Genomic DNA, 72,089 nt, shown 5'->3' with positions numbered 1-72,089 from the left:
CAACACATATTCCTGATAAAAACTCTCAATAAGATAGGAATAAAAGGGAAATTTCTCAACATAATAAAGGCCATAATATATGGTCACTATGAAATCTACTCAACAGCAACTGTTTGAGGAGCCATGGTGGGGCACTGGTTAAGAGATCAGCTGTTAACTAAAAGGTGGGCAGTTTGAATCCACCCGCCACTCCTTGGAAATGCTATGTGGCAGTTCTACTCTGCCCTATAGGATGGTTATGAGTCAGAATCAACTCAGCTGCAGTGGGTTTGGTTTTGGTGACCAAAACCAACAGCCAACATCATTCTCAATGGACAGAGGCTGAAAACATTCCACTTAAGAACAGGAACAAGACGAGGATGCCCTTTCTCTCCACTCCTATTTTAACATTGTGCTGGAAGTCCTAGCAACAGCAATGAAGAAAGAAAAAGAAATAAAGGGCATCCAAATTGATAAGGAAGAAGTAAAACTATCCCTATTCATGGATGATAAGATACTATACATAGAGAACGCAAAAGACTCCACAAGAAAACTACTGGAACTAATAGAAAGATTCAGCAGAGTAGCAGGACACAAGATAAACACAAAAATTAGTTGGATTCCTATACACCAATAAAGAGAATTAGAAAAAGCAAATCAGGAAAGATAAAATATTTAGGAATATATCTAATCAAGGAAATGAAAGACCTATACAAGGAAAACTACAAAACATTCCTGAAAGAAACTGAGAGAGACCTACATAAATGGAACAACATACCATGCTCATAGATAGATAGACTCAACATTGTGAAAATGTCAATTCCAACCAAAACAATCTTCAAATATAATACAATCCCAATCCAAATACCAATGGCATTCTTTAAAAGATAGAAGTATAATCATTAACTTTATATGGAGAGGAAAGAGGCCCCAGATAAGTAAAACATTATTGAAGATGAACAAAGTAGGAGGCCACACGCTACCTAACCTCAGAACTTACTGTACAGCTATGGTAGTCAAAACAGACTGGTACTGGTACAATGACAGACACATTGACCAATGGAACAGAATCCAGAACCCAGATGTAAATCCATCCACCTATGGTCACCTGATCTTCAACAAAGGCCCAAAGTCCATTAAATGGGGGAAGAGACAGTGTTTTTAACAAATGGTGCTGGCAAAACTGGATGTCCATCTGTAAAAAAATGAAACAGGACCCATACCTCACACCATACACAAAAACTAATTCAAAGACCTAAAATGGACCAAAGACCTAAATATAAAACCAAAAACTATAAAGATCATGGAGAAAAAATAGGGTCAATGCTACAGTCTCTAATATACGGCATTAACAGGTTACAAACCATAATTAACAATACACAAACACCAGAAGATAAGCTAGATAACTGGGATCTTCTAAAAAATAAACGCTTATGCTCATCTAAAGACTTCACCAAAAGCATAAAAGAGAACCTACAGATTGGGAAAAAATGTTTGGCTATGACATATCCAACAAAGCTCTAATCTGTAAATTCTATAGGAAAATCCAACACCTCTACAATGAAAAGGAAAATAATCCAACTAAAAAATGGACGAAAGATATGAAGAGACACTTTACCAAATAAGACATTCAAGTGGCTAACAGACACATGAGGAAATTCCCACAATCAATGGCCATTAGAGAAATGCAAATCAAAACTACAATGAGATAGCATCTCACCCCAACATTACTGAAACAAATCTAAAAAACAGAAAACAACAAATGTTGGAGGGGCTGCAGGGACATTGAAACTCTTATGCGTTGCGGGTGGGAATGCAATATGGTACAACCATTTTGGAAAAAAGTATGGCACTTCCTTAAAAAACTAGAAATAGGAATACTATGATCCAACAATCCCATTCCTAGGAATATAGCCTAGAGAAATAAGATCCATCACAAAAATAGACATATATACACCTATGTTCATTGCAGCATTATTCACAATAGCAAAAAGATGGAAACAACCCAAGTGCTGATCAACAGAAGAATGGATAAACAAACTATGGTGCGTACACACAATGGATACTATGTAAAGATGAAGAACAATTATGAATCTGTGAAACATTTCACAACATGGATGAAACTGGAGTGCATTATGCTGAGTGAAATACGTCAATCACAAAAGGACAAATATTGTATGAGACCTCTACTGTAAAAACTCATGAAAAAGTTTACACAAAAAAAGAAACAATCTTTGTTGGTTACGAGGGAGGAGAGAGATGGGGAGTGAAAAACACTAACTAGACAAACGATAAGTGGTAATTTTGATGAAGGCTAAGATAGTACACAATACTGGAGAGGTCAGCACAACTTGACCAGGGAAAAGTCACAGAAGCTTCCTAGACACGTCCAAACTCCCTGAGGGACTGCGTTACTGGACTGAGGCCCAGGGACTATGGTCTCGGGGGACATCTAGTTCAGTTGGCATAACATAGCTTATAAAGAAAATGTTCTACATCCTACTTTGATGAGTAGTGTCTGGGGTCTTAAAAGCTTCTGAATGCCTATCTAAAATACTCTACTTGTCCCATCCTGTGTGGAGTGAGGGAGAATGAAGAAAACCAAAGACACGAGGGAAAGATTAGTCCAAAGGACTAATGGACAACAACTACCACAGCCTCCACCAGATTGAGTCAAGCACAACTAGATGGTGGCCAGCTACCATCATTGACTGTTCTGACAGGGATCACAGTAGAGGGTCCCAGACAGAGCTGGAGAAAAAAGTAGAACAAAATTCAAACTCACAAAAAAGATCAGACTTACTGGTCTTACAGAGACTGAAGAAACCCTGAGAGTATGGCCCCTGGACACCCTTTTAACTCAGTACTGAACTCACTCCTGAGGTTCACCCTTCAGCCAAAGATTAGACAGACCCATAAAACAAACAATAATACACTTAACAATGTATTCAAGACTAAATGGGCACACCACTCCATGAGCAAGGAGGAGAAGACAGGAGACGACAGGAAAGTTGGACAAATGGAAATGGAGAATCCAAAGTCGAGAAGTGTAGAGTGTTGACACATTGTGGGGTTGGCAAACAATGTTACAAAATAATATGTGTATTAATTGCTTAATGAGAAACTAATTTGCTCTGTAAACCATCACGTCAAGCACAATAAGAATTTTAAAAAGTAGTTTCCTATCTCCAGTACCAAACCACCTGCTTTAACTTAAGTTTATCTCTTCCAGTAGCCAGGTGACAAGACAATCCACTGATCTCCATACCCCTTAACAATATTTGTATATTTAGAGTGCAAACAAATTAACCCTGAACATTTTCTTATAATGTATTTTCCATTGTTTTCATCACTTTCTGGCTATTTTCCTCATATTTCTAGGTATTTTCTTGATAGCCCTGTTAAAGAGAACTACTCCTGTGATCATTAAGGATGTGTGTCAGCTTGGCTGGGCCATGATTCTCAGTCGTTTGGCAGTTATGTTGTAGGCTGGTAGTCATATCATGATGTGGTCACTTTCATGATGACATTTGATATAATGTGATCACCTCCATGATGGGATCTGTGAGTAGCCAATCAGTTGAAAGGGAATTTCCTTGGAAGTGTGGCCTGCATCCAATATAAGTGGACTCTCTGGCAAGGCTTATGGGCTCTTCTGTCTCTGTATCCTACAGCTTGCTCCTGTTCCTCTGACCTCGGGTTCTTGAGACTTGCACTAGCAGCTTACCTGTGGTCTTGCCTGCCAATCTTGAGATTCGTTGGTCTTCTCAGCCTGTGAGAGTCCTGCTGTTTGAACTGCTGATCTTGAGTTCACCAGCATCTATGTCTACGTGAATCAGGAGAAGCCTCTAGCCTGACCTATGGATTTGGGACATTCTGGCTTCTACAACCTCATGAACCATTTCCTTGATATAAATCTCTTTATATGCATATTTGTACACTTTACTAGTTTTGCTTCTCTAGAGAATCCAGACTAAGATACTTAGTACCAACAGTGGTTCTACAGAAACAAAGTTCTAAGCATGGGTTTTCTAAATTGGTTCTCAAGTCTGGTTAGTCTTAAAGATGCTGATGATTCTGCTTCCAGTAGTAAAAAGGGTACACTACACTCCAAAAGAACGGCTTGACTTTGCTAATATGTACGAAGAGAAACGTGGGGAATATGAATGGAAATGACTATTAACGGTACGGGGTAATGGTGCAAGGAACATAAAGATGGATCAGTCTGAGTTTATTAATATGGGCCCACTAAAGATGGATTCTTCGTTCAGTGTTTCAGCTCTAGAGGTTAGGAAAGGATCTAATAGTTCGTTTGCTCGGGTCGCTGAAGCATGGATTACATGGTGTCCTACACTAAATCAAGTTGAACTGCCATACCTGCCTTGGTATACTGTAGAAGGTATCCAAAGGATTAGGGAGATTGGCATGACAGAGTGGATTTATCAGATTAGACCCACAGACATGGAGTGCCCAGAGGACACACTGCTTACCACTACAGTGAGAAACAAATTTGTGAAGGAAGCCCCATCATCCTTGAAGACTGCTGTGATTTCTATTTTATGTAAGTCAGATTTGACAGTGGGAAATGCCCTAACTGAATTAAGACACCTAATTACAATGGGGTTAATTGGACCCCATGGTGATAGGGGCCAACTAGCAGCATTCAATCACCAAAGACAAGGTAGGCGTGGTTACTGCAATGAACAGCAGACTTGAAGCAGTAATCAGAATAGTCTGACTTGTATGGATTTATGACCTTGCCTACTTAATCATGATGTCCTAGGAGTGAAATAGATGGGAAATCTACTAAATATTTACTTTTTCTGTACAAGCAGATGAACTCCAGGTCAAGTGAACAGCAGTCTAACTTGAATCACCAGAATAGTCATGGCCCCTCAATCAATTCCCAGACTTGAGCGAGTTTAAAGACCCACAACCACTTGAATAACGGGGAAGCCAGGACCCCTTGAGGAAGGTCTCCAATACACTGCCAAAAACTTATACTGTTAATCTTTCTCCCAGCCTTCCCCAAAGGGATATATGGCCTTTTACAAGAGTGACAGTTCACTGGGGAAAAGAAAATAATCAGACTTTTTCTGGAGTACTGGATACTGACTCTGAACTGACATTAATTCCAGGAGACCCAAAATGTCACTGTGGCCCACCAGTCAGAGTGGGAGCATATGGAGGTCAGGTTATTAATGAAGTCTCAGCTTATGTCCATCTCACTGTAGGCCCACTGGGTCCCCGAACTTATCCTGTAGTGATTTCCCCAATTCCAGAATGCATAATTGGAATAGATACACTCAGCAACTGGCAGAACCCCCACATGGGTCCCTGACAAATGAGTAGGGGCTCTTATAGTAGGAGAAGCCAAGTGGAAGACATTAGAATTGCCCCAACCTAGGAAAATAGTAAACCAAAAGCAATACCACACTTCTGGAGGGATTGCCAAAATTACTGCCACCAACAAGGACTTGAAGGATGCAGGAGTGGTGATTCCCACTACATCCCCACTGAATTCGCCAATTTGTCCTGTACAAAAAACAGATAGATCTTGGAGAATGACAGTAGATTATCAAAAACTTAACCAGGTAGTGACTTTAATTGCAGCTGCTGTTCCAGATGTAGTTTCATTGCTTGAACAATTAATACATCTACTGGTACCTGGTATGCAGCTGTTGGTCTGGCTGATGCCTTTTTCCCCATACCTGTTTTGAAGGACCACCAGAAGCAGTTTGACTTCAGCTGGCAAGGCCAGTAATACAGCTTCAGTTTTCTACCTCAGGCCTACATCAATTCTGCAGCCCTATGTCATAATTTAGCCTGCAGATACCTTGATTGCCTTTCCCTTCCCACAAGTCATCACTCATATTGGTCCATTACATTGATGACATTACGCAGATTGGATCTAGTAAGGAAGAAGTGTCAATGACTCTGGATTTATTGGTAAAACATTTGTGTGCTAGAGGGTGGGAAATTAGTCCCACAAAAATTCAGGTGCCTTCCGCCTCAGTGAAATTTCTAGGTGTCCAGTGGTGTGCGGCATGTTGAGATATACCTTCTAAAGTGAAGGATAAGTTATTAGACCAGGCTTCACAAACAACTAAAAAGGAAGCACAATGCCTAGTGGATTTTGCCTTTGGATTTTGGAGGCAACATATTCCTCATTGGGTGTGCTACTCCAGCCTATTTATCAAGTAACTCAAAAAGCTGCTAGTTTTGAGTGGGGACCAGAACAAGAGAAGGCTCTGCAACAGGTTCAGGCTGCCGTGCAAGTGGTTTTGCCACTTGGGCCATAGGATTCATGTGATCCAATGGTGCTTGAAGTGTCAGTGGAAGATAGAGATGCTGTTTGGAGTCCTTGGCAGGCCCCTATTGGTGAACCACTGTGCAGACCCTTAGGATTTTGGAGCAAAGCCCTGCTGTCCTCTGCAGATAACTACTCTCCTTTTGAGAAACATCTTTTGGCTTGTTACTGGGCCTTAGTAAAGACTGAACACCTAAGCATGGAACACATGGTTGTTCACTTTGCTTGGAAGGAGAAATGGCCAGATGTGCAATTGTATACTGATTCATGGGCTGTGGCCAATGGTTTGGCTGGATGTTCAGGGACTTGAAAGGAACATGATTGGAAAATTGGAGACAAGGATTTATGGGGAAGAGGTATGTGGATAGACCTTTCTGAAAGAGTCAAAGAAGTGAAGATATTTGTGTCTCATGTGAATGCTCATCAAAGGGCAACTTCAGCAGAGGATGATTTTAACAATCAAATGGATAAGATGACACTTTCTGTGGAAACCAGTCATCTTCTTTCCCCAGCTACTCCTGTCATTGCTCAATTGGTCATGAACAAAGTAGCCATGGTGGCAGGAATGGAGGTTATACATGGGCCCAGCAACTTGGGCTGCCACTCACCAAGGCTGACTTGGCTACAGCCACTGCTGAGTGCCCAGTCTGCCAGCAGCAAAGGCTAACACTGAGTCCCCAATATAGCACCATCCCTCGAGGTGATCAGTCAGCAACCTGGTGGCAATTTGATTACATTGGATCACTTCCTTTATGGAAATGGAAGCATTTTGTCCTTACTGGAATAGACACTTTCTCTGGATGTGGATTTGCCTTCCCTGCACACAATGCTTCTGCCAAAACTACCGTCTGTGGACTTATAGAATGCCTTATCCACCATCATGGTATCCCATACAGCATTGCCTTAGATCAAAAGACTCACTTCACAGCAAATGAAGTGTGGCAGTGGGCCCATGTTTATGAAATTCACTGGTCTTACCATGTTCCCCATCATCCTGAAGCAGCTGGATTGATATAATGATGGAATGGCCTTCTAAAGACACAATTACAGTGCCAGCTAGGTGGCACTACCTTGCAGGGTTGGGGCAATGTTCTCCAGGAGGCTGTATATGTTCTAAACCAGCGTCCAACTTAGTGCTACCATGTCCTGTGATTAAAGTCAATCAAAAACTACAGCAACTCAATTTCTATATGACTACTAATGGCCCAGACTTTTCAGGAAAGTGTGCATCAAATTTTTTTGTTTCCTTCACTTATAAAATGTAAGATGTAAACAGGGCTAACGATCGTACATGTGTTACTTGTATAACATTAGGTGCAAGTATGACTTTGTAATTGTCTTTATTCAGAGATTATGTATGATTTCAGGAGATGTGTACAGGTGCCAAGTTGACAAGGGGTGGATTGTGATGGTTAAGATTGTATGTCAACTTGTCTAGGCCATGATTCTCAGTGTTTTGGCAGTTGTATAATGTTGTGATCTCTTCCCTGTTGAAATTTGATATGTGATCACACCCATGATGGAATCTGGGGAGTGGTACCAGTGGGGGCGGGGCCTGTGGCAGCTCACCACTCCCTCAGCCTTCATCCCTCTGCTCTCCACCAGCTATTTCCTTCCTGCTCGTCTTGCCAAGGTTTTTGGCTTGTTCCGGACCCAGCAGCTGCCTCTTGTTATCTCACCTCCAGTGCTTGGGACTTGAGCTAGCAGCTTACCAGCTGATCTTGGAATTCATTGACCTTCACAGCCTGTGAACAGGAGCCCTGCTTTCCGACCTGCCGACCTTGGGTTCACCAGCTTCTGCAGCTGCATTAATTGGGAGAGGCCTCTACCCTGATCCACAGACTTGGGATGTTCTAGCCTCTACAATCACATGAGCTGATTCCTTGATATAAATCTCTGTCTATGTATATATATTTATATGCTTTACTCGTTTTGCTTCTCTAGAGAACCCAGGCTAAGACAGTGCTGTTTCTTCCATTGCCAGGATTCATAGGTCCAGGGGTGGAAATAGGAGTGGCAACACTCACTATTACCCCTAGTGAGCTACTCGTAAAATTTTTACTTCCTGTCCCTGTGACCCTATGCTTTCCGGGTTTAGAGTTCTTAGTTGCAAACGGAGGAATGTTCCCATCTAGGAACACAGCCATTGTTCCATTGTATTGGAAGTTAAGAATGACACCTGGCCACTCTGGGCTTATTATGCCTCTGGATCAACAGGCAAAGAAGGGAGTTTCCATATTGGCTGGTGTGATTGATCCTGATTACCAAGAGGAAACTGGATTGATATTGCATAATGGAGGTAAAGAAAAGTATGTCTGGAATACAGGAGATCCCTTAGGGCATCTCTTAGTACTACCATGCCCTGTGATTAAACTCAATGGAAAACTACAGCAACCCAATTCTGACATGACTACTAATGGTACAGACCCTTCAGGAATGAAGGTTTGGGTCACCCCACCAGGCAAAGAACCACAACCAGCTGAGGTTCTTGCTGAGGGCTAAGGGAATACAGAACGGGTGGTGGCAGAAGGTAGTTCCAAATACCAGTTATGACTATGTGACCAGTTGCAGAAACTAGGATTGTAATTGTTATGAGTGTTTCTGCCTTGCATGTGTGCACCAAATATTTTTGTTTTCTTCACTTATAAGCTATAAGATATAAACAAGGCTAGTGGGTTTTTGGTTGTATGTGTGTTAGTTGTATCATGTTAGGTGCAAGTATGACTTTATAATTGTCTTCATTAAGAAATTATGTATGCTTTAAGGAAATGTGTAGAGGTGCCAAGTTGACAAGGGATGGGCTGTGATAGTTAAAGTTGTGTGTCAACTTGGCTAGGCCATGATCCTCAGTAGTTTGGTAGTCATATGATGATGTGATCACTTCCATGATGAGATTTGATATAATATAATCACCTCCATGATGGGATCTGCTGTGTAGCCAATCATTTGAAAGGGAATTTCCTTGGAGGTGTGGCCTGCATCTGATATAAGTGGACTCTCTGGCAAGGCTCATGGGCTTTTTCTCGCTCTGGATCCTGCAGCTGGCTCTTGTTTGTCTGACCTCTGGTTCTTAGGACTTTAGCTAGCAGCTTACCTGTGACTACATGAACCAGGAGAAGCCTCTTGCCTAATCTACAGATTTGGGACATTCCAGCCTCTACAACTCCAAGAGACATTTCCTTGATATAAATCTCTTTATGTAGATATTTATATGATTACTGGTTTTGCTTCTCTATGGAGCCCAGCCTAAGACAACCCCTTAAGTGGACCCAGTCCTCAAGTTAAAGTGTAAATAAACAAATGCACTAAGTATGAAGCCCTGGTGGCAGTGGTTAAGAGCTATGACTGCTAACCAAAAGGTCAGTAGTTTGCATCTACCAGCCACTCCTTGGAAACCCTATGGAGCTGTTCTTCTCTGTCCTATAGGGTTGCTATGAGTCAGAATCAACTCTTTGGCAATGAGTAAGTATGAGTGGGTTGTAGTAAAGGAAATGGCATAGGGCGACTCTCTCACATTAGCCCCAAGCAGAACTAGGAAAAAAAAAAACGAAAGCCTTCAAAAAATCTGGAGAGCATTTGATTTGGATGCAGATTCCCTGAAGTCAAATCCAACTTGGATTAATGGCCTTGGATTGTGGTTAATGATGAGGCACATTTGGGCATTAAAAAATAAGAACAATGTTTGGGGAGAGAGGTTTAGCCATTTTCTTGCACATACAAAAGGATGGAGGTTGAAATGAAGATGAGTGGGACTATTGCTGAACATTAGCTAGGGTCTCTTTCTGCTGTTCAGTCTCCTATATTACACTAGGTCTCTGAGAGGTCATCTTCACCTCCAGTGCCTCTCTGTGCACACATGCTCATCTCTTCCCCCCCCCCCTCCACACACACACACTCACCACTACCACCACTGCCTCTGAGAAGATAGAGGTCTTCTCTTCTGCTGCTGGTTCTGAGATGGATATACCTGACCAGTCCAGCTGCAATTAACCCTGCCCCCACCTGAACTATTGCCTGAGTAAGCACTCCTTTGGGGGCATTTCCCTGGGATTTTAATTACAGGTGATACCAGTAAAACCAAGCAGATTTTAAAAGTTAAATAAAATGAGTAATAAAGTATAGGAATGTATTTTAAAACATATAGTAACAGCTTTTTTCTGGTATTCACTGAAATATTCCTAAATTCTTATGCTTTCTTCTATATTAAGTTATGCCTTAATTTTTCTCTTGAGAGCCAGTCTTACTCAACTTTGTATCACCCACGTCTCCTCTCTTTTCAACAGATAAGTCCCAATTTTAAGTCCTATGTATACCATTATTTCTAGCTCAGAATCCCATTTAGGAGGTTTAAAAGGCACAGAACAAAAGGCAACAAATTTCAAATAGCAGCCAACTAAGCTCTAAAAGATAAAGGACAAATATTCTCCTTGCTCCAGCCAGGGAAGTCATCTCTGAATTCCTCTCTCAGATGGGCAACTGAAGGAAACTGGGAATCCCTTGTTGGCTCTGGCATGGCTACAGGGACCCATAATCTCTGATGATCAATTAGTCTCTGCCATGGATAAGAAGGTCCAAGGAGACCCAAGGGTTGCAGGTTTCCACAGAGATGGCATTTGCTTCTCACAGGACTCGACTTGCAGAAAGCAATGGGTATGTGTGTCCAGCTGTGCCAGTGGCCTCTGAAAATTGCTGGAGTATGAGATATACTCCCTTTAATACAAAACTGAGTGGTCATTTTCTCCGCATGCCAAACATAACACATTAAATGCAAATTTTTTTAAATTAAATTCTGTCTTGCTTGTTCAAATAATCCATTTTTCTCCATTAGGTTAATGCATGTGCTTAAATTGTTTAGACCTCCGTATACAAAGATTATCATGTATCCCTATCCTTGTTAGGAATGTATCCTAACATTCAGGAGAAAAACTTTTCATTCCATGAAGATTGTATCAGCTCTGTTGGTTGGTGCCTTGAGCTAATAAATATGGGGATCTTAGGTACCGGCTAGCTGGGTAGGCTTTGGAATAAGACAGGCCAGATTCAAATTATAGCCCTCCACTTAATGGCTGTGTAACTTGAAGCAAAATACTCAAAATAATTATCTAACCTTTAGTTTCTTGATCAATACAAGTATTTAGGGGAGGTAAATAATACCTATCTTTCATGTTTTAAGAATTAAATGTGGTAAGGACCATATAAACCAGAGACTCCATCAGCCTAAGACCAGAAGAATTAGATGATGCCTGGCTACCACCAATTATCGCCCTCACAGAGAAAACAACAGAAAGTCTCTGACAGAGCAGGAAAAAAGTGTGGAACAGAGCTCAAATTCACATAAATAGACCAGACTTAATGGTCTAACTGAGACTAGAGGAACCCCTGAAGCCATGCCCTCACCCCACCCCCAGATGCTATGTTAACCTAGAACTAAAACTTTTCCCAAAGACCACTCTTCAGACAAAGATTAGATTGGACTATAAAACATAAAATAATACTCTTGAAGAGTGTGCTTCTTAGTTTAAGCAGATACACAAGACCAAATGGGTGGCTCCTGTCCAGAAGCAGGATGAGAAGGCAGGAAGGGACAGGAGCTGGTTGGATGGACACGAGAACCGCAGGTGGAAAGGGGGAGTGTCCTTACATTGTAGGGATTGCAACTAGTGTCACATGACAATACATGCATAAAATTTTTTTGTATGAGAGATTAACTTGAGCTGTAAACATTCACCTAAAGCACAATTTAAAAAACGTAATTAAATGTGGTAATGGAATATATCCTACAGCATGGTGCTTGGACTATAATAAACCCATTGCTGTCGAATCGATTCTGACTCATGCAATCCCATATATTACAGAGTACAACTGCTCCATGGAGTTTTATTAGCTGTGATCTTTAAGGAAACAGGTCTCCAGGCATTTTTTCCATGGTGCCACCGGGTGAGATCAAACCACCAACCTTTAGGTTAGTGGTCAAGAACAAACCACTTGCGCCACCCAGGAACCTTTGGACTATAATGAGAGTACAATAAATGGGAAGTATTATTATAGGAAATAGTAGCTTTACGCTACTATCCCCTCTGACCAAAGAACACCTGAGTAACTCAGAAATGGCTAGAACCCTGGCCAGGATCAACTAAAGTAAAATTGTGAAGCATGATAAGCTCATATTTGATTACTTCTCCAACTACCTTTCTCTCTAACCGCAATCTTCCCTACTAACAATACACCTTCAAAAAGAAAAGACAATTGGCAGGGTGTGGAAGTAAGGGTTGGATTCAGTGTTACTGAAACCTGGAGCTCAGTGTCACCTCACGTTTGCTATGTAAACTTGGATAAATTATGTAAACCCTATGAACCTCTATTTCATCATGAATAAATAAGGAATATATCAAAACTATCTCACAATATTGCTGCATTAATGACAATTTATGCTAAACAGTTACTAAATATTAAATAAATATTAGTTACCATTTTCGGAATAAATGAACTCAACATGAAAATTATTGAGACTGTAAAAGGTTATTAACAAGGGTACCTGCACTTTGACATGACACTAACATTTAAGTACATGGAATAACATGACAGTGGTGGAATTTCAGGTATCCATTGTCTTCACACTTTGACCTAGAGCTTCCTGAACCTACCACCACTTCCCACCACAGTAATCTCTTTTTCTCACTTTTGTCACTCCCTACTATTCTTTCTTCTCTCCTATATCACTTCCTCCTGGGTTTTTTTCTATTCTTTTCTCTCTTGCACGTAAAATATCTTGTCCATGATACCACTCAGCTTTATGGGATCTTTGGTGGAGCTGATGAGATGCTGATGGTTCCCTTGACTCAATCAGTGCCACTGAAATGATTTTACCTTTTTCTTCAGGTAGGTAAATGACATCCATGTCTCAGACTCTATATGCCCCATATAAGTACCTCTGTTCATGATCTCTTTATTTGCTCCAAGAATCATAAAAGGGTTATGTAAGAAACCTTCAAAATGAGCCCTGAGAGGTGAAGGAATATGGTCAGGGTCACAAGTAATTTGTAGAAGAGCAGGAGTGAATTCTTGTCCTCAGCCTTTGGGTATACTTACATGGCACCAGGTTGGGAATCACTGACCTTAGAAAAGGTGATTTCATTTAGAATTAAGTCTTCTCTCACTCTCAGGCTTGCCTAGAACCCAGACACTCTCCAAAATGGCCACAATACCCACTTCCCAACTTCTTTTCTTTGGAAAGCTGTGATATAGATCAATACTTACTCCCTCCTGCAAAATGATCAAAAACATTGAACTAGAAAGAACCCCAAGAGATCCCCATTTCCAACTGCCAAACAAGGAGGTGCTAAAATCCTGAGGCCTACCAAGGGCTATTTTCTACTCACCAACTGCCCCCCCAGGAACAAGATGGGCTCCATGACCTGAGAGTTATTACAGACAATCTTATTGGTCCTCCTTTCCCCCTCCTATCCTAAGTCTCTGTCTTTGCATAGTGCCTTCCTCAGAGCCCCCTTCACATCCTTGTTCCTTAGGGTATAAATCAGAGGATTGAGCATAGGGGTAATTATAGTATAAAAAAGGGCAACAAGTTTTCCCTCACTTTGAGAATAACTATTTATGGGTTGAAGGTATGTGTAGATGGCTGAACCATAAAAAAGGGAAACCACCAAGAGGTGGGACCCACAAGTCCCAAAAGCCTTTCTGCGTCCAGCAATTGAGTTGATCCTCAGCAATGCCTGAGCAATGTGTACATAGGAGCCTAGGATTAGTACTGCAGGAAGCATCACAATAATGACTCAGGCCACAAACATCTTGACCTCTGTCTCTTGTGTGTCCTCACAAGCCAGCTTCAGGAGCACAGGCATCTCGCAGAAGAAGTGGTTCAGGTGATGGGGGCCACAGAGGGGCATGGCCATCGTAAGGCCTGTCTGAACTGCAGAGTTCATGAAGCCTCCCACCCAGGAGATGACAGTCAGTGTCTGGCAGAGACAGGGGTGCATAATGGCCATGTAGTAGAGTGGTCGACACACAGCAGCATAGCGGTCAAAGGTCATCACCATCAGGAGCACATACTCAGTGGAGGTGAGGGTGAGGAAGACGAAGAGCTGGGCCACACACCCTCCATAGGTGATGGTTCGGTCGTGTCCATGAAGGTTGATCAGAAGCTGGGGCACAGTGCTGGTAGTAAAGCAGAGGTCCAGGAAGGAGAGATGACAGAGGAAAATGTACATGGGTGTTTGCAACCAATGATCCATGCAGGAGAGAGTGATGATGGTGGTATTGCCAAAGAGAGTTAGGGAGTAGAAAATTGAAATAAAGACAAAAAGAGCAAGTTCCAGTTGAGGTCAATCTGAGAAACCCACCAAAATGAAGCCTTCTCTGGAACTAGTGTTGAACCTTCCTGAAATGTAAGGTAAACAAACTGTGGTAAAATAAATTTCTGTGTGTTAAAGCCTTCCACTTATGGTACTTCTATTATAGCAGCACTAGAGAACTAAGATATTTCCCATAGCCTTTCACCTGTCCAAATAGCGGAGGACAAGTTAACGCCTCTTATAATGAACATGGGCCTGTGTGGCACAAACCATTACGTGCTCAGCTACTAACTGAAAGATTGGAGGTTCAAATCCACCCAGGGGCACCTGAGAAGAAGGGCCTAGCAGTCTGCTTCTGAAAGATCACAACCATTGAAAACACTATGGAACACAGTTCTACTCTGAAACTCATGGGGTCCTCATGATTCAGAATTAACTCTACAGCAATTGGTTTGGTTTGGTTTATGAAGAACATGGATTAATACATTATTTTATAGTATTCTCTAAATACTCCTAAGTCATGTTATTTTATTATCTACTTACTATTCAGTTCTGTTCTGTCCAGTCTTCTCCTTTTCTTACTCTTCTTGAGAGTGGAGATCATTCAATTAGAAATAGTGTGACATTTATTTGAACTCTATTCTTGTTGCCTGCTTGTTCCATGAGTTCAGCCATACCCCTTAATACCTTGGATCTGGTGTTTCCTTGTCCTAAAGCAAAGATGATATATTGCCTCACTTTAGGCATTGTGGTAAAAACCAAATGTAATAATATGAAAACTGCTTTTAAAAATCTAAGGTGTGAAAATGTAGCATTTATATTCTATGTTGTTCTCTTTTGCTCTTTTTCTTGATCTATTAGATAGCATATTTCAGTAGATTAGAACCATGGATAATGAGGCTGAGATCTCAACTTTGATGTCTGGGAGCTCATTTGCTTCCTTCTGCTCAACTAGTATGATCAGCTCACCGTTTCTGGAAGCCCTGCTCAAGACCAGCTGCCACTTGTCACAAAGGACTGAAAAGAATGTAGATTCACCCATTTGGGGGGAAAAAATTAGCAGCAAATATCCTTCTTATGATAAGTCATCATGCCTGGAATACACTCTCACTTCTTCTACACCTGATAAATCCATCCTTCAACTCTGCAGGAAGAGTTAGTTTTTCCCTTCTTCTAGCCCATTCCTCTTTTTACAGTTTCTCTCTAGCACCTGTAACACTGCATTAAAATTATTTTTACGTGTCTTTGTCCCTCTCTGAGTTGTGATCACCTCAGTGGTAGGGAACATAGTGAATACAAAAATAAATATTAGTATCTTCCTTTACGGTACACGAAGGTGCTAAATTAATGTTACTTTCTTTCATGGCATGTAACCAAACCCTTTGCTGTCAAGTTGATTACGACTCCTAACAACCCTATAGGACAGAGAGGAATTGGCCCTTTTGGCTTCAGAGGTCCAGCTGGTGGATTCAAACTGCCAATCTTTTGGTTAGCAGCTGAGTTCTTAACCACTGTGCCACCAGGGCACCTCATAGCATATAAAACTTAAACCCCTTGCCATCGAGTCGATTCTGACTCATAGCAAACCTGTAGGACAAAGTAGAACTGCCCCATAGGGTTTCCGAGAAACAGCTAGTGGATTCGAACTGCCAATATTTGGTTAGCAGCCTGGGTAAATGTTAAATAAATTTTGTTGAATAAAAACATTTTACTCTCCCTTCAAAGCTCAAGGAAATTATTTATTCTAAGTAACATACAGATTAATTACGGACACACAGTGACAAACTATGGAAATGGGATATGCATAAAAAGATGCTGTCTTTTAAGATTGATATTTCTTGTAGTAAAAATCTAAAAAGGACTATAAAGAGTGTGTTAGCAAGAAAAGAAAAAAAGAAAACAAGTGATCACCCATAGCCTTCTATATGATCAATTAAAATAATTTTTGGCTTTCTGTTCATTGTCATGGAAAATCTGGCAATGAATATTTATGATGGTTAATGTAATTAGTGTTACTAAATAGTACTCCTGAAAAATCTTGAATTGGCAAATGTTGTGTTATATATATCTTTATATACAAAAACTAAAAATAAATAATTTTTAAACAATAATTTTGGTAAATTAACTCATTTCTTTTTTTTTAAGTTTACGGAACTGGTAGACCATCATCAATGAATCAGTGCTGCATCAATAATTCCAGCAAGGTATTTCAATGCCACTCTTGATGTGCTTGTGAAAAAGATGGATTAAAACGTGAGTTAATAATAGTATAGTGTTAATTCACATGTAGCCTAACCAATATAGCAAAGCTATTTTCTAAATGTCCACCATAGTTAAACACAACGGGCTTGGAGTGCCTACATCAGAGCCCCACAGATCTGCTCAGCCACTGACCAGTTGTGCCACCTATTTAGGAAAATTCACTTCTGTGAGTCTCGGATTACCCAATTGTAAACAGAGATAATATCTTGCTTCCCCGTATTTTGATGAGAATTAAATGATATGATGCATTCTGTAAGCTGCCAAGAATATGCTATACACACTTTGAATACTTGTCTGTCTCCACCACTAATCTATACATTCCATGTAACTGCATCAATTTTTGTTCATCATTGTATCTTCATCTCCCTGTGCAGTGTTTGGTGAATAAAAAGCTCTCAATAAATATCTGAGCTGGAATTATGCCTGGTACACATAAATGTTCCAGAAATATTTGTTTTTTTTTTGTGCAACATGCAAAGAATTACCACATATGCAATATAGCTTCTCGTTTAGTGGCACAAAGTTTTTAATCCAGCCCTGCTCTGTATTTTTATCAAGAATTTTTATAATGAGGTCCTACTTACTTGAAATAGGCAAATATATAGACACCAAAGTTTATTAACGGTTACCAAGAGTAACCAGGTGTGAGGGGAAAAGGGAAAGTCATTACTTAGGGGGCACTGAGTTTCTGTTAATGGTAATGGAATAGTTTGGAAAACCATAGCGGCAATGGTTACCCAACATGATGAACCTACTCAATGTCACTGAATTGTACATGCAAAATTGTTGAACTGGCAAATGTTTTGTTACATATATTTTTACCACAATAAAAAAATAAAAGAATGTTAAAAAAATAATTTTTATAATGCTATAGAGGTGTGCTTAATATACTTGCAATTGAACAAAAGTTTAGTAATATAATTAACATAATAAACGATAAGACCATAATCTGAAAAGATCTTGACATTATTAAACAAAGATCTTTAAACCAATAAGATACGATTGAACAGAGACAATTGAACCTAGCTTCAAAACCTCAACTGCACAAATGTAGAATAGAAGGAGACCTAACTTGACAACCATTCGTTAAAAAGTGGAAAACAGAGATGATCTGGGGGTGTGCTAACCAAAAAACTTAACACAAATCAACAATGCCCACTTGACTGTTGAATTTTACCAAATGCTCGCTCAAACTATATAAAAATACTGGACCTTGGACTCTCTAGTTTGGAAGGAAACCTGAAGATCTTTTCCTATAGTCCCTGCACCATTTGATGAATGGTTCCCCAGTACAGCATCCCAAACCAAGAACTTATGTAATGAAGCCCCTGCTTCACTTCCTCTTCCTTTATTATCCAGTTTTTTGCACCTTTATTTTCTTGTATCTATCAGCTTCCTATTTCCATATTTATGTGTCTTAATTCATTGGTCCATCATGTCAATTATTTTCTTGCTAATATCCTTGACTTATTATCACCCTGCCCCAGGCACCCAATTCTGGAAGAATGCAATTCTCTATAGTTTCCATAAATAAATTGAGGTTAACAAGTTCTGCTGGAAAGAATGATTCAAGTGTCCAATTCAATGTTACTAAAACTTTATATTCTTAATAATGTATCTTTTTTTAGTTGTGGTGCAAATATACATGACAAAACATCTGCCAATTCAAAAATTTTTAAATGTATAATTCAGTGACATTGATTAACAATGTATTTTTAACACCCTCCCTCTCTACTGGCCCTTTCCCAACACACCAGATATGTGAAAAAGCCCCTCCAATTGAAAAATAATGTCCCTTCACACTGTGCCCCTTTCCAGCTACTGCACTGTCTTTCCTCCTCTTCATAGATAAGTTTATTGGAAGAGTTGTCTGTGCTCAATGTTTCAACTTCGTCCCCTCCCACTCACTCTCCAACCTGCTGCTATATGGATTTTGTCCTCACAACTCTTTATAGAAACATCCAGTGGACATTCTTCAGTTCTCATCTTTGTTACAGCATATTATCTGTTGACCATTGCCTCTTTCTACACAAATCTGTTCCTTTCCTGAATTTCTTCCTGCTTCTCTGGTCATTCCTCAGTCTCTTTGGTGTGATCCTGTATCCCTGTGCAGCCCTTACATGTTGGAGTTTCTCCTCAGGGTTCCACCCGAGAACCCCAGAACCTATTACCATTCTACACTCATCCTGTAAAATGCCATCCATTCCAGGGCTTGAATCACAGGTCACTGTGTTGATAACACCCAAATGTATCTCTCCACCAAAATTTCTCTTCTGAACTTTAAACTTCTGTAATCCATCTTCTTTCCAGTCATCTGCACTTGGATGTAATGTAGACATCTCAAACTCAGCAGGTCTAATACTGAACTCATCATCTTCCCCCTACAAAACTGCTTCTCCTCTTGTGTTCCCTATTCCAGGGAAGGCATCACCAAGCTACCCTGTTCACCAAACCAGAAAAGGGGTCATCAGCCTCTATACCTCCTCTATGGATTCAGGTCACAGATTAGATGTTGCTTCCTCTAAGGCAGTGGTTCTCCACTGGGACAATTTCATTTTTCAGAAAACATTTTTTAATGTGTGGAGACGCTTTTGGTTGATACGACTGCAGGAGGTGGGGGAAAAGCTACTAGAATCTAGTGTGTAGATGCCAGGAATGCTGCTAAACATCCTACAATGCACAGGATATTACACAGACACACCAGAACTAAGTGGCCCAAAATAATTATTTCTCTATACCACCCTACAAAAGCTTTTAGAGAGCAAAGCTGTGTTTACTTTGCTCACGGTTGTAGCTTTAGTGCCTAGAATAATGAATAGCACATAAAAGTACTAAATAATTAAGTCCCTCATGCCTGCAGGCGCTCACCTGCACCAGCTCTTTAATCAGTGCATGGAAAGACATGAAGTCTTGAAGCAGTTTCAGTCTTATTCAGAAAGTAAGACGTTGAGGTAGTCCTGCTTCCTTGGGATCTGGTGCCTTTTATCTGAAATCTGGTGTGTCAGGAGAGAGTCTCAATATCCACGTAGCTTTTAGATTAAATTTTTTTCTATTCCTGCTCCATCATATTGAGTTTCTCCTGCCTCACCAAGGCCTGCTCTCTTATGAGATGCCTTCCTTGGGGGGTATGTTCTGATTCCTAATCTCCAGCAATTGGCCAGGGTCCTGGTGAGAATAAGCTGATCTCCCAGAACAACAGCATCCTTATCTGTCTGAAGTGTCACATTAAACCCCTCATGAGACTGATGCCAGTGATTCCCTGTACTCGGCACAGCTTGCCACACTCTCCAGAATTGGCTGCATATCTGTCACTCAGGAACCAGTTACTGCAGTTAGGATACTTTTTCAATTCCTCACGGAGCTTTACTTTCTTCACTCTTCCTACGATCTCAATTGCTGGGTTCTTCCTCATACTCACATACGGTAATCATAAAAAGAAACACTCTTCTTAAATCCCTCCTGAACAGGACACTCACAAACTCCCCGGGAGTCCTTTCCATCTTTCAATAGCAGTTGGAAATGATGCTCACATGGACCCAAAGGTGGGCCTTTTGTATATTCCACACATTATTCCTAGCGCTATACCTCATAACCCAAGTGAGCTTGATCATAAGGCTAGCCCTTCCCTGGTCAAACCGGCTCAGGAACTGGCCAGCATTTAGTTATTATGTGAAGAGTTCCATTGCATGCAGCTGGGCAGGGGTGAGGGGAGGAGGGAGGTCTCATTAGGAGAGGACACTGAATAAACAGAAACCTCCATCCAACGACAACCCTCCAAATATCTGAAGGAAACAATCATGACATGCAATCTTTGCTGAATTTCATATTCCTCCACTGAAGGCAATAGATTCAAAATGTCTGTAATCTTTCACGTTTCCGAGATCTATCATTCCAGTAAAAGAAAAAAAATGAAGTTAGGCTGATATAACTGCTTCCTAATGCACTCATGTTCTAATCTCAACCCTCCAGATGTTCACAAATAATCCTTCTACAATTTCACACTGAAATATATGTATAGTGCCCAACAGTCTGCACTGCTCAGATACAATTTTGAGTATTTTGCAAGCTCTAGGCAGTAGACTTGGATTAAAACCATGAAAAATCCATAGATGCCAGAAAAAAACAAAACTTATAAGGCATCTGAGAACATCTCAAATGAGAAACAGATTTTTTTATTGTGTTTTTTAGATTGGAAATTAGAAAGCTTTAAGACAAACATGATAGCTTTTATATGTGTTTAAAGAGCTGTTATATAGGAAAGGTGGTAAACTTGCTTTGTGCTCCTCCAAAGATCATAATTAGGACGAAGTGATGGAATTTACAGGAGGATGGATGTTGCTCAATATGATGAAAACTTTTTTTAAAAACATACAGCTGTCTAAAAATGGACTTCCTGGAAATGTAGTGATTTTCTCATGACTTGAAAGCTTCATGCTCATTCAGAGGCTGAAAGCTGACCTTTTGAGATGTTGTAAAAATGTTCCTGCATTAACTGGCAGACTGAGTTAAATGTTTTTGAGTATCTGATCCAGCCCTGATCTTTTGTATTTTTCTAATCTTAATTTTTTGAAGAATAAAATGTAACCTCTACCCCTAAGCCCCTTAGCACACACAAATCACAACCTTACTTGCATATTTAAGACTAGTGATTTTCTGCATTTCAAGGATTAATGTTTGTCTGTGTTCTTCTCCGTGTGTGTTTTTGTCTGTGTGTATGTGCATCTGTGGGTCTCTGCATGATCTCTATAAATAATAAACTTTTTGAGATCAGAAAGCATGTGTTAAAAAATGTTTCAGCAGCATGCAATACTACTCCCTTCATGCCAGTCCACTAGTTTAATGATATTGTCTGACTAGAATGGAGCCACATTCAAGTCAGAAAATTTAATCTTCTACTCTGAGCAAAAGAGGGATTCCACAAACTCCTTTATAATCACCTTCATTATTAGAACATCCATCCTTACATATGAATCTAATTTCACTTCCTTATATTACCTGCATGTGTAGTTTTCTTATTAGCTTTTGGAAAATTAAACTATCAAACCTTGGCACCAAAGGATCCTTCTATCCATTCTCCATCACAGTCCCCCTCCTACAGACCCAGTCATTCTCTCATCCTGACCCGACTCCTCTCACATACAATATCCTGCTCCATTCCATGAGTGTTTAGGGTGATGTGAAGACTCTTTTACAAATCTCCAGTAATAATCCATAAACTTTTTCTACTACAAGACCAGAGAAACACAACTAAAGTCCAGTTAGCTTAATTGACATTCAAAGGCTGAATTAACATATCGTTTCTGTTCTGACTCCTCATACAGAACTCTGTTTCTCCAAATGGGATGGATTCTTTCCTATTGTATACTCTTCCAAGAAGTCTTCTTTATCTTCAACAATTCTGGTCATGCCTCTCTCTTTGTCTCCTGGATCTGTTGTATACAGTATACTTCGCATATTAGAGCCATTGGCATCTAGGATTTGAGTTTTGGAAGGGACCTTCAAAATTACTTTAAGCCAACTCTCATACTTGCAATAAAGAAACTGAAAGTCCTATAATTGTTCAGTAATTTCCCCATGTTTATGCAGTTGTAGAGTAAGAGATACAGATAAGAATACTTTTTGACCTGCTGTGTGTAGTTAATGAGACGATGGGTGGGTGAGTGGTGGAGAAAGAAAGACTATCATTGATAAAATGTATTTCTGCATGAATTTAACATCTCTGTGTCCTCTAACAGGGGACCTTACACAATGAAACCCAGGGCTAATTGTCTAATGGAACGTTCCTAGAGTTTTCTGGATTCTGACTGTGAAGCCAAAGGAACTCACCTAGTCTGCACTCGCTCCAATGTTCCAGGAAAGAAAATTACCACACTTACCTCTCACAATTCTACTGGCTTCAGAAGCAATTTGAGACTGGTTGCTTTTAGAAATGCCTGAGGAAAACATGTTCTTCTGTGGTCCTAACTTCATCTGTGGGGTGGAGGGTTCCAATCAGAACTCCTTTCTTAAGAGCTCATGATTACATATGGTTTCCACGCTCAGTAGGGAAGACTGATGATGGAAGAGGCTATACAGGCCTGGCTCACTATTATTTACTCCCCATTGCTAACTGCCACATTGTCTCATGATCTTGTTTCTCCAGTCTCTACAAAAGGTTTAAGATTAACCAATGTTCCTCCTTGGACGGTACAAAACAAGTGATAATGATCTAAGGATGAAAACCAAAAAAAAAACACCCATCTTGTGACAAGAAAAACCAGGATGTCGCCAGATAATCCCCAAAAATGTCACCAGAAAACCCCCAAGAATACCAGTAGAAGATTAGCTCATCTGAGACATGACCACCTCAAGGAGAAACTAACACAAACTTCTAAGACCCATAATCCTGTCCCTATAAAAGCCTTCAGCCGATCTCCAGTGGGGGAGATGAGTTTTTTTTTTTGAGGAATCTATTCCCCTCCGTGTCCTATATATCTATATATGATAAACCTCTTGCTGCTCACCTCACCCCTGTCTCAGAATTGGCTATTGCAGCAGGCGGCTCAAATCTGTGTTATTGCGGTAACAAGACCCATAATTTGGGGGTGTGACCATCTTTCTCATTGTACCCCCATGCACTCCCCTAGCCATCTATGACCAGGATCAAGCTAGAGTATTATCAAACCACCTCCTGACCCAGGACTGAGCCCAGGTTCTACCTAGGGGCATTGCCAATGTCTCTTTTAGAGCACTGGACAGAGAATTGTTCACCAGGTGACGCCTGCAGACCGCTGGGTCCCAATGTGACAATTATAATCTGAGTGGCACCAAGATCTGCCTTGCAAGCCTCAATTCTCTCTACTCCGCTTACCCAAAGCATCTCCCCATCCAAACTGATCTATGCAGTGTAGTCAGAGTACACCTTTTTACTTGGCCCATGCTACTCCTCAGCCTGGAATTTCTCCTACTTCCTCTATTTTGATCCAAATCTTATCCACCATTCAAAAATCACACCAGTTCCAATGTCTCACTTGAAGCTTACGACTTCAAACATCGTCATACACTTCAAATATCTTCCTTCTCTGAACTCATGTACTGCTCATATATTCTCATTTATGTGTATCATTAATTCAACTAATTAATAATGTCCTTGATGATAAGTTTGATATTTTTATTTCTGTCTCTATCATAATATTTAATGTATTAATATTTCTTATTTCTTTATACCCTGTTTTAACCCACAAAGAATTTAAAAAGAAGATTTTTCATTTATAAATTTATTGAAATTTATATGAAGCAATGAACGGTGTTCTAGACATCATGGAAAATAAATAATTCAACAACTGAAATTATTTTCACCCATTAAGGTATGATAATATAATGTAGCAAAAAATACCTCTTCCATTTACTAGCTTTGTGAACTTGAAAAGCTTTCTTGACATGCTTGAGCCTCAGTTTCTCTATCAGTAAGGTGAGGAAAATACGACCTCTCTTGAGGCACTGTTTTGTGCACTAACCACACAATGTATGTAAAGTGCCTGGCATATGGTAGACATTCATTCAATGGAAGCTAGAATTACTGTAATATACACTTTACATTTCCCCAAAAAGAAAACTTGTACCCTTTTGAAATCACTCCCTAGTCCCACCCTCCACCCCAGGCAAGCACTAATGTACTTTCTGTCTCTATAGATCTGCCTTTTCTGGACGTTTCACATAAACTGACTCTTACGGTATGTAATGTTATGTCTAGCTTCTTTTTCTTAGCATAATGTTTTCAGGTTATGTCGATGTTACAGCATGGATAGAACTTTATTTCTTTTCAATGGCTAAATAATATTCCATTGTATGTTTATGTACCACATTTTGTTTACCCATTCATATGTTGATGGACTCTTAGGTTGTTTCTACCTTTTGGCTATTGTGAATAATGCTGCTCTCAACAATTTTGTGTATGTTTTTGTGTGCATATGTTAATTGTTAATTTGCAAGGAAAATCACATAAAGTACATTCATCGAAATAAAGATGCTAATCATATGCCTAAACAACCTGGAAACTGAAGTCATTTTAACTCTGTAGTAGAGATTTAAAAAAAAGAAAGAAAGAAGGTAGAGAGGGAGGGAGAAAGAGAGGAAGGCAGGAAGGCAGAAAGGGAGGAAGGGAGGAAGGAAGAAAACAGAAAAATCTTCCTTGGTATTCAGAAGTCACATACTGGCAGCCATCTGAAAAGGAGTTTGACCTACATAGCATTCAGTTTTTCAGTGGAGTTTTTGCCAATATTTAAAACTCAGTTTCACATGAAAACTTGGATTTTCATCGTTTTCTTTATTGAAAATGCATTGGTATTGAGAACGGTGATTAAATGGAACTCATAGATTATAACAAATCAAATTCATCTTTGTGTGTCACTATCCCTCTAAACTGGATCAATGGAAATGGTTCTTTCCCTTGCCTGGAATGAAACTTAAACAGGTCGCACAACTTTTTTCCGACAATTTAGATAACAGAAAATCCTGTGGTCACTTAAAGGTCCTGGACACAGCTTCAGTTTAGTAATTAGACTTTCCAAACCCATATAATAGCCAGTGCTTGTCATTTCATTCAAAAGTAACTTTTTCCCTCCTCCCTCAGATAGACCCTTTTGCAAACGGGATCCCTGCCTCTTGAAAAAGGGAGAGGGCTTCCTTCTCTTCATTACCACCTCATCTTTTCCCTCCCCTCCCAGCTGTTGCCTCTGACTCCTCCTGGGTGGGAGGAGGGTTGGGAGGAGAGGTAAGGGAAGCAAGAAAGTCCTTTCCTGACAGGTACTGGTGTCTGATTAAACCTGACTCTTTTTCTCATGGGGTGCTTTCAAGAGTGCCTTAGATATTGCTAAACCACCCTTGATCTGCACCCACAGTTCCTTTGACACAGAAAATTCCTCTATTACAGTGTCCTCCCTCCTCAGTCCTTAGAAATCTGCCAGTCCACTCCAGATTGTCCTCTACAGGGGCCTGTTTTCACCCTTCTAGGACAGACCCTAAGAAAACCCTTACTCCTGCTCTCTCAAATACAGTGATTTTCTGGTGCCTGGGAAATACCCATACACATTGTCTGGACAAAGCCTTGGATTTCAAGCTTATCATAAGGTAGAAGCAACTTTCCTTTGCTCCCCCTATCTGGCTTGTCTTCTAACTTTAACTGTAGGCACAGGCTCAAATTCTGAAGGTGGTTCCATTGATGCCTTTCTCTCCTCTTTGGAAAAATGAGACTCTCAGCACAAATATCTAAAAAAGAATTCTATTTACAAGTCCTCTCTAGGTCTCTATTCTCCAATCCTTTATAAGACTGGGATGGGTGAGGGGGTTCAAGAGTTACCTACTTTGAAGTTCTTTAGAGTGGACAGTTTGGAATGTTGTCCTCCTGCCTCAACTACAACTTCCCAAAGCAGGTACAGCATATACAACTTTGTTCATGATGAAATGCAATTTCAAAAAATTCTAAGATTTATCCAAAGCTTCCAGAAAGTGAGTGAATAGCCAGGACTCTGGCTAAAGTTATCTAATCACTCTAATCGCTGTGATCCCTCTCCTGAGAGAATAAACAATATTAAACAATCATAGCCTCCAAGAAGTGAAGGGACTCTTGACATGGCTTCCTTCAACTGGGTTATGTCTTAGTCATCCAGTATGGATATCTAACACCACACACAAGATCCATGTCTACCAGTCAAATTCCACTGGAGTCTCCTTTTCCTAACAACGAAGAAATCGCTAGGCCTGCGACACTTAGCATCTCTCCTTCCCCACCCTGACAAGTGTATGGGGAGCTCAGAGACGTCTGGACGGTAGAGCTGATTCCTCAGGGCAGCAACACACCTAAGTGGAGAACTCGCTCTCACTGTTACTCACAGGACATCCCAACACTCTAATTGTGTTTGTTAAGGCTACAAATATGACCTAAAAGAATGCATAAAAAGCAAATCTCAATGGAACTGCCAGTGTCGAAAGAGTAGCATAATGAATGGACCAAAGAAAGAGGAAATTAGCAAATCTGGATAAGAGAGTTCTATGTGAAAAAGGGAAGATGTTGGTACAAATGAAACAAGCTTCAGTAACAGAAAACCTCACAAATTTCAGGGGCTTAACCTAATAAAATTTTGTTTCTCACTCTGATTTCAGTCCAATGTTGGTCAGTTGGAGGCTTTCTTCTGTTCTCTCACTCGTGACCCAGACTCCTTCCTTCTTGTGGCTTCACTTATCCACAGGTCCTCTTTAATCTGTGGAGGGATGGAAAGGAGAGCAAGGACCACTCCTGTGTGGATTGATAAACCAGGTCTGGAAGTAGCTCACATCACTTTTGTCCACATTCTTTCAGACTGAACTCAGTCATGTGGTCACATGCAATTGCCACAGGCTGAGAAATGTAGTCTGACTGTGCCATGATAGGGGAGCACAGGTATTGGGGAACATTAAAAAAAAAAAATTAAGAAAGAATAGTCAAACACTATGAAAACCTGGAAAGTGAGAAAACTGGAATGTGAGTACAATTCTTTCGGTGCCACACACTTTCAGAAGGATTTACCAATAGGGTTGGTTTGAGAAGGCACAAAGGCAAGGAAACACAAAACCAAAGTATACTGTATCATATCCATGTGGAGTGTTTCCACTCCTCTGAGTAGGGATGGTGTACCAGCCAGGTTCCCAGCAGTAAGTACACACGAGAATGAGGCAATTCTGGGGAGTTTAAAGAAGAGACTATTTACAAGGTGTGAGAAGGATGAGGAAAACCACCAACGGTGATGGCTTTCCCTTGATGGGGGGTGGGGGGAGGCAGGTAATGAAGGGACAAGGGGAGGGAGCAGTTACCAGAACCTGAAGACAGCTGTAGAAGAGGTATGCCTGACAGGAGACGAGGCTTTTTGTAGAGGGACACAGAAAGTTTGCAGTGACTGCACAAGGAGGGATCTAGGGAATGCCTTGACCTCTTTCTCATCCCACCCTTCAGTCACTCCCTGGCCTTCCCATTGACTGAAACAAACTGGAAGCCAGAGAGCAAGGGAGCCCATTGAAACAGCCCATACAGGTCAGCCTCATATGGCACAGAACAGGGTAGAGAAGAGAAGAGAGTAGCTCTGGAGGGGCAGAAAGATGGGTTTGGATAACTATTGGATGGAGACAGAAAATCAATAAGTTGGTTACCCTCCCTTTTACCCAGAGGTCATTCAACCCATGGACTATGGGCCTCCCAAATAACTTCAGCTTATTTATTTGCAGTTACAGACAGATTTCTTAAAATTCTATTGGTTATCAAACTTTGAGACGTAAGAAGAGAAAACAAGAATGTCCATGAATTGAGAATTTCAATAACTACTTTTTATATTTTACCTAGAAATAGCCAAAGCCAGGGTCACAGTATGTATAAACTTGTATATTGAGTATATTTGGTGTAGAATGTTTAATAAGTAAAAAGAATATCATGCATATCATCAAAACTGTGATGGTAATGCTACATGTCAACTTAGCTAGTCTATGATTCCCAGTATTGTGCAATTATCCTCCATTTTGCGGTATTGTATAATTATCCTGCATTTTATGTGTTGTAAATCCTAAATGTCTATATGCTAATAAGGCAGGATTAGTGTGGAGTGTATCTTGAATCACACTTTACTCAAGTCACGCCCTTACTCAAGTCACTGCCTTACTCAAGTATCTGATATAAGGGGAGTTTCCTTGAGGGTGTGGCCTACATCCAATATACATGAATGCTCTGGCAAAATTCTTTCTCATTCTGAATACTGCATCTGACGCTTCATCATCTGACCTACAGTTCTTGAGACTTAGGCCACCATCCTGCCTCTGACCTGTTGATTCTGGGATTTGCCAGCTTCTGCAGCACTGTGAGCCAGCAGCCTGTTTTCTGACCTGTCAATTTGGGTTCATCAGCAGCTGCAATCATGTGAATCAAGAAAAACCTCCAGCCAGACACCTGACCCACAGTTTGGAATTTGCCAGCATCCACAACTGTGTGAGCTGTTTCCTTGAGATAAATCTCTCTCTCTCTCTCTCTCTATATATATATATATATATATATACGCATACTTCACTGGTTTTGCTTCTATAGAGAACCCAGCCTAAGACAGTAATCCAGTAATGAGGATAGTAGCCTAGTCAATCATCCTGGTTTTCATACACAATTTTTAAGTGAATTATTTTTATTGTTTTTCTTTTCAGGAAGTTACTGGAGAGAGCTCCACCAAAACAACAAAATAAAACAAGAAAGAAGACTTGAAAGAAAGGAGAGAGGTAAAGGGAATGCTAAGGATGATGGTGTGCATAAATCTTAGTATCATAGCTATACAATTGACACACAGGGCAAATAATCCAGACTAAAGCAAGTCAAAAAGCTCTAGAACAGTTTCTCCAAAATAAATGATTTGCAGAATACCTAATATGAATGACTGTATTCTGAGGAAATTCAGACATTTAACAGAGAATTTGAGGCTGATTTACTGGTGAGTAGTTGTAGTGGGTTGAATAATGTCTCCTAAAAATTCATGTCCACCCCTAACCTCTGAAAGTTACCTTATGTGGAAATAGGGTCTTTGCAGATGTAATAGGTTAATTTTGAATTACAGTGGGTCCTAAATCCAATAACTGATGCCTTTGTAAGAAGAGGAGAGGACACAGAGACACACAGAGAAGAAGGTGATGTGAAAATAGAGGAAGAGAGTGGAGTGATGCTGCCCCACTTCAATGAATAACAGGACCACCAGAAGCTGGAGAGGCAAGGAAAGACCTTCCTCTAGAGCCTTCAAGAGAGCATGCCCCTGCCAACACTTTGATTTTAGATCTGTGACCTCTAGAACTGTGAAAAAACAAATTACATTTATTTTAAGTCACCCAGACTCAAACTAAAACCAAACCCATTGTCGTCGAGTCAATTCCAACTCAGAAGTCTTCAATAAAGATATTTTTATATGAAGTTTTTCTCATCTGCTGTTTCTTTTTCCAAATGTTTAGAGGTGGTGCTAATGAAAACAAAGTGGAAAAATTAAATGCCTTCTTAATCCAATTACATTCACACTGGGAAAAGAATACTTCTGACACTAGTTTCCTGATCACAAAGTATGCCCTCAACTGTGACCTACCATATCAGAAGAAACCTCCTCCAAAAAAAAAAAAAAAACAGACTCATTGCCATTGAGTTGATTCTGGTTGATAGTGACCTTACAGTACAGAGTAGAACTTCCCCGTAGGGTTTCCAAGGAGCTGCTGGTGGATTTGAACTGCCTACCTTTAGGATAGTGGCCATAGCTCTATGTAGCTCTTAACTACTGCACCACCAGGACTCCTCATTAATATGATACAAGGTTGAATTCAAGCTCAAAACCATTAAATAAGACAAAGAAAGATAATTTATAATACTAGAATATGGCATGACTGCAATAAAATTCCTACAGGATTTTATTTTGGAGTTGGATAAGCTCATTCTAAATTTCAAATTAAAAGCTAAATTTTTTTTAAGAGTAATAAGAGGCTACTATTCCTTCCAAATAGTACTTGACAAATTCTAAAAACTAAAAATTTTAAACAATGTAATATAGATGCTTGAATAGATAGATTTCTGGAACAGAAAAGAAAGTTCATAAATAAATCTAAACACGTGGGAATTTAGTATTTGATAATGGTGCAAAACAAATTAGTAGGGGGAAAGATGAATCATTCAATAGATGTCCTGGAATACCTAGTTAACAGTTAGAAAAAAGATAAATTTGGAAACATAGCTCACTCCTTATACCAGGATTCATTCAAAATGGATCGAGGATTTAAATATAAAAAAGAAACTAGAAGAGAACTAGAAGAAGCCTTGGTGTAATTCCTTACTGATCTTGTAAGGAAGATGACCTTTTGAACATTAACAAAAAATCAAAAAGCATAGTAAAGATTCATAGATAAGATTTACGTTTCATAAACCTTCAAAACAAAGTCAAAAGAAAAATTGAAAATTGAGACAAATGTTTGCAATTCACGTCATAAAAATCTAAATTTCCTGTTATATAAAGAACTTCTACAAATGAGTATGATACCAAACCAATAGATTGCCTTGGGTGTAAGAGAGAGTTCAATACAAGTAACTCTAAAACTAAGAAAAGATCTCAGTCCTATTCATGATAAGAAAAATGCAAATTTAATCTACTCTGCAGCACCATTCTTCACTTTCAGTTTTGTAAAGATAAAACTTTTAATCATGGGAGTGTAAATTGGAACAATCTCTACTGAGGGCAATTTGTGATAGCTATCAAAATTAGGCCACCACCCATCTGTCAGTTTGCCCTACTGTGTTGGATTGCATGTTGCTATGATGCTGGAGGACCCATGGTGGCACAGTGGTCAAGCACTCAGGCTGCTAACCAAAAGGTCGGCCGTTCAAATCTACCAACCACTCCTTGGAAACCCTATGGGGCAGTTCTACTCAGTCCTATAGGGTCACTATGAGACAGACAGGAATCGGTTTTTGGGGTTTTGTTGTTGTTGTTGTTGTTGTTTTGGCTTTGTTTTTATGATGCTGGAAGCTATGCTACAGACATTTCAAATACCAGCAGGGTCACCCACAATGGACAGGTTTCAGCAGATCTGCCACACTAAGACAGATAGGAAGAAAGGCCTGGAGATCTACTTCTGAAAATTAGCCAGTGAAAATCCTATGGATCACATTAAATATTGTCCAATATAGTGCTAGAAGATGACCCCCTTACTCTGGAAAGTGCTCAAAATACACACTGGCCACAACAATGGACTTCAGCATATCAACAATTGTTAAGATGGGGCAATTGGACAATGTTTCAGTCTGTTGTGCATAGGGTCGCTACGAGTCAGAGCCGACTTAATGGCAACTAACAACAACAACAACATCAAAATTAGGAATGACAAATTCTGTGAATCAGCAATTTCACTTCTAGAATTTAGCTTAAAGATATTCTCACAAATGTACAACATGACATATAACAAGGCTATTCATTGTAATATTGTTCATGATAGCAAAGACAGGACACAACCTAAAAAATCATCAATCCAACTGATTGGCTAAATAAAATACAGTACATATAGACAGTGGAATATAAATAGTCATAAAAAATGAAGAATATTTTGAACTGGAATAATATTCAATATATTGAAGTGATAAAAAAAGTTGCAGAATTCTAGTAAAATTTGTAACCTTATGTGTTATTAAAAAAAATAAAAGAAAGAAAGAAGAATGCTTAGCAGGCAAATATCAGTTTGCATATGTAAAAATATCTCTGGAAATATACCCAAGAAGTAACATTGACTGCTGTGGGGAAGAGAACCAGGAGGTTGGGGGACAGACAAGGAAAGGATATTCTTCCCGGTATACTCTTTTATGTAAATGTGAATGAATTACCTTTTTAAAATGTATGAGGAAAGAAAAAAACATAGAAATAATTTGTCTTCTAATAACATACTTGAAAATGCTATGTCATCCACATTCTTTAATATGTAAGTGAGTTTCTTACATCCTTTCCTTGCAAGAACAGCTCAGCGATGATTGGGTCTGTTTTCTGAGAACTTGACTCTCCACCACTTCTTGGGCATGCCTTCAAATGCCACTGCTGGGAGGAGATCTCCATTGCTATTGGCTGGTGCCAGGGACAAGGTCAGTGATGTGGGTGCCCACATGGGTGCCAACGACTGTGGTGTTGGCAGAACACAGTGATGTCTTCAACAGAAAATACAAGGGACAGACACTTTTCAGAACTTAAAACTGGAGGTGGCCAATGCATGGACTCAAGAAAGGGATTTGTTTTTATGTATTATTTGTGTAAAAAATGTTCTGATCATAAATGCTAGAATTAAGCAGTTGTTGTTGTTGTAGTTACTTGCTATGGAGTCAATTTCTACTTATGGCAACCCCATTTGTGCAGAGTAAAACTGCTGTGACCTTTCAGAACCAGATCTCCAGGCCTGCCTTCCAAGCCAAACTTTCGGCTAGTAGTCAAGCGCTTACCTGTTTGATCCACCCAGGGACTCGAAATTAAGCAATCTCTTTCACATTAATAACTGATAAAGAGAAAGAAAGGAGCCCTAGTGGCGCAAATGGTTAAGCACTAGGCTGCTAATCGAAAGTTTGGCAATTCAACCCACCCAGCCACTCAGCAGGAGAAAGACAAGATCTGCTTCAGTAAAGAATACAGCCAAGAAAACCCTTTGGGGCAGTTCTACTCTTATATGGGGTCGCTGTGACTCATAAACGACATGATGGCACCTAACAACAAAGTAAAAAATAATAATAATTAATTAAAAAGTAATCAAGAATCATTGGATCTAGCCCCAACTTCAGGTAAAGGGTGAGTAAACCATTCGGTTTTCTTTACTTATATCCTTACAACTGGACCAATAAGCAACATCATGATAAACGGAGAAAAGATTGAAGTTGTCAAACATTTCATTTTACTGTTATTCACAACACCAACGGAAACATCAGACAAGAAATCAACAGACGCATTGCATTGGGCAAATTTGCAGCAAAAGACTTCTTTAAAGTGTTCAAAAGCAAAGAAGTCACCTTGAAGACTAAGGTGCACCCTACCCAAGCCATGGTGTTTTCCATCACCTCATACGCATGTGAAAGCTGGACAATGAATAAGGAAGACAAAAGAAGAATTGGTGCCTTTGAACCGTGGTGTTGGCGAAGAATATTGAATATACCATGGACGAAGAACGAACAAATCTGTCTTGGAAGACATTCAACCAGAATGCTCCTTAGGAGCTAAGATGGTGAGACTTCGTCTGACATACTTTGGACATGTTATCAGGAGGGGTCAGTCCCTGGAGAAGGGCATCATGCTTGATAAAATGGAAGGTCATCAAAAAGGGGAAGATCCTCAACAAGATGGATTGATACAGTGGCTGCAACAATAGGCTCAAACACAGCAACGATTGTAAGGATGGTGCAAGATCTGACAGTGTTTCATTCTGTTTTGCAAAGGGTCACTGAGTCAGAACTGACTCGATGGCACCTAACAACAACATAGGGTTGTTATGAGTCAGAATTGGCTCAACAGCAGTGGGTTATCCTCTATGTCATTCAAAGAGGAAATTAAGTGGATTAAATAATGCATAAAATAATAAAATTTTAAATAAGTGGGGAAAGGAAACTTGTCAATTAAGGGTCAGGGATAAAGGATGATATGAAACCAGGAGTGAGGACATGTCCCAAAAGGAATCCTGAAATGCGTTGTACATTTGTAGACATGAGAAATGAATTCAGTTCCTTGATTTCAAGAGTCCAATGTGGAAAGAGACAATATTAACTACCTAAAGTGACTGTGAGTTTTGAAAATAAAAAACAAAGTAGTTCAATAGATGCATGAATATTCTCGATAATGACACCAGTGAGAAATATTTCCACTAGGTTTTCCTAAACTCATAGCCATCGAGTTTATTCTGACCCAGAGCAACCCTACAGGAGGGAGTAGAACTGCCCTATAAGGTTTCCAAGGCTGTACATCTTTATGTAAGCAGACTGCCATATCCTTCTCCCGAGGAGATGATGGTGGGTTAGAGCTGCCGACCTTTTCGTTAGTAGCTGAGTGTTTAACCATTGTGCAACCAGGGCCTGTAGGTCTTCCCAGCAGGGTCTCATTGTCCATACAGTAAACACAGCTGTGAGTTTTATAATATTATTTGTTTTATTGTATATCGATAACATACTGCCAAAGCACAATTCGATTTGGTAAAAACAGTTCAGCAAGGACAAAATGAAGCTGGCCTGACACTCAGGAACAGAAGAAAGAAATATTCTTCAGGTAACATTGTTCACGTATTCCTTCATAAATTGAGTTTCTCTCACTGAAGTTTTGTGGAGTGTCCATGAGCTCAAAGTTATAAAGACACACCCAGAGGTGTCCTTCTGCGGCTGACAGTTAACATCAGAATCAAGTGGTAAGGAGCTTGCCATCTTCTTTCAGAAGCTTAGAAACGAAGGGACAATAGCACATGCTAAATATGAGACCCCCACTCCTAAAAGCTGGTGACCAGTCAGAGCATTGAGGGCAAGAGTCCTCTCAATGTTCAATCTAGTACTGGAATGGCTCCCACTTAGGTATGTAAACATGATGGCAAAGTTTTATGTGATGAACCATAGCAACAATAATTTAAGCCTTGAAATTCTTTTAACCAAATATGACCAAATGTTTCCCTGGGCCATAAAACGTGTCAAGAAAATGTCCATGGAGTGTTTAATCCTGAGCAATATAACTCCCTTTCAGAAATTCCAAGAGAGGCTAATTGCAAACTGTATGCCTCAAAAGCTGAATGGTGAGCCTACTAAAAGGGGAAGAGGCTCTGTCTAGGACCCAAACTCCCAGAATAGTTCCTGGTATGTGGTAGGCACTCAATAAATGTTTGTTGAGTGAACTTGCTAGGTAATTTCGTAAGCCATAAGTTAGTTAAATATTGGGGAGCTTCTACCAAAATGATATTGGAGTTGATGTCAGAATGGTGGTTTGGTTAGCTTTGTATTGTCAGTACTTCAATACAAAGGCCACTTGCCTATTTAGGTTCCTTGGGAACTTAGTTTCCTGCCCATAAGTCATACCTTCTGCAAAGCTCTGTACATTTTCTACCTACTATCCAGCAGCCTGTTCTGCCCTTCCCTGTAATGGAGGTGCCATGTCTCCTTCTGACAAGTGAGACTAGGAAGAAAGGAGTCCTAGAGGAGGAGGAGGAGCTTTCCTGGGCAGAGCAAACTGTGCGCAACCTAGAACCACTACACCCTTCACCACTAATGAAGATTCCACGGCTGCCCTTTATGGCTTGTTTCAGGGTCACTGCACCCGGCTCACAGCACCGCAATAGTTAAGAAGTAATTTCCTATGTCTGGTACCAAATCACCTGCTTTAACTTAAACTTATCTCTTTCAGTAGCCAGATGACAAGAAAAACCACTAACCTCCACACCCCTTAACAATATTTGTGTATTAAGAGTGTCATCTAATTACCCCTGAACCTTTTCTTATATTTTCCATTGTTTTCATCATTTTCTGGATATTTTCCTCATATTTCTGGATATTTTCTTCATGGCCTCGTTAAAGAGAACTACCCCTCAATCTAACTCAGTCCTCAAGGTAAAGTATAAATAAACAAAAGTACTAACTATGGGCAGGTTGTAATAAAGGGAGTATCATAGCTCAACTCTCTCACATCAGCCCCAGGAAGAACTAGGAAAAGAAAACAAAGACCTTCAAAATACCTGAAGAGTGTTTGCCATGGATGCAGATTCCCTAAAGTTAAATCCAGCTCAGATTTATGGTCTTGGATTATGGTTAATGAAGAAGCACATTTGAGCATTAGATATAAGAACAGTGTTTGGGGAGAGAGGTTTAGCCACTATTTTGCATATACAAAAGGATTAGAGATTGCAATGAAGATGAGTGGGACTAGTGGTGAACATTACCTAGGGACTATTCCTGCTGTTCATTCTCCTGATATCACACTAGGTCTCTGAGATGTCACCTTCACCTCCAGGGCCTGTGTGTGCACACATACTCATCCCTCCCCCCTCCACCCCCACCGCCCCGGCATACACTCACCATAACAACCACCTCTGAGAGGATAGAGGTCTTCTCTTCTGCTGCTGGTTCTAAGATGGATGTACCTTTCCCGTCAGTCTTCAATTAACCCCTCCCCCACCTGAACTGTCTCCTAAGTAAGCACTCCCTTTGGGGCACTTCCTTTGGATTTTAATTACAGGCCGTACCGCTAAAACCAAAGAGATTTTAAAAGATTAAATAAAATAATAAGTGTAGGAATGTGTTTTAAACATATAGTAACAGCTTTTTCTGGTATTCCCTGAAATATTCCTAAATTCTTATTCTTTCTTCTATATTAAGTCATGCCTTAATTTTTCTCTTGAAAGACAATCCTTCTCCACATCTTATCTCCCATGTCTCCCTCACTTTTCAATAGATAAGTCCCAATTTTAAGTCCTACATGCACCATTATTTCTAGCTCGGAACCCCATTTGGCAGGTTCAATAGGCTCAGAACAAAGGGCAACAAATTTCAAATAGCAGCCAACTAAGCTTTAAAAGATAAAGGACAAATATTCGCCTTGCTCCACCCAGGGAAGTCATCTCTGAATTCCTCTCTCAGATGGGCAACTGAGGGAATACCTTGCTGGCTCTGGCATGGCTACAGGGACCCACGATCTCTGATGATCAATAAGTCTCTGCCATGGATCAGAAGGCCCAAGGAGACCCAAGGGATGCAGGTTTCCACAGAGATGATATATGCCTCCTACAGGACCTGACTTGCAAAAAGCAATAGTTGTGTGTGTCCAACTGTGGCAAGGGCTCTGAAAATTGCTTGAGAATGGGATATGCCCCCTTTAATACAGAACGGAGGGGCCATTTTCTGTCATGCCAAATGAAAGAATAACATATTAACCACAAAATATTTTTATTAAATTCTGTCCTGCTAGTTCAAATAATCCCTTTTTCTCCTTTAGGTTAATGCATATGCTTCAATTGTTTAGACCTTGGTAATACAAGGATTATCCTGTGTCCTTATCTTTGTTAGGAATATGTCCTAACATTCATGAGAAAAATCTTTCATTCCATGAAGATTGTATTAGCTCTGTTGGTTAGTGCCTTGAGCTAATAAATATGGGGATCTTAGGTAGTGGCTAGCTGGGTGAGCTTTGGAATAAGACAGGCCAGATCCAAATCCTAGCCCTCAGCTTAATGGCCAAGTAACTTGACTCCATAAGAGGTAATATATTGCCTCTTAAATAAATTAAATATCTGCAGTGGTTAAGAGCTTGGCAGCTAACCAAAAAAGGTAGGCATATTGAATCCACTAGCCACTCCTTGGAAACCCTATGGGACAGTTCTACTGTGTCCTATAGGGTCACTATGAGTCGAAATCAACTCAACAGCAATGAGTTTGGTGGTTTTTATGAAGAACATGGCTTGTGTTTCTGTCACAGTTAAGTGCAAGTCACTCAAAATAGTTAACTGACCTTTAGTCATTTGATCAATACAAGTACTGGAGGGAGGGGAATAACACCTGACTTTCGTGTTGTAAGAATTAAGTTGATAATGGAATATACTGTATATCATGGTGCTTACACTACAATGAACCTGCTGGCCTCTAATCTATTCTAATTCATGGTGATCTCAAGTGTTACAGAGTAGAAATGCTCCATAGGATTTTCTTGGCTGTAATCTTTCTGGAAGCAGATCTCTAGGCTTTTCATCTGTGGTGCCACAACCTTGTCAAGCACAAACCACTTGTGCCACCCAGGGACCTTTCTACTATAATGAGAGTACAATAAATGGGAACTATTGTTACAGGAAATATTAGCTTTATGCAAGGAAATAATATTCCCTCTGACCAAAGAACACTTGAGGAACTCAGAAATGTCTAGAACCCCGGCCAGGATCAACTAAAGTAAAATTGTGAAGTGTGTTAAGCTCATATTTGATTGCCTCTCCAACTACCTTTCTTTCTAACCTTAATCCTCCCTATTAAAAATCCACTCTCCAAGAAAAAAATAGAGAGAGAATTAGCAGGGTGTGGTAGTAAAGGTTGGATTTAGGGTTACAGAAACCTGGAGCTCATCTAGACCCCATGTTTGCTATGTGAACTTTGATAAATAATGTAAACCCTATAAACCTCTATTTCATCATGAATAAGTAGGGAATATATCTCAAAACTATCTCACAATGTTGCTGTACTAATGATAATTTATGCAAAACAGTTACTAAATATTAAATAACTATTAGTTATTGTTCTGGAATAAAAGATGAACTCAATATGAAAATTATTGAGACTGTAAAAGGTTATTAAAAAGGGTACCTGCCCTTTAACATGACACCAACATTTAAGTACATGGAATGACATGACAGCGGTGGAATTTCAGGTATCCACCGTCTTCACACTTTGACCTAGAGCCTCCTGAACTTCCCACCACTTTCCACCACATCTCTGTCACTCCCTACTATTCTTTCTTCTCCCCTGTATCACTTCCTTGTGGCTCCTTATTTTTATGCTCATTTCATTTCTATTCTCTTCTCTCTTGCATACAAAATATCTCCTTCATGATACCAATCAGCTTTACAAGGGTCTTGGTGGAGCAGATGAGATGTTGATGCTTCCCTTGACTCAGTCAGTGCTACCAAAATAATTTTGCCTTTTTCTTCAAGTAGGTAAACAACATCCATGTCTAAGACTCTACATGATCCATATAAGTACCTCTGTTCATGCTCTCTTTATTTGCTCCAAGTATCTTAAAAGGGGTGAGACCTGTCGGCACAGTGGTTAAGAGCTACGGCTGCCAACCAAAATGTTGGCAGTTTGAATCCAACAGCCACTCCTTGGAAACCCTACAGGGCAGTACTACTCTGTCCTACAGGGTCACTATGAGTCAGAATCGACTTGGAGGCAACAGGTTTTGTTTTTTTCTTAATAGGTTTATCATAAAAGGGTTGTGTAATAGACTTTTGAAATGGGCCCTGAAAGGTGAGGGGACATGGTCAGGGTCACTGGTAATTTGTAGAAGGGCAGGAGTGAACTCTTGTCCTCAGCCTTTGGGTACATACACATAGCATCATGCTAGGAATCATTGGCTTTAGAAAAGGTGATGTCATTTAGAATTAAGTCTTCTCTCACTCTCAGGCTTGCCTAGAACCCTGTGACTCTCCAAAAGTGGTCACAATGCCCACTTCCCAATCTCATTTCTTTGAAAACTTGTGATATAGATCATAGACATTGAACAAAAAAGAGCCCCAAGAGATCCCCACTTCCAACTCCCAAACAAGGCGGGTAAGGTGCTAAAACCTGAGGTCTACCAAGGGCTATTTTCTGTTCACCAACTGCTCTCCCAGGAAGAGGATGGGCTCCATGACCTGAGAGCTATCACAGACAATTGTATTTGTCCTCCTTTCCCCTCCTTACCCCAAGTCTCTGCCTTTCCATAGTACCTTCTTCAGAGCCCCCTTCACATCCTTGTTTCTTAGGGTATAAATCAGAGGATTGAGCATGGGGGTAACTATAGTATAAAAAAGGGCAACAAACTTTCCCTCACTCTGTGAATAATTACGCATGGGTTGGAGGTATGTGTAAATGGCTGAGCCATAAAAAAGGGAAACCACCAAGAGGTGGGACCCACAAGTCCCAAAAGCCTTTCTGCGTCCAGCAGCTGATTTGACCCTCAGCACTGCTTGAGCAATGTGGACATAAGAGCCTAGAATTAGTGCTTCAGGAACCACCCCGATAATGACTCGGGCCACAAACATCTTGACCTCTGTCTCTTGTGTGTCCTCACAAGCCAGCTTCAGGAGCACAGGCATCTCACAGAAGAAGTGGTTCAGGTGATGGGGGACACAGAGGGGCATGGCCATCATGAGGCCTGTCTGAACCGCAGAGTTCATGAAGCCTCCCACCCAGGAGATGACGGCCAGTGTCTGGCAGAAACGGGGGTACATGATGGCTGTGTAGTGGAGTGGTCGACAGACAGCAGCATAGCGGTCAAAGGCCATCACCACCAGGAGCACAGACTCAGTGGAGCCCAGGGAGAGGAAGAGAAAGAGCTGGGCCACACACCCTCCATAGGTGATGGTCCGGTAGTGTCCATGAAGGTTGATCAGAAGCTGGGGCACAGTGCTGGTGGTGCAGCAGAGGTCCAGGAAAGAGAGATGACAGAGGAAAAAGTACATGGGTGTGTGCAACCGATGATCCAGGCAAGAGAGAGCAATGATGGTGGTATTGCCAAAGAGAGTTAGGGAGTAGAAAATTGAAATAAAGACAAAAAGGGCAAGTTCCAGTTGAGGCCAATCTGAGAAGCCCACCAAAATGAAGTCTTCTCCGCAACTAGTGTTGAAACTTCCCATAGCCTTTGACCTGTCCAAATACCAAAAGACAATTTAATGCCTTTTATGGAGCCCCAGTGCTGCAGTGGTTAAAAGATCGGCGGCTAACCAAAAAAGGTAGGCATATCGAATCTACTAGCCACTCCTTGGAAACCCTATGGGGCAGTTCTACTGTGTCCTATAGGGTCGCTATGAGTCATGAGTTCGGTGGTTTTTATGAAGAACATGGCTTGTGTTTCTGTCAGAGTTAAGTGCTTAGCTACTAAATTAAAGGTTGGAGGTTCTAATCCACCCAGAGGCACCTGGGAAGAAAGCCTAGCAATCTGCTTCTGAAAGATCACAACCATTGAAAACACTATGGAACACAGTTCTACTCTGAAACACATGGGGTCCTCATAAGTCAGAACTGACTCTACAGCAAGTAGTTTGGTTTGGTTTATGAACAACATGGATTAATACATCATTTCACAGTATTCCCTAAATACTCCTAAATCATGTATTTTATTATCGACTTTGCTATTCAGTTCTGTTCTGTCCAGTCTTCACTTTTTCTTACTCTTCTCGAGAGTAGAGGTCACTGGATTAGAAATAATGTCACCTTCATTTGAACCCTATTCTTGTTGCCTGTTTGTTCCATGAGTTGAGCAACACCCCTTAATACCTTGGATCTGGTGTTTCCTTTTTCTGAAAGTAGAGATGATGTATTGTCTCATTTTAGGCATTGTGGTAGGGACCAAATGTAATAATATGAAAACTGCTTTTAAAAATCTAAGGTGTAAAAATGCAGCATTTGTATTCTATGTTCTCTTTTCCTCTTTTTCTTAACCTATTAGGTAGCATGTTTCAATAGAATAGAACCATGGATAATGAGGCTGAGATCTCATCTTTGCTCTCTGGGAGCTCATTTGCTTCCTTCTGCTCAATGAATATGATCAGCCCATCATTCCTGGAAGCCCTGCTCAAGACCAGCTGCCATTTGTCACACAAATGACTGAGAAGAGTATACATTCATCGATTTGGGGGAAAAAGAACAATTAGCAACAAATATCCTCATTATGGTAAGTCATCGTGTCTGGAATACACTCCCACTTCTTCTCCCACCGATAAGTCCATCCTTCAACCCTCCTGAAGAGTTGGTTTTTCCCTCCTTCTAGCCCAATCCTCTTTGTACAGTTTCTCTCTAGCACCTGTAACACTGCGTTAAAATTCTTTTTACATGTCTTTGTCCTGCTCTGAGCTGTGATCTCCACGGTGGAAGGGAACATAGTGAATACAAAAATAAATACTAGTGTTTTCCTTTATGGTACACAAGAGGTACTAAATTAATGTTACTTTCATTTATGGCATACACGAAATGATACATAAAGTTTGTTAAATAAAAAAATTTACCCTCCCTTAAAATCTCATGGAAATGTATTTACTCTAAGAAACATACAGATTAATTACTATTACACTTTGATACACTAAAGAAGTGGGAGATACAAAAAAGAATTACTCTCCTTTAAGATTGATATTTCTTGCAGTAAAAATCTGAAAACGATTATAAGGATTGAGTCAGCAAGAAAAAAAAAGAAACTAATGTTCACCTATAAACTGGCATATGTTCAATTAAATAAGTTTTGGCTTTCTGTTTATTGTCAGAGAAAATTTAGCAACGGATATTGGTGACATTTGCACAAATGATTAATGTAATTACTGAATAGTACATAGGAAAAATCTTGAATTGGCAAATGTTGTGTTATATTTGGAGACCTGGGGGTGCAGGGGTTAAGAGCTCAGCTGATAACCAAAAGATCATTGGTTTGAATCCACCAGTCACTCCTGGGAAACCCTATGAGGCAGTTCTACTCTGTCCTATAGTGTCACTATGAGTCGGAATCAACTCCATGGCAATGGGTTTGTTTGTTTTTTGGTGATATATATATATATATATATATATAAAATAAAAATAAATAATTTTTTAAACAATAAATTTTGGCAAATGAACTCATTTCTCTTTTTGTGAAGTTTCCTGATCTGAAAGACCATCAACAAAGAATCAATGCTGGGTCAATAATCCCAGCAAGTTGTTTGGATGCCACTCTTGATGCTCTCGTGGAAAAGGTGGATTAAAATGTGAAATAATAATAGCAAAGTGTTAATCCATATGTAGCCTAACCAATACATCAAAGCTATTTTCTAAATGGCCACCATAGTAAAATGCAATGGCCTTGGAATCCCTGCATCAGAGTCCCACGGATCTGCTTGACCACTGACCAGCTGTGACACCTATTCAGGAAAATTCACTTCTGTGACTCTTGGATTACCCAGTTGTAAAACAGAGATAATAACTTGCTTCACCATATTTTAATGGGAATTAAATAATGTGATGCATTCTGTAAGCTGCCAAGAATATGCTATACACACTTTTAATACTTGTCTGTCTCTACCACTAATCTTTAAGTTTCATGCAACTGCATCAACTTTTGTTCGTCATTGTATCTTCATCTCCCAGTGCAGTGTTTGGTTAATAAAAGGCTCTCAATAGATATCTGAGCTGGAATTATGCCTGGTACACATAAATGTTCCAGAAATATTTGTTTTTTGTGTAACATGCAAAGAATTATCACATCTGCAATATGGCTTCTTGTTTAGTGGCACAAGGTTTTTAACTCAGCCCTGCTCTATATTTTTATCAAGAATTTTTATAACGCCATAGAGGTGTGCTTTGTATATTTGCAAATAAGTAAAAGTTTAGAAATATAGTTAATATTAGAAACAATAGGACCATAATCTAAAAATATCTCAACATACTTAAACAACGAGTTTTAAACCAGTAACATACTATTGAACAGAGATAATTGAACTTAGTTTCAAAACCTCATTTGCAAAAATGTAGAATAGAAGTAGACCTAACTTGACAATCATTCATTAAAAAGTGGAACACAGAGATGACCTGGGGATGTGCTAACCAAAAAACTTAACAAAAATCAACAATGTCCACTTGAGTTTTGAATTTACCAAATGCAAGCTCAAACTGTATAAAAACACTGGAACTTGGACTCTCTAGTTTGGAAGGAAACCTAAACATCATTTCCTATAGCCCCTTGCACCATCTGATACATAGTTCCCCAGTACAGCATCCTAAACCAAGAGCTTATGTAATGAAGCCCCTGCTTCATTTCATCATCCTTCAATAATCATAATTTTTGCCACTTTATTTTCCCCGTATCTATCAGCTCCCTATTTCCATATTTATATGTCTTAATTCTTTGGTCCATCATGTCAATTGATTTCTTGCTAATATCCTTAACTTATTATCACTCTGTCCCATGCACTCAATTCTAGAAGAATGAAATTCTCTGTAGTTTCCGTAAATAAATTTAGGTTAATAAGTTCTGCTGACAACAATGATTCAAGTGTCCAATTCAATGCTACTAAAACTTTATGTTCTTGATAGTGTATCTTTTTTAAAAATTGTAGAACAAATATACATAACAAAACATTTGCCAATTAAACAATTTTTAAACGTATAATTCAATGACATTGACCGATAATGTATCTTTAACATTCCCTGCCCTGTACGTGCTCGTTTCCAATTGGCATGACATGTAAAAAGCCCCTTCAACTGAAAAATAATGTCCCTTTACACTATGTCCCTTTTTATCTACTTCACTGTCTTTCCTGCTCTTTATAGATAAGTTTATTGTAAGAGTTGTCTATGCTCAATGTTTCAACTTCCTTGCCTCCCAGTCACTCTCCAACCTACAGCTATATGGATTTTTTCCTTACAGCTCTTAATGGAAACATACAGAGGATGTTTATCTGTTCTCATCTTTCTCACAGCATTTTATCCGTTGACTATTGCCTCTTTCTACACAAACCTCTTCTCTTCCCTTCCTGGATTTCTTCCTGCTTCTCTGGCCATTCCTCAGTCTCTTTTATGTACGCGTTTCTCTGTGCAGCGCTTATATGTTAGGGTTCCTCCTCAGGTTCCACCCCAGAACCGATTACCATTCTAAACTCTTCCTTTAAAGTGTCATCCACTCCAGGGCTTGAATCACAGGTCACTGTGTTGATAACACTGAAATATATCTCTTCCCCCACAACCTCTCTTCTGGACTTCATACTTCTCTAATCCATCTTCTTGCCAGTCATCTGCACTTGGATGTACCCTACGTACCACACGCTCAGGAGGTCTAATACATCTTACCCCTACAAAACTGCTTCTCCTCTTGTGTTCCCTATCCCAGTCAAGGCATGACCAAGCTACACAGTTCACCAAACCAGAAAAAACACCATCAACCTCTACATCCCCACTGTGGATTCAGGTCACAACTTAGTTGTCGCTTCTTCTAAGGCAGTGGTTCTCAACAGGAGCAATTTTATTTCTCTGAAGACATTTTTGTAATGTGTGGAGACATTTTTGGTTGATACAACTGCAGGAATGGCAGTGATGGTACTGTCATCTAGTTGGCAGAGGCCAGGGATGTTGCTAAACATGCTGTAACGCACAGAATATTACACACACACACACACACACACACGAACTATCTGGCCCCAAATAATTATTTCTCTATCCCATCATACTAGAACTTTCAGAGAGTAGAGCTGTGTCTACCGGGTTTGTGATTGCAGCTTTAGTGCCTAGCATAATGGCTGGCATGTAGAAGTACTAAATTATTAAGTCCCTCATGCCTACAGGCACTCACCTGTACCAGCTCTTTAATCAGTGCATGGAAAGACATGAAGTGTTGCAGCCGTTTCAGTCTTATTCAGAAAGTAAGATGTGGAGGTAGTCCTGCTTCCTTGGGATCTGGTGCCTTTTATCTGAAATCTGGTGTGTCAGGAGAGAGTCTCAGTACCCATGTAGTTTCTAGGTTAAAGTTTTTTCTATCCCTGCTTCATCATATTGACTTTCTCCTGCCTAACCAAGGCCTGGCCTCTCGTGAAATGCCTTCCTAGGGGTGTATGTCCTGATTTCTAATCCCCAGATCTGGGCTGATCTCCCAGAACCGCAGCATCCATGCCTGTCTGAAGTGTCACATTAAATCTCTTAGGAGGCTGATGCCAGTGACTTCCTGTATTCAGCACAGCTGCCATGCTCTCCATGAATTGCCACATATCTGTCAGTCAGGAACCAGATGCTGCAGTTGTTGATACTTTTCCACTCTCTCATGGATCTTTACTTTCTTCACTCTTCCTATGATCTCAATTGCTGGGTTCTTCCTCATGCTCACATATGGTAATGATAAAAAGAAACACTGTTCATAAATCCCTCCTAAACAGGAAACTCACAAACTCCTTGGGAACCCTTTCCATCTTTCAATAGCGTTTCAGTAGAGTCCTCACCTGGACTCAAAGGTGACCCTCTTGTAAATCCCACACATTATTCCTAGTCCTATAGCTTATAACCCATGTGAACTTGATCTTAAGGCAAGCCCTTCCCCGGTCAGGAAAGGCTCAGGAATTGGGCAGCATTTAGTCATCATGTGAAGAGTTTCGTTGCATGCAGCCGAGCAGAGATGAGGCGAGGAGGGAGGTCTCATTAGGAGAACGCATAGAATAAACATAAACCTTCATCCAACTGACAACCCTCCAAATACCTAAATGAAACTAATTCATGCAATCTTTGCTGAATTTCATATTCCTCCACTGAAGGCAATAGACTCAAATGTCCATAATCTTCCACGTTTCCCAAATCTATCATTCCGATAAAAGAACGAAATGAAGTGAGGCTGCTATAACTGTTTCCTAATGCCCTCATGTTCCTATCTCAACCCCCCAGATGTTCACAAATGATCCCTCTACAATTTCACAGTCAAATATAAGTACAGCCTCCAACACTCTGCATTGGTCAGATACAATTTTGAGTATTTTGCAAGTTCTTGGCAGTAGACTTGGATTAAAACCTTGAAAATTTCATAGACTCCAGAAAAAAACAAAACTGATAAGTAATCTGCAAACATCTCACATGAGAAATAGATGTTTTATTGTTTTTTAAATTGGAAATGAGAAAGCTTAAAGACAAACATGACAGCTTTTATACATGTTTAAAGATCTGTCACATGGGAAAAGTGGTAAACTTGCTTTGTTCTCCTCCAAAGACCATAATTAAGACCAATTGGTGGAATTTATAGAAGGACAGATTGTGGCTCAATTTAATGAAAACTTTAAAAAATAATGAAGCCTTCTACAAATGGACTGCCTGGAAATGTACGAATATTCTTGTGACTTGAAGGCTTTCTGCTCATTCAGAGGCTGAAAGTTGACCTTGCAAGATGTTGTAAAATGTTCCTGCATTAACTGGCAGATTGAGTTAAACAGTTTTGAGTATCCTATTCAGCCATGATAGTCTGTACTTTTCTAATCTTAAAATTTTTAAGATGAAAAAGTAACCTCTACTCCCAAGCCACTATGCACACACAAATGATTTTGAAACTTATATATTTAAGACTGTTGATTTTCTGCATTAGAAAAATCAGTGTTTGTCTATGTTCACCTCTGTGTGTTTGCATCTGTGTGTATCTGCATCTATGAGTCTGTGTATGAACTCTATAAATAATAAACTTCTTGAGACCAGAAATCATGTGTTAAAAAATGTTTCAACAACATGCAATACTACTCCCTTCATGCCAATCCACTAATTTAAAGATATTGTCTGACTAGAATGGAACCAGATTCAAGTCAGACAATTTAATCTTCTACTCTGAGCAATGGAGGAGATTACACAAACTCCTTTCTAGTCACCTTCATTATTAGAACATCCAACCTTACGTTTGAATCTAATTTCACTTCCTCATAATGCCTGTGTGTGTAGTTCTCTTATTAGCTTTTGGAAAATTATACTCACTATCAAACCTTGGCCCAAAGTATCCTTCTATTCATTCTCCATCACACAGCCCCCCTTCTACAGGCCATATCATTCTCTCATCCTGACCCTACTCCTCTCATATGCAATATCCTTCCCCATTCCATGAGTTTTCAGAGTGATCTGAGGAGAGGACTCTTACAAACCCCCAATAATAATCCATTAGTTGTTTCTATTATAAGAAGAGAGAACCACAATTTAAGTGCAGTGACCTCAATTGACATCCAGAGGCTGAATTAACATATTATTTCAACTATGACTCCTCACACAGAACACTGTCTCAAAATACAATGGATTCCATCTTGTTATATATTCCTCCAAGAAGGCTTCTTAGATTTATCTTTAACATCTCCAATCATGCCTCTATTCTTTGTCTCCTAGCTCTGGTATATACATTTTACTTTGCATATTAGAGCTACTGGCATGTGGGATTTGAGTTTTGAAAGGAATCTTTGAAATTACTTTAAGCCGACTCTCACACTTTGAATAAAGAAACTGAAAGTTCTATAATTGTTCAATAATTTCCCCATGTTTATGCAGTTGGAGAGCAACAGATGCAGATGAGAATACTTTTTGACCTGCTGTGTGTAGTTGGTGAGTGGATGGGTGGGTGGATGGTGGAGAAAGAAAGACTATCGTGATAAAATATGTTCCTGCATGAATTTAACATCTCTATGTTGTCAAACAGGGGACCTTACACAATGGAACCCAGGGCTAACTGCCTAAAGAAATATTCCTAGAGATTTCTGGATTCTGACTGTGAAGCCAAAGGTGCCCACCTAGACCACAGTCACCTCAAAGTTCCAGGAAAGAAAATTACCATACTTACCTCTCTCAACCCTACTGAATTCAAAGGCGATTTGACACTGGCTGCATCTAGACATGCCCCAGAAGTCATGTTCTTCTATGGTCCTGACTTCTTCTGTAGGGTGGGGGGCTCTGATCAGAACACCTTTCTTGAAGAATTCATGGTCACATATGGTTTCCTCCCTCAGACCCATAATTCTGGAGGTGGGACCATACTTCTCACTGCATCTCTGCGCACTTACATTAGCCAACTCTGACCACAACTGAGCTAGTGTGTTATCAAACCACCTCTTGACCCAGGAGTGAGGTCAGGTTCTTCCCCAGGGGCATTGCTAACACCTTCTTTAGAGCAGTGGAGGGAGAATGGTTTACCAGGTAACTCCTTGGAGACCTCTGGGTCCCAATGTGGCAATTACAATCAACTGACTGGCACCAAGATCTTCTTTGCAGTCCTCAATTCTCTCTATTACTCATACTCAAAGTATCTGCTCCAATCAAACTGATCTATGCAGTATAATCAGATAAGACTTTTTCACTTGGCTTATGCTACTCCACAGCCTGGAATTCCTCCCAGTTTCCCTACTTTGATCCAAATCCTATTCATCCTTCAACAATCAGACCAGATCCCGTGTCTCACTTGAAACCTACCATGTTCACCACATATTTCAAATATTTTGCTTCTCTGAACTCCTCATATACTGCTTATATATGCTCATTTATGTGTATCATTGATTCAACCAATTAATAATGTCCTTGATGACAAGTTTGATCTTTTATATTTCTCTGTCTCTATCACAACATTTAATGTATTAGTATATCTTCTTTCTTTATACCTTGTTTGAATTCACGAAGAATTTTAAAAGATTTGTTCATTTATCAACTCATTCAAAATTTGTATTGAGCTAAAATAGGTATAGAAAGGAAATTCCTCAACATAATAAAGAGCATCTATACAAAACCAACAGCCAACATCATTCTTAATGGAGAGAAGCTGAAAACATTCTCCTTGAGAACAGGAAGAAGGCAAGGATGCCCTTTATCACCACTCCTAGTTAACATTGTGCTGGAACCCCTAGCTACAGAAATAAGGCAAGCAAAAGAAATAAAGAGCATTCAAATTGGTAATGAAGAAACAAAACTGTTCCTAATTGCAGATGATATGGTACTAGACATAGAAAACTCAAAAGACTTCATGAGAAAACTACTGGAACTAATAGAAAGTTTCAGCAAAGTAGCAGGATATAAGATAAACATACAAAAATCTGCTGGATTCCAATACACCAATAAAGAGAACAATGAAAAGGAAATCAGAAAAACAATATAACTTATAATAACCCCTAAAAAAATAAAATACTTAGGACTAAATCTAACCAGGGGTGTAAAAGACCTATAGAAGGAAAACTATAAAACACTACTGCAAGAAACCAAAAGAGAACTACATAAATGGAGAAATATACCATGCTCATGGATAGGTAGACTCAACATTGTGAAAATGTTAATTCTACACAAAGCAATCTACAAATACAATGCAATCCCATCCAAATACCAACCGCATTCTTTAAAGACATGGAAAAACTAATCATTAACTTTATATGGAAAGGGAAGAAGCCCTCGATAATTAAAGCATTATTGAAAAAGAAGAATAAAGTAGGAGGACTCACACTTCTTGACTTCAGAACCTACTATACAGCTACAGTAGTCAAAACAGCCTGGTACTGGTACAACAAAGACACATTGACCAATGGAACAGAATTGAGAACCCAAATGTAAATACGTCCACCTAAGGTTACCTGATCTTCAACAAGGGCCCAAAGTCCATCAAATAGGGAAAAAACCATCTTTATAACAAATGATGTGGGCAAGACTGGATGTCCATCTGCAAAAAAATGAAACAGGACCCATACCTCACAACATTCACAAAAACTAATTAAAAATGGATCAAAGACATAAATATAAAACCAAAAACTATAAAGATCATAGAAGAAAAAATAGGATCAATGCTACAGTCTCTAATATACGGCATTAACAGGATACAAACCATAACTAACAATACACAAACACCAGAAGATAAGCTAGATAACTAGGATCTTCTAAAAATTAAATACTTATGCTCATCAAAAGACTTCACCAACAAGTAAAAAGAAAACCTTCAGATTGGAAAAAATTTTTGGCTATGACAAATCCAACAAAGGCCTAATCTCTAAAATCTACAGGAAAATCCAACACCTCTACAACAAAAAGACAAATAATTCTATTAAAAAATGGGCAAAGGATATGAACAGACACTTCACCAAAGAAGACATTCAAGCAGCTAACAGACACATGAGGAAATGCTAGGGGTCACTAGCCATTAGAGAAATGCAAATCAAAACCACAATGAGATACCATCTCACCCCAACATTACCAGCATGAATCAAAAAAACAGAAAATAACAAATGTTGGAGAGGCTGCGGGGAGATCGGAACTCTTATGCACTGCTGGTGGGAATGCAAAATGGTACAAACATTTTGGAAAACAATATGGTGCTTCCTTAAAAAGCTAGAAATAGAAAAACGATTTGATCCAGCAATCCCACTCCTAAAAATATATGCTAGAGAAGTCAGAGCCATCACAGGAATAGATATATGCACACCCATGTTCATTGCAGCGTTGTTCACAACAGCCAAAAGATTGAAACAATCTAGATGCCCATCAACAGATGAATGGATAAACTATGGTACATACACACAATGGAATACTACCCAATAATAAAGAACAATGATAATCAATTGTCTTTTTAAATGTGTCTGTTAACTTCTGCTGGATATTGGTAATTGCCTTAGTTATCTAGTGCTGCTGTAACAGAAATACCACAAGTGGATGGCTTTAACAAAGGGAATTTATTCTATCACAGTTGAGGTGGCTAGAAGTCTGAATTCAGGGTGCCACCTCCAGGGGAAGGTCTTCTCTGTCTGTCGGCTCTAGGGGAAGGTCATTGTCATCGATCTTCCCCTGTTCTAGGAGCTTATCAGTGCAGGCACTCGGTCCCAAAGGACATCCTCCCCTCCCAGTTCTTCATTCTTTGTGGAATGAGGTCCCCCTCCTCTCTGCTTCATTCTCTCTTTTATATCTCAAAAGAGATTGACTCAAGATACAACCTAATCTTGTAGATTGAGTCCTGCCTCATTAACATAACTGCTTCTAATCCTGCCTCATTAACATCATAGAGGTAGATTTTATAACACATAGGCAAATCACATCAGATGACAAAATGATGGACAGTCACATAATACTGGGATTCATGGTCTAGCCAAGTTGACACACATTTTGGGGGGACATAATTCGATCCATAATATTCCACCCTTTGGTCCCCAAAATTCATGTCCTCACCACATGTAAAATGCATTCACCCCAACATACTATAACAAAAGTCTTAAATCAACTCCAAGTCCAAATTTCAGAAATTCCTCTTCATCTGTGAAATCTAGAATACAAGTTATCTGCTTCCAAAGTACAATGGTAAAACAGGTACAAGGTAGACATTTTCATTACAAACGGGAGAAATTGGAGGGAAAGAAGGGATAACAGGCACCAAGCAAGTCAGCAGAACACATTACATTAGCTCTCCAGGTTGAAAATAATCCTCTGTTCTCTGACACCATTTAGGCAATGGCCCTGCACTCCAGACTCTGGTGTTGGCCACACTCTTCGAATTCTGGGTGGAGGAACCTCAGCCCTAGGCTTCAGCTCAGCTTTCTAGGCCCACTGGAATGGTAACTCTGCTCCCTCAGATTTGGGAAGAGCCATTCTCCTAGTCCATCTCAGTGGCATCTCTACCCCCTCAGCCCCAATAGGTCCCATTCTTCTGTCCCTTGGGCATGGCAGCCATGCCCCCATCATCTTTGGACAGCAGAACTGGCCCCATCTCACTGGCATTTGTGAAAGACAGCCCCACAGTCCGGAACTGAGTTGGTGAAGATCTGACTCTTTGAAACCTAGGAGGCTGTGGTCCCACCCTTAGGAACCCCAGAGGACATGGCTCTGCCCTTCCAGACCCCAGAGGTAGTGGCCCTACCCATTGAGACAAGGCAGCTCTGCTTCCTGTGTTCCTTGTCTCTTCAGCTTCTGTTTCCTGGTTCCTTGGCCTCTCAGCCACCCAGGCCTCACCATCCATGTCTGTCCTGCCCTTTGGGCAAGTGTTCCAAAGCTCTGTAGCTCCACCGATAAGTGCCTGGAGGCACCCCACTCTTCCACGAAGCCTCTTGCACAAAGGCATTCAGCTCTCTTGCTCCCTGGGTCAGCTCTAGCGCTGTCTCATACTGGTCTCCTGGTTCTGCTGCTGTAGTTTTTCTGCTGCTGTTTGTCGCCATCCGCACAGTCTTCAGTGTAATAGCTCTCCTCACTTCTTTCTGAAGCCTAACTAGATTGTCTTTGATGTCCATAATTCCACAAACAGTCTCTTCAAGGCAATCTAGGCTTTTACTATTAGGCACTTTAAAACTCTTCCAGCCTCTATCCATTCGCAATTTCAAAACTACTTCTACGTTTTAGGTATTTGTCAGAGCTGCACCCCAGTCTCAGTACCAAATTCTGTCTTAGTTATCTGGGGCTGCTATAACAGAAATAACACAAGTGGATGGCTTTAACAAAGAAAAAGTTGTTCTCTCACAGTCAAGGTGGTTAGAAGTCCAAATTCAGGGTGCCACCTCCAGGAGAACGTCTTCTCTCTCTTTGGCTTGGGGGAATGTCACTGTTATCAATCTTCCCCTGGTCTAGGAGCTTCTCAGCACAGGGCCCCAGGTCCAAAGTACACCCTTCCCTCTCAGTTTTTCATTTTGGTGGCATGAGGTCCCCCTCCTCTCTGCTCCATTCTTTTATATCTCAAATAGATTGACTCAAGATATAGCCTAGTCTTGTAGATTGAATCCTGCCTCATTAACATGACTGCCTCTGATCCTGCCTCATTAACATCATAGAGGTAGAATTTATAACACATAGGAAAATCACATCAGATGACAAAATGGTGGACAATCACAAAATACTGGGAATCATGGGCTAGCCAATCTGACACACATCGTTTGGGGATACCATTCAATCCACAACAGTAATGATGGATACTACAGATTAATGCAAATTAGTGAGAAGTATAATATAAACTTTTCACATATATCCTTATCTATACTATTTTCCTATTTCCAGTGGCTGACTTAATTCCTCATGATTGTATCTCACGTCTTAATATAAAAAAAAAAAAATTGCTATCGAGTTGATTCTGACTCATAGGGACCCTATAGGACAGAGAACTGCCCCATATGGTTTCCAAGGAGGGGCTGGTGAATTTGAACTGCCTACCTTTTGGTTAGCAGCCAAGCTCTCAACCACTGTGCCACCAGGGCTTCTTAATAGTTAGTCCCAAACTGATGATGAGGTTACATGAAATAAAATGTATAGGCTCCAGTAGCTTCTTTTTGGTTACTGAGCAGGCAGGATTCTCTCTAGCTAACCCAGCTCACTGTGCCAACTGTGCAACCAATCCAGAGAGGCTAAGATCATCCACCTTTGACACCAAATTGTGTGGTGGATAATAAACCCCACTCCACATGCCAGCTGCATCCTGTAGAAATCTCAGCCTCCCTTTCCTCACCAGTCCAGACCCCAGCTGCTCCATGAAGCCCTTCTCCCTCTCATCCCCAATCACCCGGGGCTATGTCAGTGGCTACTGGTCCTTTTCTTTTACTTAGCTCCTATATCCATTGATACAACTCACAAATTCCAAGGAAACAGCTATCTTTAATCTAGCAGAAGAACGGATACAAACACATAGACAGGGGTCTCAGCACAGTTTCCATATCCCCAGAGGATACACTTACCCTCTTGAGGGCAAATATTTGCTCTCTTCACCCAGGAAGCTCCATTGAACCTCCATCTCCCAAGACCTTTGTTGGCCTCACTACGTGGCCATGATATATTACATTATGCCTCTTGAGGTTTAATCAGCATAGGGCCCACAGGAAGTCCTTCTGGGTCTGGTCAGCTCCCACTCATTAATCTCAGATGTGTACCTGCTCTCAGGAACCAGAATCAAAGGCCAAATTATTTACTGCAGGGGATTCCACACCCTGAGTTACTTATTAAAATTTTGCATTATGTTTATCTGAAGTCCATGAGCAACTTCTTTCCTATCTAGGAGTCCAAGTTGGTTCCAGTCTTGCTGTTTATGTATCAGCAGTTGTAATTATAAGGTTTAATTTGGATCACTGGGGAAATGTGAAATCTTCTCCCTTGATCTGAGTGATCAAAATTCTCTTTGTTCTGATTTTGTGGGAATGTATTTGAAAGGAACTGCATGAGAAAGAGGCTGTGTAGGCCTAGTGTCTCGGGTATTGTGGTATTGTTATTACATAGCTTGCATAGTTTGCTTCTGTATGCTCCTATGATTCTGATTTATTTTCTTTCTCTCTTCTCTCCTGTTTTCCCATGATTTTATAAAAATTTAAAATTAACCTAAGTTCCTCTTTGAGAGGTAGAACAACAAGTAATAAAATCTGGAAGCAAGACATCTGAACAAAGGAACCATCTGGTGACTGAAACCAAGATGGCATCAGAAGATCTTCAAGAATACCCACAGAAGGTCAACATGTCTGGAGCATGGTCACTGTGCCCACCTCAAAGAGGAACTAACATTCCATGGATCCTTCAGACCCTGACCCTGTCCCTATAAAATCCTCTGATCAGCCTCCAGCGGGGGAGGCAGATTTTGGAGGAGCCCATTCCCCTCTGTCTCCTGTACATTGATGTACAATAAAGACCCTCTTGCTGCTCACCTCACACCTGTTTCAGTATTGGCTTTTTGTGGCAGGTGGCTCAAATCTGGATTTTGCGGTAACAGATTCATGGCTCGTTGAAACACAGGTAGCTCTAGATATACATGGTTGGCAGTTTTCCTATGATCTTAACTTTGTACACTGGCTGACTATCTATTGTCTGAATTTTCCAAAATCAACCATGAAATTTGCTTATTGAGGACTAGGTCAGATTTCACAGAAAGTCCTAGGCCTTAATCTCCACTTAAATTCATTGAACATACTTTTCTCCAAGCTCTGGAATCATCACCACTGGATTACTCAACACTAGTCCTCCATAGAACAGGGAAGCCCAGTACATTCCCTGCTCCCTCCCCACAATCCCTCTTTATGATTGGAACTATCAGAACTGAGGATTTGAGAGAAAAGTGCACTGCAGCACTATCCTCAGATTCTCCTCCAGGCCACAACATCAGTGATCAACCAGGAAGATATCAGTTCTCCTGATTCTCAATATTGTCCCAAGCCATCCAGCCTAGACACAATTTGCACAGACCACCATAGGGGCTTCTAATTTATTTCCTCCTGTTTTTTGAATATTAAACACTTTAATGCAAGAGAAACAGTAATGAGAGAAGTCATTACCATCTTTCAGTATTTATGGGATTTTCTATGACAAAGCAAGTAAGTGTTTAAACTTGAAAAAGCTGAAAATATAGGAAAACTCAGAAAAAAATATTGTCCAAAATTATGATGACTAAAGCAAATACTGCTTTCTTGTATGTATATATAATAAATATTTATAGTATATATGTATATATACATATATGCAGTGTTCTTTTATGCATATGTAAACTTAACTATAATACAAAAACTGTGTTATCATTTATTGACATTAATGACTTGAAGTTTGAGTTAAAGATATCTTGAGAGAATTTTCTTTCATTAACAAATATTCTGTCATAACATAAATTTTAATGGTTATCTTATGTTCTATTGTATAGAGGAAATCATTTTCTGCTTTATCCAAAATCCCTATTATAAGCACTTAATTTGTTTACTAATAAAACTATGATAACCATCCTTGTTCATTCATATTTTTCTACATTTTTTAATGTTTCATTTAAAAAAGAATTGCAATATATAGAAATTTCTGAATCATGCATTTGTGCTTTTAGGAGTTTTGATACAAAACGTGTTGTCCTCAAAAAGTTGCATCCACTTGTATTTCAACCAGCAGCTAGGAAGATGTTCTTTTAGTCACAGAATGGATACCCTAGAAATTAGTATTCTGAATTTGTCTCAGTGAAAGGAGTAACATGTAGCAAACAAACCAACACCATGTGGCTTTATAATATTCACTTAAGTACCAAAAAGGTGGGTAGGAGGTGATTCCAGGTTTTCTCACCAAGGATACGGGATCTTTCCATCTGTCTGTGCTGTCATGGTTAGCTGATACAATGGCTAGCTCCTCTAAGAGACAGTATCAAGTGTCACTTCCAGACACCCTCTCCAGAAGAGAAAGAAGGCATATCTTTTCTACAGAGGAAGATCTTCCCTAAGACTGTCAGTGGACTTTCTCTCACAGATGGTAAGAAACTCATCTACCTGAAAATACCTGCAAAGTTAATAGGACAAGCATCACTGTTATCACTACAAACCATGAAAAAGTAAATATAGGCAATCCCCGTTTTACGAACATCCAACTTACATACAACCTATAGCTAAGAACCACCACCCTAAAGCCTATTATATTAAAAATTTTAGGTATATACAATGGTTCATAATAACAAACAGGTGCTACTTTTTGACACACATCAAAACATTGTTATTATTACTGTATTATTATATTAACGATGTTTTAGTGTATCTGAAAGTGTTTGTTTCATGTTTTTTGTGCATAGAAAGGTACGCTATATACTATATACTAAGGTAAACATTTAATTAACTGATGTTAGGTACGAACCATACCTAACTGTTCTGATTTACGCACAAATTTGACTTAAAGACAGATTTAAGAACAGAACTCATTCGTAATCCGGGGACTACCTGTATCATGGCAAAGAAGTTGTCACATTCAAAAATAGGCTTTGATTCATCATGGACTCTCATAAAGTCACCATTCAACAATTAGATTCCAGCACTCTTAAGAACTGTGACTCCAACACATTATTGGTGGAACTGAAATTTACTACCCTCTCTGTGCTCATGTTCTTCTCTTTTAACACCTACCACATGAAAAACCAGAAGTCTTAATACAAGAAATGCTGAAACACCAAAAAGTATGAGGAACTATCACTAAAATAAATATATCATTATCAGTGGATCACAGACGACCTAAATGTACATATATACAATTAAATAAACACCAAACAGAAAACAAAGAAAAAAGAAATGAGGAAGAGTATAGAGGAAATGGGGATGGAAGTGGAGTTGTCCATACTACACAGATGTGTGGCAGAGACCCTGAAGTAAATTTTGAACAAACTCTTTGAAAGACTCCTCCTAACCATACAAATCCTTTTTCAAATGAAATAAAGTGTTTGGGTTTACCTTTGTTAAGCCATATTCTAGACTGATATGAGGTGTTTACATTATTGACAACTTTAATAGACACTGTAAGAGCTGGTAAATCTGGTCATTTATTGACCCAGTATATCAATTACCTGGCACTTTTGAATTTACCAGCAAAGTGATACTTTATGCTTATATTTACTGTACATAACATACAGGGGACAGCAGAGGTCCAAAAGTAAGAGGGTCAACTGAATGACTCTCCAGAGTCAGGAAATATCAGAGAGGCTATCTTTGATGTTAACAAGATTTCCAAGACTGTGGGACTTCCAGAACAGAGTTAAATTAAGACCATAATGTCTCTACAGGAATTATTAATACAGATTATTCACTTTGGCTTTCTTTCACTGATCACTTTTCCCACAACTGGAAAGCAATATCCTCAACTCCAACTAAAATCAATATTTGTCCATAAGGTCACTAATTTTATTGGATTTATGTCCTTACATATCCCCCCAAAAATCAAACTCATTGCTGTCGAGTCAATTCTGATTCATAGTGACCGTACAGGACAGATTAGAACTGCCCCATAGGGTTTCCAAGGAGCACCTGGTGAATTTGAACTGACGATCTTTGGGTTAGCAGACAAACTCTTAACCACTATGTCACCAGGGTTTCCTATTCATGGATAGGACAACTTAATATTGTTAAAATGTCAGTACTACCCAAAGTGATCTACGGATTTAATGAAATCTCTATCAAAATTTCAACAGCCTTTTTTGAAAAAATGGAAAAGCTGATCCTCAAATTCATATGGATCTGGAAGGAACCCAGAATAGCCAGAACAATCCTCAAAAAGAAGAACAAAGTTGGAGGACTTTTTTAACTTTTTGATTTTGAACTTACTACAGAGCTAAAAAACAAACAAATGAACCAAAAACCCATTGCCATGAAGTTGACACCGACTGATAGCAACGCTATAGGACAGAGTAGAACTGCCTCATAGGCTGTAATTTTATGGAAGCTTACTGCCACATCTTTGTCCCACAGAGAAATTGGTAGGTTCGAACCACTGACCTTTCAGTTGGCAGCCAATAGTTTAACCACCGCACCACCAGGACTCAACACTGTACTCAACATTATTACAAAGCTACAGTAATCGAAACAGTTCAGCAACAGCATTAGAATACATAAATAGAACAATGGGATATAGGAGAGTCAAGAATTAAACTTATACATCTATGGTCAATTGATTTTTGACAGGAGTGTCAAGTCCATTCAATGGGGAAAGAATAGTCAAACAACTGGTGCTGGGAGAAATGGATAGTGATACTGGAGAATGTGGTTGGACCCCTACTCCATACAAAACCTAAATAAAAATGGAACAATTACCTAAATATAAGAGCTAAAAATACTAAAACTTTTAGAAGAAAACATAGGGGTAAATCTTGACGATCTTGGATTTAACAATGGATTTGTAGATATGGCACCAAAAGCACAAGAAACTATAGAAAAAAATGTAAGTTGGACTTCATAAAAAACAATATTTTGTGCATCAAAGCCATTATCAAAAAGAATTACAAGACCACCTATAAAATGGTAGAAAATTCTTGCAAGTCATATATTTGATAAAAGTTTAATATCCGGACTATATAAAGAACTCCTAAAATTTAGCAACAAAAAGACAAAAAACACCTAGACTTTCGGAAAGATGGTGACATAGGTGAGAAGCTCCCAAAGTCACCCTCCATAACACTGAGAAATTCAACTAGTATTCCCTATCAGACCCAGCAGAGGTCCTCGAAGGTGGACTGAGGACTGCAGAGACCGGCAGAAAAGTAAAAGGTAGGCAAACCTCCATTCACCACTCCCCTCAGAGCCGCAATTCTGCTGTCCTCAGAGCTACCACTCCCTCCCAAAGCTGACTGCTGGGAGTTCAGGGGGTTTACGTACTAGTAGCATAGGACCCCAAACCCCCAGAGAACCCAGCTTATCTGCACTCAAAGGCGCTCCCTGGAACAAAGATAAGACTAGTTAAGGATCAAGATGCATTGATAATTACTGGTGACTGGAATGTGAGAGTTGGAAACAAAGAAGAGGGAATAGCGGTTGAAAAATACGATGCTGGTGATAGAAAAAAACATGGGAGATTGCATGATAGAATTTTTCAAGACCAACAACTTACTCATAGCAACTACCTTTTTTCAACAACATAAACGGTGACTATACACATGGACCTCATCACATCAAATACACAGGAATCAAATCGTTTACATCAGTGGAAAGAGAAGATGGAGAAGCTCAATATCATCAGTTAGAACAAGGCCAGAGGCTGACTGTGGAACAGATCAATTGCTCGTAGAAGTTCAAGTGAAGCTGAAGAAAATTTAAACAAGTCCACGAGAGCCAAAGCACCACTTTGAGTATATCCTACCTGAATAGATTTGACATATTGAACACTATGTCAAATGAAGAATAGATTTGACATACTGAATACTAATGACTGAAGACCAGATGAGTTGGGGATGATATCAAGGACATCATAAATGAAGAAAGCAAAAGGTCATTAAAAAGACGGGAAAGAAGGAAAAGACCAAAATGGATGTCAGACAGACTCTGAAACTTGCTCTTGAACATAGAGTAGCTAAAGCTGAAGAAACAATGAAATAAAAATGCTGAACAGAAGATTTTAAAGGGAAGCTCAAGAAGAAAACTTTAGAAAACCAAAAAGGGAGAACACACTCAGCATTTCTCAAGCTGAAAGAGCTAAAGGAAAAATTTAAGCCTCGTATTGCAATACTGAAGAATTCTACGGGCGAAATATTGAGTGACGCAGGAAGCATCAAAAAAAGATGGAAGGAATACACAGAGTCACTGTAGCAAAAAGAATTGGTCGACATTCTACCATTTCAGGAAGTAACATATGATCAATAACAGTACTGAAGGAAGAAATCCAAGCTGCACTGAAGGCACTGGAGAAAAACAAGTTTCCAGGAATTGACAGAATACCAATTGAGATGTTTCAACAAGCAGATGCAGCACTGGAAGCGTTCACTCATTTATGCCAAGAAATTTGGAAGACAGTTACCTGGCCAACTGACTAGAAAAGATCCATATTAGTGCCCATTGCAAAGAAAGGTTGATCCAGTGAAATGCAGAAATTATCCCACAGTATTAAGAATATCACACGCAAGTAAAAGTTGCTGAAAGTAACTCTAAAATGGTTGCAATAGTACATTGACAGGGAACTGCCAGAAATTCAAGCTGGATTCAGAAGAGGACATGGAATGAGGAATATCATTGCTGATGTCAGATGGATCTTGGTTGAAAGCAGAGGACACCAGAAAGATGTTTATCTGTTTTTTATAGACTATGCAAAGGCATTCGACTGTGTGCATCATAACAAATTATGGATAATGTTGCAAAGAATGGTTATTCCAGTACACTTAAGTGTGCTCATGAAGAATCTGTACATAAAACAAGAGGCAGTCATTCTAACACAACAAGGGGATACAGTGTGGTTTAAAATCAGGAAATGTGTGTGTCACTGTTGTATCCTTTCACCATACCTATTCAATCTGTATGCTGAGCAGATAATCCGAGAAGCTGGACTATATGAAGAAGAACACGGCATCAGGATTGGAAGAAGACTCAGTAACAAACTGTGATATGCAGATGACCCAACCTTGCTTGCTGAAAGTGAAGAGGACTTGAAGCACTTACTGATGAAGATCAAAGACCACAGCCTTCAGTATGGATTACATCTTAACATAAAGAAAACAAAAATCCTCACAACTGAACCAATAAGCAACATCATTATAAACGGAGAAAAGATAGAAGTTGTCAAGGATGTTATTTTACTTGGATACACAATCAACATCCATGGAAGTAGCAGTCAAGAAATCAAATAACATATTGTATTAGGCAAATCTGCTGCAAAAGACCTCTTTAATGTATTGAAAATCAAAGATGTCACTTTGAGGGCTAAGGTTGGTCTTATACCCAAGCAATGGTATTTTCAATCGTCTCATATGCATGTTAAAGCTGGACAATGAATAAGCAAGACTGAAGAAGAATTGGTGCCTTTGAATTATGGTGTTGGCAAAGAACAATGAATATACCATGGACCGCCAGAAGAACAAACAAATCTGTCTTGGAAGAAGTACACCCAGAATGCTCCTTAGAATCAAGGACGGCGAAGCTTCATCTCACATATTTTGGACATGTATCAGGAAGGACCAGTCCTTGGGAAAGGACATCATGCTTGGTAAAGTAGAGGGTCAGTGAAAAAGAGGAAGACCCTCAACGAGATGGATTGACACAGTGGCTGCAACAATGGGCTCAAACATAGCAATGACCGTGAAGATGATGCAGGACCAGGCAGTGTTTTGTTCTGTTGTTCATGTGGTCGCTATGAGTCAGAACCAACCTGACAGCACCTAACAACATTTCAATTACAATAACATCTAAGAGAATAAAATATCTAGGTATAAATCAAACCAGGGATGTGAAAGTCTTATACAGTGGAAATTATGAAACACTGCTGAAAGGGATTTTAAAAAGACTTAAATAAATGGAATGATGTTCCATGTTCATTGATTAGATTTAATATTGTAAAGATGTCAATACTATACAAAGTGATCTATAGATTCAACACAATCCTGATGAAAATTTCAACAGCTTCCTTTACAGAAATAGGAAGCCCAATCCTCAACTTTATATGGATTGGCAAGAATCCTTGAAGCTAAAGCAATGTTGAAAGAGAAGAACAAAGTATGAGGACTCACATTTCCTGCTTTTAAAACCTATTATACAGCTACAGTAATCAAAACAGCTTGGTTCCGGTATAACAATAGATACATAGACCAATGGAATAGAATTGAGTGTCCAGAAATAAACTCAGTCTCCTATGGTCAACTGATTTTTGACAATAGTGCTAACTAAGTCCACTCGATGGGGAAAGAGTCTCTTTAATAAATGTCGGGAAAATTGGATTTCCACCTGCAGAAAAATGAAGAAGGATTCATGCCTCACACCATGGACAAACATAATTCAAAATAGATTAAGCACCTAAATGTGAAAACTAAAATCATAAAATTCTTAGAAGAAAATTCAGGGGCAAAGCTGTCAGGCTTAGCTTTCACCGATGGATTATCTAATACAGTAGCAAAACCACAAACGGAAAAAGACAAAATAGTTCAATGTGACTCCATAAAACTTCAAAACTTTTGTTCATCAAAAGACTTTACCAAAAAAGTGAAAAGACAAGCTACTGACTGGGAGAATACCTTCAGAAACCATATATATGTTAAGAATCTAACAGCCAAAATATACATAAAACGTCAACAACTTGACCACAAACAGACAAATACCCCGTCATAAAATGAGCAAAGGACTTGAATACACATTTCACCAAAGAGGACATTCAAATGAACACCAAACACATGAAAAGATACTCAACATCATTAGCCATCAGACAGATGCAAGTCAAAACCACAATGAGATACCATTTCATTCCCACAAGGATGGCGAAGATTAAAACAAAACAAAACAAAATAACAAATGTTGGCGAGGATTTGGGGAAATTGGACCACTTATCCATTGCTGGTGGGAATTCAAAATGATACACTTATTTTGGAAAATACTGTGGTGGATCTTCAAAAAACTAAAAATAGAAATACCATATGACCCAGCAATTTTACTCTTAGGTATATGCCCAAAAGATTTGAAAATTGACCAAAACAGATACTTGTACACCAATGTTCACTGCAGTACTATTCACAATAGCCAAAAGGTGGAAACAACCTAAATGTCCATCAGTGGAATGAACGGATAAACAAAATGTGGTACATACATGCAATGGAATATACTCAGCCAGTAAGAGAAATGAAACCTTGAAACATGCTAAAAAGGTGGAGCTTGAAGACATTATGCTGAGTGCAATAAATCAATCACAAAAGGACAAATGTTGTATGATCTCACTTATATAAAAAGACAAGAACAGGCAAATGTATAGAGACCAAAGTTTGTTAGTAGTTACCAGGGGTAGGAGGAAGGAGGAAAGGGGGGGGGAGAGTTATTGCTTATGGAGTAGTGCCTTTCAGTTTGTCACATTGGTTACGGGTAGGCACAGCTGATTAATTTAGTTGCTGTCAATAGATTATAGACCTTTAAAAAGTTGAATTGGCAAGAGTTGTGTGATAGATATATTTACAGCAACAACAACAACAAAAAAAAAAGAGAGAGTAGCTACTGAGCCTGCTTATGTTTAACCAAACACTTCATGGGGTTTTGTTTCTTGATCTGGATGTTTAGGGACATGATTTCATGGAACATCCCAGTTAACTGGCCTAATAACTTGTTTTTAGTGTTTCTGTTCTACCTCCTAGTTCACTGTGTAGTGCCTGCTGCTTAAAAGTTTGCAAGCAGCCATTCAAGGCACAACAATTGGTCTCTATTCGCCTGAAGCAACATAGAAAGAAGGACCATCAGGAATTGGAGGAGGAAACCAAATCTGTGTATGGTTGCCTCTGTGAACAAATGCCTCCTTTGCCATGAAACCAGAAGAACTAGATGATGAATGGCTGCAATTACTGAGCATTTTGATTCAAGATTCTATAGAAGAATCCTGATCAAAAGGGGGGAAATGCAGAAGAGAATTTCAAATTCTCAATGGAACTCAGTCTTTCTGGGGCCATGGAGGCTCGATGAACCCCAAAACTATTGCCCTAAGATAATCTTTAAACCTTAAATTAAAAATATCCTCTGAGGACTTCCAGGCAACATGGCCTATAGACAGAAGCACCATACCATCCCTCCACAGCAAAAATCTGAAAAACTAAGTCAGAGACACACGTCAATCTTGAAACCATAAGCATCAAATGAAGAGATAAAGAATTAAGCCAAGCACCAAATGGAATAAGAAACTGACCGAGAACAGAGAGCCAGGAGAGATACATGGCAGATGTCCCCTATCAGCTAAAGCAGCACAGATCTGCCATCTTGGACCCTTCGGAGATCAGCAACCCGGAGGTACGAGAAAGAAGCTTCACTGAGCTTCCAGCAGGAGACAGAACAACTGGTAACTGGTGATATATGCTTTCCCACCCCCCCACCCTTCTTCACCCCCACTCAGCCTCCTCTGCTTCCTGTGGCCACAGTCTCTTGGCCAGGAAGCATCGGCTTCACCCTGGAGCTGCTTGGATCCCACCCACCTGCACCAACCAGATCTCTGAGTGTCATTTGTTGGCTGCTGGTGTTGCTTTTTTCTGTTTCTTTAGATTTCTTCCTTACCTCTCACCACCTCCCGCTCCTTTCTCTCAAAAACCTGACTCCATGTGCCATCTTTTCTTCTCCCTGAAAGGCTGCAAAACAGAGCTCGACTGTGAAACTGCTTCCTGGCCCATGCCACAACACTGGTGAGACCGGTGGGGCTTTTTTTCGTTTCTTTGTTTGTTCTGATTTGTTCTGTTTTGATTTGTTTGTTTGTTTTCCTTTTTTTTTCTTGGCTTGGGAGCCCCTTCTAGCTAGGCAGTACTGTGAGGCTTGGGAGCTACAGTGGCATTCGTAAGAGCATTTCTTTTTTCTTTTTTTTTTTTTTTAATTATTTTTGGGTTTTTTTTTGGGTTTTTCTTTTTCTTTGTTTTCTTCTCTCTATTCTTGCCTTATTGTCTTTCTTCATTTCTCAGTTTCTCGTCTCTCTAGACTTACCTTCTCTTCCTGTCTCCTGAATACCTGGTGCTGTGTGACACTTTGACCCCTTCTAGCCAGGCTGTACTTTATGGCCTGTAAGCAATTCCCCCAGTCCTCACAGCCGAACTAGTGGTGCCTGGGGCCTCTTTTTTTTTTTTTCCTAATTTTTATTTATTTGCTCTTTCTTTTACCCTTTTTCTTTTTTATTTCTTTTTGTTTTTCTCCATTTCTCGGTCTCTCATCTCTCCACTCCAATGGCAGGCTCCCTTAATGCTCTTTTTTGTTTGTTTGTGTGTATATTTTTGACTTCTATTCCTCTCCTCTCTCTACTCTTTCCCATACCCATCTTAGCTCCACACATCACAATCTCCCCCCTCCTTCCTGCCTACCCGCACCGTGCACCAAACATCACACCCCCAAGCAGCACAGGCACGGCTTACTGGAACCTGCCCTGCACTGTTTCCTGGTCAATCCTGTCAGCCCTAGTATGAGCCACAAAAAACCCATCCCAGCAACTCCCCTTCAGGTGGACCTGTCTTGCTGTACCATACCTCAGTGACTGACCCTGCCCATTGGAGAAGGAGGTGAAAAGTATTGTGCCTGCAGATGAGCAAACAAAATAGAATGCACAGCCCGCCTGCTCAGACATAACCAAATAAGACAAAAAACCAGGATGAAACAAACAAATCTACAATCAATAAACGAGGAAAATAACTGCTGAATGTCCTGAAGACAGCAGACAATATCAAAACATATACAAAAACAGGACAGGATGGTTCCAGTAGGCATCCAAAAGAAAACATCAGATGACTTTCCAGTAGAAGAAAAGGCGCTAGAACTACCTGATAGGGAATTCACATCTCTAATATTCAGAGCTATCCAAGAACTGAAGCAAAAAGCAGACAAAAATGAGGAAAAAATAGGCAAATTCATGGAAAAGGCAGACAAATTCATGGAAAATACAGACAAAAAAATGGAATAATTCAGGAAAATGATACAGGAACAAAATGCTAAAATAAATTCACAACTAGAAATCATACAAAAACAACAAGAAGAAATCCAAAAGGTAAACAACAAGATTTCAAAAATGGACAGTGTCATAGAAGGGCTGAGTAGCAGGTTTGAAGTGTTGTAAGACAGGATCGGTGAAATTGAAGATAAACACTTGGATACAACTCTGTTTCAGGAAAAATCAGAGAAAAGAACAAAGAAAAATGAAGAAATCCTGATAACTATGTGGGATACAATCAAAAGCAAAAATTTTCGAGTGATCAGAGTTCCAGAACAGGGGGAGAAAACAGAAAACACAGAGAGGATCACTGAAGAACTGCTGATAGAAAACTTCCCCAATATCATGAAAGATTAAAAGCTGACCATCCAAGAAGCTCAATATCCCATATAGGATAGACCCCAAAGTAAAAACATCACGGTGTATAGTTATCACACTCTTTGAAACCAAAGACAAAGGAAGAATCCTGAGAGCAGCTCACGAAAAATGGAAAGTCACATACAGAGGAGAAACAATAAGACTAAGTTCCGATTATTCAGGAGAAAGCATACAGGCAAGAAGGCAATGGGATGGCATATATAAAACCTTGAAAGAAAAAAATTACCAACCAAGAATAATACATCCTGCAAAACTCTCATTCAAATATGATGGTGAAATTAGGACATTTGCAGGTACACAGAAATTAAGGGACTATGTAAAAACCAAACTGTCATAGGTTGAATTATGTTCCCCCAAAAATGTGTGTATCAATTTGGCTGGGCCATGATTCCCAGAATTGTGTGGTTGGCCTCCATTTTGTGATTGTAATTTCATGTTAAAGAGGATTAAGGTGGGATTGTAACACCACCTTTACCCAGGTCACATCTCTGATACAATGAAAAGGGAGTTTCCCTGGGGTGTGGCCTGCACCATCTTTTATCTCTCAAGACATAAAAGGAAAGGGAAGCAAGCAGAAAGTAGGGGACCTCATACCATCAAGAAAGCAGTGCCAGAAGCAGAGCACGTCCTTTGGACCCGGGTCCTTGCGCAGAGAGGCTCCTAGTCCAGGAGAACACCTAACAGAAGAAGGCCAACAGAGAGAAAAAGCCTTCCCCTGGAGCTGACGCCCTAAATTTGGACTTTTAGCCTACTTTGACTGTGAGGAAATAAACTTCTCTTGGTTAAAACCATCCACTTGTGGTATTTGTGTTATAGCAGCACTAGATGACTAAGACACAAACCAAGCTTACAAGAATTATTAAAGGGAACGCTTTGGTCTGAGAACAAAAATTATCAGACCACAGGCTGAATCTAGGATGCAGGATCCTACCAGCCAGATACCAACCTAGGAAATGAACCCTCAAGGACTATCCAAAACCAAAAGAATTACAACAGGAAACAAGAGAGGTTAATCTGTAAATGACAATAACATCGGAACAATAAAAGAGGGAGTAAATGGTGTAGGTATAGAACCTTCTAATGGAGAGGAAGGCAAGGCAATACCAAGTAATAATAGACTGGTTCAAACTTAGGAAGATAAGGGTAAATTTCATGGTAACCACAAAGAAAGTTAACAAACCTACTCATCACAGTAAAGAAGAAAAACATAAAGTCTCAGTAAAAACAAAATCTACAAAAACAAAAAAAAATCCACAAACAAAAGAAATTCAGCACAGGAGAGTAAGAGGAACAAAGAAAACATCAGCGCCACAAAAAAAGCACTACAGAATGACAGCAATAAACTCACATCTATCAATAATTACACTGAATGTAAATGGCATAAATGCACCCATAAAGAGATGGAGAGTGGCAGAATGGATAAAAAAAAACAGCATTCATCAACATGCTGTCTACAAGAGACACACCTTAGAAACAAAGATGTAAATTTATTAAAAATCAAAGGTTGTAAAAAAATATATCAAGCAAACATCTACCAAAAAAGAGCAGGAGTGGCAATACTAATCTCAGATTAAATAGACTTTAAAACAAAATCCACCATAAAAGACAAAGACCCTATATAATGATTAAAGAGATGTCTTAGTCATCTAGTGCTGCTCTAACAGAAATACCTCAAGTGGATGGCTTTACCAAAGAGAAGTCAAGTGAGCTAAATGTCCAAATTCAGGGCATCAGCTCCAGGGGAAGGCTTTCTCTCTCATCAATGTTTCCCAGGACTAGGAGATTCTCTGTGCAGGGACCCCAGGTCCAAAGGACATGCTCTGCTCCTGGCACTGCTTTCTTGATGGTATGAGGTCCCCCAATCTCCACTTGCTTCCTTTTCCTTTTATCTCTTACAAGAGATAAAAGGTGGTGCAGGTCACACCTCAGGGAAACTCCCTTTACATTGTATCAGGGATGTGACCTAGGTTAGGGTGGTGTTACAATCCCAATCTAATCCTCTTTAATGTAAAATTACAATCACAAAATGGAGGACAACCACAGAATACTGGGAATCATGGCCTAGCCAAATTGATACACACATTTTTGGGGGAACACTATTCAATCCATGACCGGGGAGATGATCCATCATGAAGACATAACCAAAATAAACATCTACACACCCAATGACCGGGCTCCCAAATACATAAAGAAAACTCTAACAGCACCGAAAAGAGAAATTGACAGTTCCACAATAATAGTAGGAGACTTCAACATATCACTCTCAGTAAAGGACAGAGCATCTAGAAAGAAAGTCAGCAAAGATACAGAAGACCTAAAGGGCACAATCAGCCAAATTGACCCCATAGACCTATATAGAACACTCCACCCAACAGCTGCAAAGTACACATTCTTTTCCAACACATGGAACGTTCTCCAGAATAGACCACATCTTAGGCCACTGAGCAACCCTCAACAAAATCCAAAACACTGAGTTAATACAAAATATCTTCTCTTACCACAATGCCATCAAGGTAGAAATCAACAACAGGAAGAGCAAGGAAAAAAATCAGTTACAAACTGAATAACACCCTGCTTACAAACCACTGGGTAATAGAAGAAATCAGAGATGGAATCAAAAAATTCCTAGAATCAAACGAGAATGAAAACACATCATACCAAAACCTTTGGGACACAGCAAAGGCAGTCCTCAGAGGACAATTTATAGCAATAGATGCACACATCAAAAAAGAAGAAAGGGATAAAATCAAAACATTACAGAACTCGAACAAATAGAAAGAGAACAGCAAAAAAAAGCCCACAGCCACTAGAAGAAAGGAAATAATAAAGATCAGAGCAGAAATAAATGAAATAGAGAATAGAAAAACAATAGAAAGAATCAACAAAACCAAAAGTTGGTTCTTTGAAAGGATCAACAAAATCGACAAACCACTGGCCAGACTGACAAAAGAAAAACAGAAGAGGATGCAAATACACCAAATAAGAAATGAAATGGGGGTCATTACAACCGACCCAGCTGAAATCAAAAGGATCATAACAGAGTATTATGAAAAACTATACAACAAGTTTGAAAACCTAGAGGAAATGGATAAATTTCTAGAAACACACTACCTACCCAAACTACAACAAAGAGATGTTGAAAATTTGAACAGACCAATAACAAGAGAAGAGATTTAAAAGGTAATAAAAAAAACTCCAAAAGAAAAAAACCCTGGTCCAGATGACTTCACTGGAGAATTCTACCAAACATTCAGAGAAGAGCTTATACCAGTATTACTCAAACTATTTCAGAACACAGAAAAGGAAGTGACACTTCCAAATTCATTCTATGAAGCCAGCACAACCCTGATACCAAAACCAGGCAAAGATGCCACAAAAAAAGAAAAGTACAGACCATTATCTCTCATGAATATAGATGTAAAAATTTTAGCCAGTAGAATTCAGCATCATATCAAAAAAATAATACACCACGACCAATTAAGATTCATACCAGTTATGCAAAGACGGTTCAACACTAGAAAGTTAATCAACGTAATCCACCACATAAGTAAAAGGAAAGAAAAGAATCACATGATCATCTCAATTGACCCAGAAAAGGCATGTGACAAAGTCCTACATCCATTCCTGATAAAAACTCTCAATAAAATAGTTATAGAAGGGAAATTTCTCAACATGATAAAGGGCATCTATGCAAAACCAATGGCTGGCATGATTCTTAATGGAGAGAGGCTGAAAACATTCCCCTTGAGAACAGGAATAAGACAAGGATGCCCTTTATCTCCACTCCTATTTAACTAAAAATAAAACTACCATATGATCCAGCAATCCCACTCCTAGGTATATACCCAAGGGAATTGAGGGTAGCAATGCAAACGGACATATATACACCAATGTTCACTGCAGCACTATTCACGATCTCCAAAAGGTGGAAACAACCAAAATGTTCATCAACAGATGAATGGAAAATCAAAATGTGGTACGTACATACAATGGAATATTTCTCAGCCTGAAAGAGAGACAAAGTCCTGATACATGCTCCTGTATGGATGAAACTTGAAGCCATTGTGCTGAGTGAAATAAGTCAATCACACAAGTACAAATATTGCATGTTGCTACTGTGTGTGAGTCAATTACAACTGATGGCAACCCTATATGACAGAGTAGAATTTTCTCATTGGGTTTCTTGGGCTGTAATCTTTATGAGAGCAGGTCTTTTCCCTCACAAAGAGATTGGTGGGTTCAAACTACTGTCATGGATTGAATTGTGTCCCCAAAAAATATTTGTATTAATTTGGCTAGGTCATGATTCCCAGTACTGTGTGGTTGTCCACCATTTTATCATCTGATGTGATTTTCCTATGTGTTGTAAATCCTGTCTCTATGATGTTGATGAGATGGGATTAGCAGCAGTTATGTTAATGAGGCGTAACTCAATCTACAAGATTGGATTGTGTCTTGAGCCAATCTCTTTTGAGATATAAAAGAGAGAAGCAAGCAAAAAAACATGGTGAACTCATACCACCAAGAGAGAAGAGCAGGAGCACATGCCCTTTGGACCCAGGGCCCCTGCACTGAGAAGCTCCTAGTCCAGGGGAAGATTGATGACAAGGACCTTCCTCCCGAGCCAATAGACAGAGAAAGCCTTCCCTTGGAGCTGGCCCCTGAATTCTGACTTCTAGCTTACTAGACTATGAGAGAATAAATTTCTCTTTGTTGAAGCCATCCATTTGCGATATGTCTGTTATAGCAGCACTAGATAACTAAGACAGCAGCCTGGTGCTTAACCACTCTACCACCAGGGCTCCTTAAATATTGTATGATCTCACTTATATAAAATGACAAGAATAGGCAAATATATAGAGACCCAAGTTTATTAGTAGTTACCAGGAGTGGGAGAGAGGGTTAGAAAGTGAATCCATTGTTTGGGAAGTGATGAGATTTTGTTTATGGTGATGGCTAATTTGGCAGCAATTAAGTGTAACAGTTGCACAATCGATTGATGTAATTGATATTACTAAGCTGTATACCTGAAAAATGTTGAACTGGCAAGTGTTGTGTTATATATATTTTAAAAAGCAGCTGTTGAAGCTGCCTATACACAACCAAACACCTCACAGGATTTGTTTTCTTGGTTTGGAGATTTAGGGTCATGGTTTTGAGGGACAGCTCAATCAACTGGCATAATATTGTTTCTCAGTACTTCTGTTCTAAGTCTTAGTTTATTGCATAGTGACTGGGGTCTTAAAAACTAGGAAGTAGAGGCCATTCAAGGTACAACAATTTATCTCCATTCACCTGAAGCAACAGAGAAAGAAGGAGAGTCAGGAATTGGAGAAGGAAATTGAAT

At 39.6% G+C, this 72,089-nt stretch overlaps 2 protein-coding genes across 2 annotated transcripts; both read right to left on the bottom strand.

Annotated features, from left to right (window-relative positions):
• Nucleotides 1-13,023: 13,023 nt before the first annotated feature.
• On the bottom strand, nt 13,024-20,272 carry LOC101341434 (olfactory receptor 2Y1-like). Its single transcript, XM_023741436.1, is given in 2 exon segments — nt 13,024-14,684; nt 20,092-20,272. Coding segments are annotated over 2 exon segments (1,116 nt in total). The 3' UTR covers nt 13,024-13,749.
• A 19,259-nt stretch (nt 20,273-39,531) lies between these two features.
• LOC101353088 (olfactory receptor 2Y1-like) lies at nt 39,532-40,731 on the bottom strand. The gene has a single exon (XM_004387167.2). It carries the CDS (start codon nt 40,729-40,731, stop codon nt 39,793-39,795), a length of 939 nt encoding a protein of 312 aa, XP_004387224.1. The 3' UTR covers nt 39,532-39,792.
• Between the last annotated feature and the right edge of the window lie 31,358 nt (nt 40,732-72,089).

This window comes from Trichechus manatus, unplaced genomic scaffold (assembly GCF_000243295.1).
Source record: "Trichechus manatus latirostris isolate Lorelei unplaced genomic scaffold, TriManLat1.0 scaffold00181, whole genome shotgun sequence".
Lineage (NCBI taxonomy): Eukaryota > Metazoa > Chordata > Mammalia > Sirenia > Trichechidae > Trichechus > Trichechus manatus.
Note: the sequence above shows the minus strand (reverse complement) of the source record. Positions and strands in the feature narration are given on the sequence as shown.

Excerpts from the sequence above, each read along its gene's own strand:
- LOC101353088 (XM_004387167.2), bottom strand. The coding sequence starts at position 40,731 with ATGGGAAGTTTCAACACTAGTTGCGGAGAAGACTTCATTTTGGTGGGC.